This window comes from Dipteris shenzhenensis, chromosome 26 (assembly GCF_047967505.1).
Source record: "Dipteris shenzhenensis isolate YYH24624 ecotype China chromosome 26, Dip_SZ_1.0, whole genome shotgun sequence".
Lineage (NCBI taxonomy): Eukaryota > Viridiplantae > Streptophyta > Polypodiopsida > Gleicheniales > Dipteridaceae > Dipteris > Dipteris shenzhenensis.
Window position 1 is genome coordinate 8,273,818 of NC_141621.1, and position 72,089 is coordinate 8,345,906.

A 72,089-nucleotide genomic window follows, 5' to 3' on the forward strand; every position below is an offset into this window, starting at 1 on the left:
AAGCAAATAAATAGTTTTGCTGCATATTTGGGGTTCTGGGAAATGTTCTCCTGTTGTTGAAAATGACTTGCAAATTGTCTTGGTTGATATCCTGGTACAGATGCATTCGAATGACACTCTATTGGCGCCTTGTGTAGAACAAATCCTCCCGTCTCTAGGGAGTTTATCTCATCCTAGGTGAGATTTGTTCCATGATCTATTGGCCATACTTGCGAAACTCTGGCTAGGGAATTTTTGAGCGAGGAGCATATATTCTAGGTATGGTCCACATGTTCATTGCAGAACCACATGTATTGCCTTCACGAGCCCGCTTAATTGTTTGGTTGCCCTTGCGAGGTGGACCACTCAATCATCCCCCAAAAGGATGGAACTGGCACTCCTACTGCTTTGTTCTTGATATTTTTCTTGCACTTCCCTTGTCATGCCCCTAGCCATCCTTGACATTGGACTCTAATGTGCAGTGGAATCCTTCTAATTGCCCATACGGTATTGTGAACTTCAGTATCCACCACCTTCTCGAGAGATGTATCGACCGTCATGGGCTCCATCACTCATTCTGCTGTGCTTTCAAAGTTGAGTTGCCTTGCTCCTTTCTTGCGAGGCTGGTTTTTGCCACAAATTCTAGCCTATGAGTGGCATTTTCCTCCTCTGTTGTCACCTTATTGATGCTTTTATGCTTACGATCTACTGTTATGTTGTCTCCCCTAAATTTAGGCTCTTGATGCATAGGAGTGCCATGCTGCTTATGATGCCCTCCACCATCCTCGATGTTTTTATAGGGGTTGGGCTTCTCCCTTCAACTCATTATCCATAAGGGAGACACCCGGGTCACGGATGAGGGCACTTGAGACTATTTTTTTTGCGACTACCATTTGTAGGTGTCTAAAGTCCTTCACCATCTCTTCAACCATGCACCTAAGGTCTTTTACGTGGGCTCTATAGGTACCTCTTTGCACGTCGTGATTGTGCGTGCCCACGTGGAAAAAGAGTCTTGTCTTTTGGGGCCCCACCATCACGTAGTATGCCACACATTCACATTGCTTTGAAAGAATGGGGGACCTTTTGCAAAAGAAATAGGCCAAGGTTCCCAGCTAGTAGCAGACATTCCAACAGCTGGAATGTTGTTGTTCATTTTTCCTACACCAGATGAGCGAAGATTATAATGTGCAATCAAAGAGACATAGTCAACATTCTTTAACTCAATTTCTTAGCAATGGGTGTGCTATGGACCGACCTATCCATGCAGTGCGGTTCGACAATCCATTAATCACATGCCGGAGCAAAGGGGGTTTGTACATTCTAGTTCCCCCACACACCTCTACGACGAACTTTGCCAAGAAATGTCATTATTATCGACATTGGTTTTGTCCACCAGCAATGGCCGTCATACTTTTGTTTCATGCTATCCATTGCACTCGCTGCATGCGGCGTGGGTGGTAGTTCGAATGCAATGTTCCCATTGTCAAAACTTCCATCAACTTCTCCATTGTGGTTGAATTCTGCAATAGTTGATGAAGTAGTCGATGACGTCCCCCAAAAGACCTGATGTACGATGACATCCTAATGACTGCTTGAGGACCCTCCATTGTGGCTACTGTATCATTGTCATCATCGATCAGTATCGTGCCATGGCCTCTTAATGGTTGTTCAACATGGCTTGAACTTGGCCTCGAGCTTGGGCTTCTTGGGCTAGCCGTGAGATCTATTGTGGGTGTAGCTTGTGCAATGGCTGCCTTATCTTGTGCTCAGAATGATGGGTCCAACTCGCATGGTGTCTCCCTCAACTTGGCTGGGCTTTCGGGTGAGATCTATTGTGGGTGGAGCATCATAAACAAGTGCTCTCTTTCCTCTCTCCAGCACATAGTCACGCAACAACTCCGTGTTTAGCATGTACAACTGCCCCAATCCACTCACCTGAATGGCTTCCACTTGTGTAGTCTGCAGGCGGCCATTTACATGTGTGATGGCCATCACACGAGTTCCCTTGCCTATCACCACGTGGTCATCCTCACTTAGCACAACGGTTCCGCCATTTGCATATCGTATCATTGGCTCCGACGAGAGGGAGTTCAAATAGATCCGCACTTCATTGAGGTTGCTAGACCCTGCACTAGTTGGATTGGCCACAGAGAGAGAGAGAGAGAGAGAGAGAGAGAGGTGTAAGATAGGGGGGAGAGAGAGACAGGCAAAGAGCGAGGGTATGGAGGAGGAGTTGAGAGAGAACAAGAGCTTGAGAGAGATGTTGGGGGGGGAGGGGGGTCTTAATATACTTGATGTCTAACAAATAGCATTCAATGAGTATTTAATGCAAGAATAGGTGTAAGGGTGAAGATGCCATTTTTTATAATTTGTTTGTTATCAAATATTTAAAAAAATAGCTGTACCCTCCACCTCTACCCCAAAAAACAAAAAAAGCTTTTAAAAACCCCAAAAAATGAGCATCTTGGCTCTTGGCATAACAATCGCAATTATGCAACAATTAGAAAGTGTAGTTGATTCGTGTGAAAGGCAAGCAAGCCCTTAGGAAAACATGAAAACTAGTAAAAATTATATAGAAAATTTGCCAAACAATAAAACAACCATAACTTTTTCGTAGCAATTCCAATTTCCAAACTTTTTGAAGGAAAATCAAGACATAACTAGATCTATGCAAAGATTTTAACTAGGGCCAAATTCGGAGTGGAAGGCCCTCAAAAAGGACCAACAAAGCAATGGGATAAAAAACTTAGTGCAATGTTTTTCATTTTTGGATTTTTTTGAAAATGTTTCTCTCGCCGACTTTGCCCTTTTTTTGGTTATTTTTTTCCTTTTTTAACTTTAAAAAAAAGGTAGGATTCTTTTTTTGGCAAAAAAATCCCCAAAAAAACGCTGAAGTTGACACCCGCAGGAGGGAGCCAACTTCACCCTTTTTTTTGGGAATTCTTTTGAAAAATTATTTATAACCCCTTGGCTATATACCCCCTCCCCCCCCGCTTGGCTATATAACCCCCCCTGATACTCACTTTGCGAGTGAGCTATCAAGGTACCCCCCCTCTCTCTTTCTCTCTCTCTCTCTCTCTCTCTCTCTCTCTGCCTTAGAAATGCCTCTATCTTTCCCATCCAATCTTTCCCTTTTCTTGTCTTGTAATGACGGTTTTTGTGCCATGAATGTAGGTCTTGCAAACCCTAACTTTGTACCGTATCATCAATAGTAAGAATGGCATCACCCATATTCAAGCGAGATGACATCGTCATCTTGTATGATGACAAATACAATCCCGTGGCTCAGGCACACATCTGTCAAACACATGAGTTAGAAGGTATTCAATCCGACAACATTGGTGTCATCATTTCGTGCATGTATGATAAGGCCCCTTTGAAAGGAATCAACAAGGATGGGGGCTGAAGTGGACCTCAAAGAGAACATGTTACTCCAATGGCCTGTTGAACAAGTGGTGAGCTCTTCTATCATGTCCTTCTTCCTTTGCATTAGCTTAAAGTGGGATTTCTCGGATTTTCCTGAACCCATTTTACCAATTTCTGTGAATAGAGACTTGATGATATAGCCCAGCCCGATGATGAGGACATGCCTCCGATGGGGGGTGCAACTTCTGTGAGAGGAAGACTGCATTGTCCCAGTGGTGCTACTTCAATGCAAGGGGGAGGTAGACGAAGAAGGACAATTCAGCTCGATCCCTCGGACGTGCAGGCTCTTATCGGTCACATCATCGATGGGAGGCTTGTCCTCGAAACTCTGTGGAACCTTGGCGACATCTGTTGGGGCTAGCGCCAGTGCTTCTAAGTGGGATTCCAATAAGAGAGTTCAATCGAAGAAGAGGAGGAGAAGGAGAATGAGGATAGTTCCTCCAGCGAGTGTAGTGAAAGTGTGAGCACACCCTCTTCCCGAGGGTGATGTGGCAAAGGCAGAGGTTGACATGCACCAAAGCGACTGGCCAGAGAGGAGTCCAAGGGCGATGATGAGGAGGGTGTGCTTGGAGAGACAGCACTGAGCACCTCTTATGACAGGACAATCATGCGGGAGTGCATCGAAGACTAGCTACAATCATTCATTGTGAGTATAAGTTCAATCTTTTGAAGGTCTATAATCTCAAGGCACGGAGTGAAAACGAATGTTTGGGCTAAATAAAAAAAATCCCTTTGTAGGTGGAAAAAATTCCCCCGATCCCCTTGTACACAGGGTGGATAACTAAGATAAGGACATGTAAGTATTGTAGTCTATTGATTTGGATGATTCAACATTAGTAGCCATGTTTCATTTGTTTTCAACTCATGAATTGTTTTTTTAATTTTCAGTGCTAGCCTTTCCTAATGACGAGCGCCGGCATATACGCATCCAATGCCATTTAGTGGAGGTGCCCTCGGAAGATGGAGAGTTGTTGTCTGCATTATCAAGGACGAACTGGTGAGTTTGATGATTCCTAATCTCTTCCTAATGAACACACTCTGTCTTTAGTTGCCTTGCCCTCACTAGGATCATTTAATATGTTGCTTTCGATGCCAGGCTACAACAGAAGGGGGTTGAGGCTAGAGTGTTGGGTGTTGTATCAGATGTGGCAATCCACCAAAGATTGTCAACTAAGTAGAAAGAATGGTTGGATGCCCACAGGAAAAAGGCAGCTATGAAAGTGCATTGGTACAAAAACCCTCTTCTAGTCATCGCATAGGTGGTGGAAGGTAAGGATCAATAACAGGACACTTTTCCCTTTCCTTCTCTAGTTTTCATAATATGTTTGATGACAAGGCAACGAATGCATGTGCAGGACACGTATGACAAACACTTGCACCCAGTCATGCACAGCCGCAGTGAGTTGTCAGATGTTGACTTTCGAAAGAAATGGAGCGAAGCATACTACAGTGTGAATGACAGGCTCTTAAAGCGTACGTGCTGCGACTCCTGAAGTTGTTTGACCCTGCATTAGGGGAAAGATGGTATAAGTAAGTGAATTGTGGGGATTGCATGTGGAACGACGACAATTAGATGATAAGCTTGCGTACAAAGTGATTCTTTATTGAAACCACTTTCAGTTTGCAGGACTATCGCTACTCTGGACTGGGGGATGAAGCCCTGGGGGTGATCAACAAGAAGAGGCTGTATAGCCTTGCAAGGTTGGGGTTGACTGAGGAAGATAAAGTAAGGTCTGTGGAAGCTCTAGCAAGTGACGACAAGGGGATGCATGTCATGTTGGCATTCTTGAGCATATGCTTCAGCACACCCTAATTCCACGATGAATAGGCTACTTTGCTTTTGAATCATGTTGTCATTTATCAATTGATGAACACTTGTTTTGGGCACTTTTCTAGAGATGGAAGTGTGGTTTTCAGGACCTGGCTCAGGTGGGAGACACTATGGTCCAAAATGCATGAAGCTGGACTCCACATTTTACGGTGCTGGAGAAATTTCTACTCAATTGAGTGCGACGAGAATAAGTTCTTCAGACATACGCAGGAAACCAAGTGCAAACACAAGGAGTGCCTCTTCATGCATGTCCACAAAAATTTCAAGCCTGGTACTGTCTTGACAGCCTAAGAAGGTGCAAAACTCGCAAGCTAGAGGCATGTGTATCTATATGCTTTGGTGGCCCGGGGGGTCCACTAGGGTTTATCGTATGGTACCACATGAGTCTAAGGGAGGGGGGTTATATAAGGGAAGGAAGGTACATTCTATAAGGTAAGGTCCCGTAAATAGGGGGTAGATAAGGGGAATTTTCATATATTTATTGCACGCAGGTGACATCTCCTTATTACTAATAGTGAATCCCTCGTGTTTGATGGCGCACGTTTTTTTGTGAGATGTATTTGTGTTTCATAGTGGAGAGACTAACCTGGTGGGCTTGGCCTTTTGGATGTGCCAGTTTCATGTCTGCAGAAGTGGCAAACTGGGCTGTAAGCCATTTGCCAGGCGAGTGCGAGGATTGGGCCATGATAAATGATCCAGACGCATCAATGTATGAGGAGTTCTAGTTGGATCAAAAGTGGCTGGAGGAAGTGTACAAGAAGTGCTCGCTTTTCTTGGATTACTCGGAAGGGGAGCACCCATGAGAGGAGAAAGAAATGTACATGACATACAACAAACTACAAGGCCCAAAGAACCATAGAAGCCTGCAATGACAGTATGTACAAACTCAAGTGTCCCCCAAAAGATTTATTTTCTAGGTTATTTTATCTACTTAAAAAGGACTCTACACTATAGGAAAATGAAGCAAGCAAGGTGGGGGCACGTGCATCTACTAGAGCAGACAAGAAAGTGGCTGAAAGAACAAGGGGGCAGAAAAAAAGATCAGGAGGCCAAGTAAACCCGATAGACTTAGATAGTCCCACACCTAAAGGTATGAGACAAGATTGTGACAAAAATCGTGTTGGATTAAGAGTCGCATGGACGTTTAGGGTTACATATGATGAGTGACCCCCCCGAGGGTTTGATTCACACTTGTGCAAAGCATTGTACCCTTTGGGTATGAGCACAATTGGCAATGTATTAGCTTCTGCAAAAACAAAGCCATTGGCTGCACAAGTTGGAAGCACCCGAACAGGAGCTGCACGGGGAGAAGCTCAATGTGGAGATCAAGGTGAGGACGAGCTTCGTGTGGTAGAATTCCTAGATGCAGCAAGGCAGGCACTTAACAAATTACCGACACAAAGTAGTCAAGTGGGACCACTGCTAGTTGGCCCTCAATCCTCCAATGTAGGTGGGGGTACAACTGCATCCACACATCCAACCCAAATAGACAAGTAGCATGCTCCTTTGTTTTTTAAGTATTGTCCTAAACAACATTCTAAAACATACTTTTCATTAGCTGCTGTAGCCATAGTTGACATGGCCACAACTGCAAACATACAAGCATCAGGTGGATGCAAAGAGAACAAGGAGGACCTCCCAAGAAGCACGAACAGTCCACTTGTAAGTAGGGTCTAGAAGCAACAAGATCCATGCAAATCAGTAATCCATTGTCGAGGCACTTGTAACAGTGAGTTTCTTGAACACAACGAGGGGTGAGGAGGTCTGAGAGGCACATCTTGATGTTGCATGTGAGATTTCTACGTTGATGGAGACATCCAGTGAGCACATTCCATCGAAATGGTGGGTTGTTATATGCAATCCATTCTAGGCAGGAAATTCGCTACGGAACGAGCAGAATTACGAGAACTTCAATTGGTTATTGGAGTCTGTGGAGGAGGTGAAGCATGGGAAGTGTTTAGAGGTAGATGGTCAGAGCACATATAGCTCATGCAAAATCATGGTGGTTCGTCTCCTTGATGCATCACCGATATTTGGACTAGGGGATGCCGTTAAGTGGTGGAATGATTTTGGAGAGAATGCTTGCAACACATTCAATCTTGCAAATCGGGTGCTTCTTATATTCATAGGGACAATGAAAGGATTGGAGGCCCTTCTCATAAATATCGGGGAGGATAGGTGTCTGCGTGAAGCAACACGGTGCCAGTAGTGGATGTTTTTTTGTTTGCAAGTGGTGTACTCAAAAACCACAATATGTGTGCAGAGAAAGAGAGAGATACGTGTTGTAATCATGAAAGGGTTTTTCAAGACATGATCACATGGTGCATATGTTACACATATTTTAATTTGTTCATGTATGTGTTATATGTAGGTCCACGTGATGCATGCAACGGTGTACGTGTGCCAAGGTAAGGAGCATAGGGCCACCTCCTTGGATGACTTCATGGAGGATGGGGGTGCACAATGCGAATGATATCCCCGTGCGAGGTATTGCTTAGCAATTGTGTAATAGCTTTGGCAAAGTTCGAAACACAAGCTGGGCTTGCATTGATTTTTAGTGTTATGGTAGGTGGCATGCAACACGGATGATTGTTTTTGATGAGGTTGCTGCAGGCCTTCTCAGAACATGGAGACACGCTCCTCAATTGCAATGTAGGGTGCGGAGATTTGGCAGAACCCGCAGTGCAAGAGGGGTGGAGAGTCTTGTGCCTTGCCACCACAGAGGGAAGGGAAGCACGATTTCTAAGAGGTAGAGCATGGATTCGAGTTTGACATCTGCATGAATGCTTGTTGAAATTCAACTACATACAATTTGGTTTTTCCTTTAGGCAATATTGCACTTTTGTAATCTCATCGAGCTTGTGGCTATGAAAAGTTAACTGCCCCCAACTTCGAGGAAGTTAGTGATTTTTATTTGAACGGGGGTGTTGTTGCATAGGAGGCTAAAGACTTAGGGTGCCTTGCCGGCCAAGGCATTAGAGTTGCAGAGCCACTTTTAAGACCTGTTGTCGCCGAGTTCCTACATGAGGTGGGGAGGCAATTTGATGTGGCTATTTGGAGCTCGGTAGAACAGGACAAACTGCAGAGATTGTTGGGTCTGCTAAAGGGAGAATGTCCCAAGCCACTGACCCTTCTTTGTGTTTGAGTATAGCCAGGATAGATGTACCACACACAGGCCACAGATGTAGGAAGAAGATAGGGGCATGCAAAGCCCAAGTTCGGGAAGCACTTGGCCGACATTGATTGGCAACACTTTGACCCTTTGGCAACGTTGTTTGTGGATGACAATGCGGAGAAGATGGATCAAAATTCGGAAAACATGTACATAGTCCCACCCAGTTTTATGGGGGATTGCATGGATATAGTTCTCCACTCAAGTCTCTTGCTCATCTACATTGATTACCAAACCATGCCGAGACAGTTGAGGATTTTGTGTCCAAAAACCCCTTTTATGTGCCGCCCATGGAAGAATAAATAGAATTGTAATGCTACTTTGAAATGTCATTAAAATTATTATTGTTTGAGACACGAAGTACTAAATTTTTTGTTTAAAAGCAAGTAGCATGGACTTATGTCCAGTGCTTGCACATGATTTCTTCGTCTGCATTCATGAAATAAAGAAATGTATTCTCAACAAGAAGCACATACATGTGTCGGAGAGAGAGAGAGAGAGAGAGAGAGAGAGAGAGAGAGAGAGAGATTACATCATGCAAATAGATAGAGAGAAACATGTGCTCAGGTTTAACAATCACAAATTCATGTATGTTGCATCCAACTAAGGGGAGAGAGAGAGAGAGAGAGAGAGAGAGAGAGAGAGAGAGAGAGAGAGAGAGAGCATTGTGCAAATAGACAGAGAGAAACATGTGCTCAGGTTTAACAATCACGAATTCATGTATGTTGCATCCAACTAAGGGAGAGAGAGAGAGAGAGAGAGAGAGAGAGAGAGAGAGAGAGAGAGATTACATCGTGCAAATAGACAAGAAGAGAAACATGTGCTCGGGTTTAACAATCACGAATTCATGTCTGTTGCATCCAACTAAGGTGAGAGAGAGAGAGAGAGAGAGAGAGGTCATAGAGAGAGGGGTTATGCTGATAGAGAGAGAGAAAGACGTCATAGAGAGAGGGGGTTATGCTGAGAGAGAGAGAGAGAGAGAGAGAGAGAGAGAGAGGGGTTATGAACGCGCGCGTGCACACACACACACACAGAGGGGTTATGCAGAGAGAGAGAGAGAGAGAGAGAGAGAGAGAGAGAGAGAGAGAGAGAGAGAGAGAGAGAAACTCAGAGAGAGAGAGAGAGAGGGAGAGAGGGAGAGAGAGAGAGAGAGAGAGAGAGAGAGGTCACAAGTGGAATAGGTGGAACAAAATGTGGTGGTTGTCCAAAAAAACTGGCTCGAAAAAACTTGCTTCTTGCCCATCCCTGTATTTTGTGCGCCAAGATTTTGGGATGGGACTGTGCGCTCAGCAGGGCATCACCTTGCTTTGATTTCTCCGTCCCATCTGACTTCGACGCTGCATCCCCACTTCTGACTTGGGTACTCATTCCTCTAACGAGCTACTCCTCTACACGCTTATGTTTAGCTGGAGACTTAAGATCACTCCCATCTCGATGTCGCATGTTATGCATGTGCTGGGGCTACCTCTCTAAGAGACAATGAACTTGAGAAACATGGTTTTAGTAACATACCCTAACGGGCGGTCACGACATTGAAAAATAGCGTATTACTATATGCCTTTTTTTGAAGTAGAAATGTGAAATTTTTGTCCTTCGCTCGGACACTCGGAGGATTTTGCTCAGAAAAGGGCCACCCCGTTAAAACACAACAAGAGCTACTAGGGTGTAGGTGCATAGGATTATTTAACACTATACAAAGGTTGAACTCACAGTTAGGTGAATTGGGATGTTTGCCTTTTAAGTTTTATCATATCTTTTTTGAAGTATGCTATTAATATCCTTTTGGCACAATATTTTGGTTGAAATGTAAGCCTTTAAAGTGCACAATAGAAGTTGTGGAAGGAAACGAAAGTGTTATTTCTTATATTGATACTATTGTTATGATATATGAAATTAAAGTTGTCTATACATACTATAACATGAAGATACAAAATACAAGTGTAGTTTTACTAATATCAAGGATTGAATGCATGTTCAATACAAGGGTTTTATATTTTCACATTATACATAAATCACATAACAATTGGGGCCTTTCTTTATAAGTTGTTGCAAAATGTACCCCACTTTGAAATAGCATTGAAATCTAACTATTTTGAAGGACATCTTCAATTGGGTAACTTGTCATAATTCTCACTTGGTATGCAATACTGTTTTCTTTTAATGCCACTCAAGGTGCCATGCTCCATGTGTCTTGGTGTGCCACATAATTTAAACTAATGCAAATTGGAACTTGGATAATAGGGAAGAATTAAACTCGTCACAAGTTGATGTAGAATCATCACTGTGGTTGCTTACCTTCAAAAACGTAAATCTTTAACTATATTGATTTAGGTACAAATCTTAAAAAATTGTTACCATGGGATTGTGTTATGAACGTCACATTCAATATAGTTTGTATGCATGTGAAGTTACGATAGCATTCTAATAGCTAATGAAAAAAACAAATAGTTGTGCATGCATAGATTGAAGCACAGGTGTTGGTGTCTCACCAATCTATGGGGAGAACGATTGGAAGCAAAGGTCATTGTCATAGCACGGTTCCATAAGTTTTCAAAGTGAGTATTGCATGGGTACCAATGTATGAAAAGTGTAATGTGCACATGTCTCATGTTGATTGGGAAAACTTGAAAGAAAAAATCAAAGTTGAGGTAGTGAGGATGAGTATCATGTGCACATGCCTTAGCTTGATTACATTCAAACATGCAATTTATGTGTCGCATGGCAAGGGAATCCATGTGCATTCAATGAGGGTGATTGCATGAGTTTGAATTTCTTAAAAAATGTATGTCCCCTTCATTAGAGGGGTGACAAAATTTGGCCCATGTTAGGGCACACAACCCAAGGCATGCGCTGCATGTAGCAAGGGTACTTTATTCAACAACAAAAAATCGTCCTCTTAACCATTGGGACGTACACACAAATTTGCTTGGTCTTCTTACTAGCGCATGTTGTGGGTTCGCTGTTGGGACCAATCCAACAGTTGGCTTTCTGCTCAATTATGTCAAAAAGAGGAGCTATATTATCATACACTTGAATTATCCTTTATCTTATGGATACATTGGTAATAACACAAGAGAGTACTACGTGCCCCTTGGTACTAGTTAGTAGACTAGCTTGAGGGGGGCATAGCCACTCATGGTGTTTGTGAGGGTGGCATGCACTCATTTAAGGGGAATCCATAACGATGTTTTGTAGGAGATACCCTAATCTTTAAGGGTAGTGAATGCCATTTTCACTTGAGAAGATTGACATTTTTAGTACAACTTTGTTGACACGTATGCTCTATTACTTCCAAGTGCATGTCCATTTGATGTGAAGAACTTACTTTGAAGCTCTTCATTGAATGTTACATTCATGGCACTACATTGTCTAGACCTTGCACCCGTTGTCATTCATATGGTTGCAAGCAATAAGGGGAGGTGTGTGTGTAGGGTGTAGTACATGGTTGGGCTTTAAAAAGCCAGGTTTTGTAAGGCAGAAAAACAAGGGTGTGGGGTGGGGGAGGGACATATAAAGAAATGGGCAGAGGGAGGAATTTCTGGAAAGAAAAAGTCCATGGTAAATGGCAAGGGATTTTCTGGAAAGAAAAGGTACATGGTAAATGGCAAGTGATTGGAAGGATGGTGAGCCATTTTCCATGGACCTTTCAACAAAAAACTCCATCTTTCCACCCACGTGAAGTGTCAAAATTGATGGTGATGATGACTAAATTGATGGTGATGATGACTCTTTACTTACATAATGGGGATATGATTTTACTGTGATTAATGGAGAGAGGGATGATGGTTGGTTAAGTGAGGGAGGGCCATGATCATCCAAAGAGAGTGGCTTAATGGGATGGATGATTGAGATTTAAACTCATATTTAATGTCATGGCCCTGGTCCTTCAAGGGATTTGGGAGTTCAAGAATCGAATGGTAGCATAAGGTTCAGGAGGGGCAGAGAACGCCTAGTAAGATCTTCGAGAAGAGAGACCCCGTCATTAGCGGGGCCTTGATGGTAGTACAAGTCAATTTTGTGGTTGCGTAGGGACTAAGCTTATTAGCGTAGGCCAAGGCGTCAAGCCCTATGAAAGGCCTCTTTTTGTACCAAGGTCATACATTTGGGATTGACCCCCCTTTTTTAATATATCCGGCATTTTAATTTTTTTAAAAGACTATGGGCACCCATGGCATCCATGTGGGCCCACGGTGCATTGAATGCATTTGGGCCTGAGGCTATATATGGGTGGCCAATCTTGCTTGTCCATGATTTGTGGGCATGCCCACAATGGGTTAGGCTACTTACACATCGACTGTCAGTAGGTAGGGGCGTGAGTTTATGTGGTGGCTACATGTCAAAAAACCATATAAGTAATGCAAAAATGAGCCCTCCACGAGATGGGCAGCCATTATTCCCCCCCATTGCCCATGCATATATTGACAATTGTTGATAGCAGGATTCAAACTATGCCATCCAATTCTAAGGCACCCACTACTAACCATGTAGGCATCCTCTACCTTTTGTACTCCTTTTTATTTTTCGATGGTCTTTAATGACACACTGCCCATTTCTTTTTTGGCTTGGGTGGGCACTAGGTGTTGTATACCTGCCCTTAGTCTGTAAACATGGGCACCCATGCTTGCCCATTGTGCATTGAATGCATCTGGGTTGTGGGCTACACGTGGGCGAGCAATCTTGCTTGTGCATTGTTTGTGGGGATGCCCATGGTGTGGGTAGTTTGTAAGAGTGGCTCCTTGCGCTCGGCTTCCCAATGCTTGAACCCCATCATTCTAAAAGGCACGTCCCCATGCAGCCTTCTCGAATCCCACCTTGTGATTAATGAGGGCTTGTTCAAGATTTTGTAGGTCGCTGTAGCCAACAGGAAAGAAGATGCTATCTTTGGACGAGTCCCATTGGGACTGCTAGGCTAGCCGCTAAGCTGGCATTTCACAACTGAGTTTCAGTAGCCTAACAAGCATATGGGGCAGTGTATCTTGGCTACTAAGAGGAGGACGTTCCCGCGGCACGCCATGCCAACGGGAATGCCATAAACTCTTGATGCCAGAGACGTTCTCAGTAGCCGCTTCGGCAGATGCGATGCCAAAATCAAGCATTCCAAAGCTCCGTAGGAGATGAAGAATTGGGCTTTCTCCACGGGCATTTCGCCGCTGTGCAACAAAAATGCCTGCTATGTTACAATCCACCCACATTCTATTTCGATTTGCCTTGTGATATTTTGAGCAAAAACGCTGGCAAAGCAACCGTGGGAAAAGCGGGAGTGCCCTCTAACCCCACGAGCATGCGTGGGGAGGTTCTCTAAGCAGAGTTGGCCGAGCTCCGGGGATGAAGTTTGAACGGCAAGCGAATCCAAGAGCGATGAAATGTGTGAGGTAGGAGGAGTGAGCATGCAGCAAGCGTGGGATGACGCAATGGAGAGCGAGCAAGGGGGGCGAGGAGAACGTGTGGGAAAGGGTTTAGAGGGAGTCGTGGGGTCGGCGACCGGTCAACCGGCAGAGACCAAGACTAAGCAACAACTCAACACAAGCTCAATTTAACACACACTAGTCCCTTCTTGCACTTGACTTCTTCTCCACCATCGCCATAGCCAACCTCCAACAGAGCTCGCTGCCATCGCCATAGCCTTCCACCGAAGCTCCCTTCCATCGCCATAGCCACCCACCCACCCTCCCCTTCCACCTTAAAGCTTCTCCCTCCTCCTCCATCGCTGCATTTTCTTCCTCCCTACCTTCCTCCTCCTCCTCCTCCTCCTCCTCCTCAATCCCCTGCCTGCATTTCGCTTGCCTTCCATGGCTCTCTCCGCTTCCCCTTCCCCCTCCCTCCAGTTCCTTGCCCCTTCCTCCCTTAAACATGACTTCCTTGGCTCCCCTGAGCCCCTCCGCGTCTCTTTCCCCGATAGAAGCCTCAGATCCGCTGCTCCTTCTGTTCACATCCGTGCCGTCCACGCTGCCCAGCCCGCCAGTGCCCAGAAACTCGCCGAGCCTCCCTTCCCTGCATCCCCAGGCGTCTCCGACTGGTCCTTAACTAGCTGGACTTCGAAGAAGGCAAGCCAGCTCCCCGAGTACCCCGATGAGAAGGCTCTGGCGGATGTCGTCCGGGCTTTGGAGGAGTTTCCTCCTTTGGTTTTTGCCGGAGAAGCTCGATCGCTGGAGGAGAAGCTCGGTGAAGCAGCCATGGGGAAGGCTTTCCTGTTGCAAGGCGGCGATTGCGCAGAGAGCTTCAAGGAATTCAATGCCAACAACATCAGAGATACGTTCCGAGTTCTGCTTCAGATGGGCGCGGTGCTTATGTTTGGGGGCCAAGTGCCTGTCGTGAAGGTAAAGAATAGGAACCTGTCGACGTTCCTGAAAGTTTTCTGCAAAATTATGTCAGGGACTTTCGGTCTCATAGTGTCCCGTGCATCAGGTCGGTCGTATGGCTGGTCAATTCGCGAAGCCCAGATCGGACAACCTCGAGGTGAAGGATGGAGTGTCCTTGCCGAGTTACAGAGGTGACAACGTCAACGGAGACGCCTTCACGGAAAGCTCGAGGGTCCCAGATCCCGACAGGATGGTGAAGGCCTACAGCCAGGCCGCTGCGACGCTCAACTTGCTGCGGGCATTCGCGACGGGAGGCTACGCTGCAATGCAGAGGGTGACTCAATGGAACTTAGATTTCACAAGCAACAGCGAGCAAGGGAGCAGGTATGGAGACGATCATGCTTTAGCCGAAGCATTTCTGGGTTTCTTTGGGAAGCGATTCCTGAGGGCGAAGGATGGTGCTCTGTGCAGGTATCTTGAGCTAGCCAACCGAGTGGACGAGACCTTGGGCTTCATGGCTGCCTGCGGGCTGACACTGGATCATCCGATCATGACTACAACCGACTTCTGGACATCGCACGAATGTCTGCTGCTGCCATACGAGCAGGCCCTCACTCGCCTCGATTCTACTTCAGGACTGTGGTATGATTGTTCTGCGCATATGCTGTGGGTGGGCGAACGAACTCGACAGCTGGACGGTGCTCACATCGAATTCTTGAGGGGCGTGGCCAACCCACTGGGCATCAAGGTAGGGCTCACACTCAGAAACTGCAGCGTCCAAATTCTTTCTGCTTGATTGTGATGAAATGGGTTGTGCGCATGTCTCGCCGACGTTGAATTGGGAGTGATGGGGAATGGTTGCAGGTGAGCGACAAGATGGATCCTGCAGAGTTGGTGAAGGTATGCGAGATATTAAATCCGGAGAACAAACCCGGAAGGCTAACAGTGATAGTGCGAATGGGAGCTGAGAAGCTCAGGCTCAAGCTCCCTCACCTCATCAGAGCCGTCAGGCAAGCTGGGTCCATAGTGACTTGGGTCAGCGATCCGATGCACGGGAACACTATCAAAGTGCCGTCGGGCTACAAGACGAGGCCGTTTGACGCGATTCTGGTAAGAGAGTGTCGCCATAGATATCGGGAGCCTCCTACAAAAACACTTTTCTAAATAGTTATTCGGATTTTAGATGGACACATTCACTCAATCAGTAGAAGGTTTTGCAATGTCTGATGATTTTTGGCAATCACACAGGCGGAGGTGAAGGCGTTTTTGGACGTGCATGAGGAGGAAGGTAGCCACGCCGGAGGTGTGCATCTAGAGATGACTGGGCAAAATGTGACGGAGTGTATTGGTGGGTCGAGAGCAGTAACAGTGGACGATCTGGCCTCGCGCTACCACACTCATTGTGACCCTCGCCTCAACGCTTCGCAGTCATTGGAGTTGGCATTCATCTTGGCTGAGCGCCTCCGTCGCAACAGACAATCCACGCCCTCCAAAAACTTACTTGTTTGAGATGCATGAATCTATGATTGCACATCAGCACTCATTTCTCTCGACCACCTCCCTCAGCTCCCTTGTCACACAAGCTCTAGAATACTGAATATTCTATTCTTTTTACGAATGTTGCAGCAATAGCTTATTATTGGAACGCGAGTGTAAGCATTTTCTTTATATGGAGCAAATCCTTTGACAAATTGTTTTGCTAGGCTGATGGAACATACGTTACTTGTCAAAGGGTATGGAAAAAGCCTAGATCTCTACCAAATTTGACCACTTCTTGGAAGGACTTGAAAGTAAATATTTTCAAGCCTCCTATGTACATGTAACCGCAAAGGAGACATGCTTGCTTTAAGAGTTCTTGCACTTCTTTAATTCAAGCATATTATATTTTGATGCATATTTTAAAATTGCAATAATATAAAATTGGAATGGGGGGAGAGAGATATTTTAATTTGGGGGGGGGAGAGAGAGAGAGAGGGAGGTAGGTTTAGATATTAAGTGCAAAAAGCAAAAATCAACCCAAAAATCTTAATAATCCACCACTCCTCTTGCTAAGAGTTCAATTTTTGAGAATCTTGGGCACGTACATCATGCTTTAAGGGCTTCTTTTGGGGTGAGACCTACAAGCCAAGCTCGAATAAGAAAGTTTCTATGCCTTGATGAGCTGTGGATTGTGAGTAATACTCAAACGCTAGTGTACCAAATTCTCTTTCTCCCCTGGGAAGTCCTTGCTATTTTATTAATGTGGCCAATTGGTACATCACAAAGGGGGAAAGAGTAAGCACTTTAAATTAACTCCCAAAGCTCTTTTCCTCTACAGCGGAGGGCAACTTATCCTTACCCTCACCAAAAGACCTTCACCTTACCATACTGATCATACACACTTTTCAAAAGCAAGCAAAGCTTTGAGACCTAAATATCGCCATTACAACGGCTCCTCTTAGCATAGTCCATAGCCAACACAATCCCTCTGAAACACCTAACATTACTCAGTTGGAGAATAAAAGCTTGAACCCCTTAAGCGGGACAACGTTGAACCTGAACCAAACTGAATAATGATGCAGATCAAACTTCATGAGGCACGTGTGCAAATGTGTGCATGGTCCATAGCCAACACGATCCCTCAAACACCTTACATCACCCAGTTGGAGAATCTAACCCTGAACCCTAGTAAGACTTAATAGATACCTTGCTAGAGGGGGAGAACAGTCAACAAATTGGAGAATCTTGAACCAAATAAACAAGTGGGCGTGGAGATGAGTGAGCAGGTGAGGGCAGAGAGAGAGCGAGAGAGGGAGCGAGAGAGAGAGAGAGGGGGGGGGGGGGGGGTGACTGCCATGTTAGATAAAAATAATCAATGCCATACCTGTTAGCCCCTATATGAGCAGTTCAACGGCTTGATACCTACAGATGAAGGGGTAATCATTGTGTCACATGGGCATGTGAACAGGGAGGTGGAAAGACTGCCACATGGGCAGCAGAAAGGCTGCCATGTGGGCAGCAACAAATCGTCCTTCTTGTGTTCAGCTTAGGTGCAACAGAGGCTGACCAATGGCTGGCTACTACATGGCAGAGTGGACCAGAACTGGAAACAGACTGCAGACTGCAGGAAGCAGTTGCCTATAACAGCAGACTGTACAGTGCAGTCAGGTGTATAAATAGGCCAGAGGAAGGGCCAGATCAGGTCAGTAGAGGGCCAGACTGATCAGCCAGATGCAGAAGGGTCGGGTGTATAAGGATATGGTTCGCTGATCTGGTTAATAAAATCAGCAGGACCTAGAGCCCTATATAAAGGCCCATTATGGGCACATCTTGTAGTTAGTATGCAGGAGTCTTTGGACAGTCCAGGTGCACACAGAGAGGCAGATCTACCTGCTGCAGGAGAGCCAGACAGGTGTGCACAGAAGATACACAGGAAGATCAGTAGCAGACTTAACTAGAGCAGCCACTGTACAAGCACACAGAGTGAGTTGGCATTTGAAGTTTCTTGTTGTGAGATCGCAAGACGACATTTATCCCGCTGCGTAAGGGGTTGGCTGTAGCAAGTGGTCCCTTTTCTTTAAGACGCCATGGCCTGGCTGTGCCCTACACCAGGCCAGGCAGTATGGCGAACAAATGGGTGCAGAGGGAGTAATCAGGTGAGGGTAGCTGAGCAGAGAGAGAGAGAGAGAGAGAGAGAGAGAGAGAGAATCTCTAGAAGAGAATTAAAACAAAATCAGAAGGGGCAAATAACCTCACAAGCAAAGCAATTCAAATGAACAGCACCTCACATTTAGACGTGTTATGCTGGTGGCAGTATACTAGTGAGCAGCGCCACCAGTTCATTTCAAGAATTGTATGGATTCTTGTGTGCATGCGTTTGCTGCATGTAACTATTGGTCATAGCTGCACTCTAGGAAGGGAAACACTTGCTGCTTACCTGCCCGAATTTTAGGATTACTACATTTACCATGGGCTTGCAATGATTGTCATGAGGCTGCCGCTCTCATGCAATTGATTAAAACTATTAAAATATCATGCGCCAAGATGCAATCACAAGAGAGAGAAAATATGGCAGTTCAGGTTGCAACATTATATGTTAACAGTTACCCCTCTTTCCAGGGTGTGCTGGGGAGTCCCCTGTGCTGTGCAGATGTGCACTGGCCACGCGATGGGAAAGCTTTCTGGTTTTGACCAACTTTGGATGGTCCTTTGACTAAAAAGGAATGGTGTAGAGCAAAATCCAGAAGTGCTCAGTGTTAGCTGACAGTATCTGTTCTAATTTGAATACCAATGGCAGTCTGGATTTTAGAGGAGATGATATTGAGTGACTGCAGAACATGCCTGGACCCTCCAATTATTTCTTATTTTTCTCACATTAGGATTGGTGATGTGCGCCGCCTCTGGGAATATTGAGCAGGGCTTCTCATTGCACTGCAGCATTGCATCTTCCTTTTCTTTATGTCATACTCGCTTGTACACACAGGCTACATAGGCACAGATCCTTGGAATAAAAATCTTGCAGCTTTGCATAGATAAAATGCTTTCACGATGTCTCCCATCAGCGACCAGAAAATGTATGCGCCATTCTGCCGAGGTCAGTCTCCCAGCTCTGACCTGGCTTCTCCCATTAGCTAGGCCTTATCAAGGAGGTTCAACATCTGCACCCGTGCACGTATGTTTGACATGATGACATATGATGCTGAAAGCCCTCCATCCAATGCCACTGCATTATGAAAGGCATGCCTTCCAATCTCGACATACTTCCAGCTTCCACTAGCACACAACACAGTTAGCCATAAAACATCATCAGGTTGGAAAGGCATCTTCTCCACCATCGCTGCTGCCCCCTCCACTTGGCCTGCACGGCCAAGGAGATCAACCATGCAAGTATAGTGCTCAATAGTTGGGACAATACCGTACTGTTCGCTCATAGCCTGAAAATATTTCTGGCCCTTGTCCACTAGCCCCACATGACTGCATACAGTGAGAACACTAAGAAATGTGGCCCCATCTGGCTGTATGCCAACCTGCCTCATTCTCTCAAAAAAATGAAACACAAATTCACTCTCTCCCTGGCGAGCATATCCTGCAATCAAGGAGCTCCAGGTTACAACATCTCTAGAGGGCGATGTATCAAATAACTGCTGGGCGTCAACCATGCTCCCACATTTAGCATACATCTCAATCAGGCTGTTTGCCACATGTGTAATGGGCTCAAGTCCTACCCTGCTAATTTGAGAATGGAGTTCCTTTCCAATTTCCAATGCTGCTTTGTTGCCACATGCTTTCAGGGTTGCGACAAAGGCCAAGCTATCTGGTGACAGACCTTGTTCTTGCATTTGTGCAAAAATTCTAAAAGCCTCCTCACCGCCTTCTAGCTCAGCATGCCCCAAAATCAGGGTAGTCCATGTAACCACATCACGATGTGCCAACTTGTCAAACACACACCATGCATCAGTCATGCTCCCACATTTCGTGTACATATCCACCAGAGTGGTTCCTACAAAGACATCCAGCTCAAAAACCCCCTTTACTACTTGGGAGTGGATGGTTCTACCTCTTTCTAGGCATCTTGTTTTCAAAAATTTCCCATCAACTTGTTTCCACTCTTCTAGAGCTGCCAAGCTAATGCAAGCCTTCAATATACCAACAAAGGTTCGAGCATTTGGCTGGATATCTTCCTGATGCATCTGTGCATATAATTCCAAAGCGAGCACACTGTCTTCCTGCTCAGCATACCCGAGGATCATGGCACTCCATGTGACCACATTACGAGATGTCAACATGTCAAAGACATGCCGTGCATCCATCATGCTCCCAGATTTCGCATACATGTCCACCAAGGTAGTTCCCACAAATATATCTGACTCAAAGCCACTCTTTACTATTTGCAAGTGGATGGCTCTACCTTTCCCCAGGCATCCTACTTTCGTAAATTTCCTATCAGCCTGCTCATTTTCTTCCACTACTAAGAGGCTACTACAAGATTTCAATGCACCAACAAAGGTTCGAGCACTTGCTTTGATACCCTCCTGCTGCATCCGTGCAAACAGTTCCAAAGCCAGCCCACCATCTTCCTGCTGGGCATACCCCAGGATTATGTTAGTCCACGTAACAGCATCACAAGATGGCAATGTATCAAAAACATGCTGTGCATCCTCCAAGCTCCCACATTTCACATACATATTAACCAAGGTGTTTCCAACATATTGATCTGATTCAAAGCCACTTGTTATAACGCTAAAGTGGATGATTCTACCTTTCTCCAAGCATTCTCGTTTTGTAAATTTCCCTTGAACAATGTTCTCCTCTCCCAGTGTTGCCAGAATACTGCAAGCCTTCAATGTACCGACGAAGGTTTGATGATCTGGTGTCACACATTCCTGTTGCATCCGTGCATACAATGCTAAGGCCTCTGCACCCTCTTCCTGCTTGCTATACCCAAGGATCATGGCATTCCAAGAAATTACATCACGATGAGGCAATTCTTCAAAAACACACCGTGCATCCTCCATGCTTCCACATTTTGTGTACACATCCACCAACGTGGTTCCCACAAATGCATTTGAATCGAACCCATGCTTTAACACCTGGGAATGGATGGCTCTACTTTTCTCTAGGCCTCCTATTTTTATTAATTTCCCGTCGAATTCCTTTCCCTCATCCAGAGCTGCAAGGGTACTGCAACCCTTCAGTGCTCCAACAAAGGTTCGAGCATTCGGTTGGACACCTTCTTGGTGCATTCGTGCATACAATTCCAAAGCCAGACCACCGTTGTCACAATCTGCATAACCCAGGACCATGGCAGTCCACATAACCACATCGCAATAAGGCAACTCATCAAAGATACAGCGTGCATCCTCAATGCTCCCATTTTTTGCGTATATATCCACTAAGGTGGATCCCAAGAATACATCCACCTCTATGCCACTCTTTATCACGTGGGAGTGGATGGCTCTACCTTTCTCCAGGCATCCTATTTTCCCAAATTTCCCATCAACTTGCTTCCCTTCTTTCACTGGTGGCAGGCTACTACAAGCCTTCAATACACCAACAAAAGTGCGAGAACTTGGTTGGACACCTTCCTGGTGCATCCGTGCATACAATTCCAAAGCCAGCGCACCCTCTTCCTGCTTGGCATAGCCCAGGATCATGATGTTCCATGACACCACGTTACACTTTGAGGCCGTGTCGAATACTTGACGAGCATTTGACATCCTCCCACTCTTCACATACATGTGCATCAAACTGTTTGTCTTGGATAGTGGAAGCTCGTTTGAATGTTCCACCGCATGGCCTTTAACCTCATTCAACTGAGGCAACCCCCTGTGGGATGCATTTGCAGCTCTGCCTACACCCATGGGCCTAATCTGTGGGCCCATATGAAAAGAGCGAGCTTAAGTGTAATGCTACTGGGTGACGCAGAGAGGAGATCAAGCGGGAGACGGGGAAGATCATTGCGTAAAAGAGCTTCGCTACAATGAAGCGCATGGGGGAAGATCTATGCAGTGCTACAGCAGAGAAGTGTGGTGAACATGGAGGTCTGACTAGCCAGAGTCTTTCACCAGTCCATTCTTTTTTATCCTATTATGTTACGGGACTCCACTAATGCCTATTTTTCAAACTCGTGGTGACCTATAGGTCAGTGGTTTTGGATATTGCATCGTTTTGACGTTCCCAAGCACGTCCAAAACCATCCGATTGCTCCCCTTCGGTACACCTTCAGATTCCTCGTACCTTTGAATTGCAAAAATTTCCAGAAATCACATTGTGCAAGGGGAAGCGACATCAAAAGTTGCTGACATTTCTTGCGTTCGTAAGCTGACGCGTTTAGCGTTAGGGTCACGGAATCGAACTTGGGATGGCTACATTTTAGATCGTGTGCTGAGGAGCAACATCTATAAAATTCGTAAACGCGGTATAAAACGGAATTTGGAGACGCCGGGTATCGATCCCGGTACCTCTCGCATGCAAAGCGAGCGCTCTTCCATTTGAGCTACACCCCCTTTGCGTCACATCATGATGAGAGAATTTTATTTATATTAATTTTTACGAAACATTTGCATACACTAGCTCTTCCATTTGAGCTACCACCCCTTTGTGATATACTGAAGTGAGAAATTTTTTTAAATATTAATTTGTACAATTTTTTGAAGTGAGAAATTTTTATTTATATTAATTTGTACAAAAAAATTGCACGTATCATACACTTTCGTGACCACAATCATTCAACCACTACATCATTATCACTACATGCCATGTAGAATACAACCTAGCTAAAGCTAAAACCACAATCACTCCCACTAGATCGATAACTAAAAAAAGGTAGAAACAATGATGGGATATTTATACAAAAAGTGTGTAAAACCAGAAAGAGTGTGTAAAAGTTGCATAATTCAATATTAACAATTCCAACAAAGGGTTTAGGGGGATCCCCTCCAAATTAAATACCAAAACATACATCTTAGCATGCTAGGTGCATGCTTGCAAAGTATTCTATTTATTATCACTATTACGATCACGATCCCTTGGAGGGTCATTATCAATAGCATCATTTACTTCGTCCTCAAAAAGATCATACTCTTCTTGAATGATTTACTCTCGATTCAAGAAGCCACGAACACAATACATTATGAGACCTATGTAGATCTCCTTGCACATATCTTGGTCACCTTCCTTACTTATTGGAATCCTTTTCTTGCCTATTCCAACACCAGATCCTCATAGAAGTGCCTCTCCATAGATCATAATTGCGTTACCACATTGCATTCTCTCAAACGTGTTGTAGTAGTGTATCCACCTTTATTATTGGAGGGGTCATTATCAATAGCATCATTTACTTCGTCCTCAAAAATATCATACTCTTCTTGAATGATTTACTCTCGATTCAAGAAGCCACAAACACAATACATTATGAGACCTATGTAGATCTCCTTGCACATATCTTGGTCACCTTCCTTACTTATTGGAATCTTTTTCTTGCCTATTCCAACACCAGATCCTCATAGAAGTGCCTCTCCATAGATCATAATTGCGTTACCACATTGCATTCTCTCAAACGTGTTGTAGTAGTGTATCCACCTTTATTATTGGAGGGGTCATTATCAATAGCATCATTTACTTCGTCCTCAAAAAGATCATACTCTTCTTGAATGATTTACTCTCGATTAAAGAAGCCACGAACACAATACATTATGAGACCTATGTAGATCTCCTTGCACATATCTTGGTCACCTTCCTTACTTATTGGAATCTTTTTCTTGCCTATTCCAACACCAGATCCTCATAGAAGTGCCTCTCCATAGATCATAATTGCGTTACCACATTGCATTCTCTCAAACGTGTTGTAGTAGTGTATCCACCTTTATTATTGGAGGGGTGTTGGCAATTCGGCTCGGATTCTAGGAGCTAGCTTGAGGGTTCGGATGCTTCGTTAATCGAAAGACACTAAAGTGTAAGGGAGAAATTGTGAATGTCTGCCCAAGTGAAAAGGGAGGGTAGAAAGGGCAAGAAAGGAGGGGATTAGGGAAGAAATGGGGTCTCAAAAGTGCTAGTAAGGAATGGATTAGAGTATAGTTAGGGGGCTAATGCAAGCCCCATGGTTGGGGTCCCAAGGAGGCCTAACTCCCTTACTGAGGTGAGTTAAGGCCACCTCCTTTCACCTTTATACATCACCATGAGAGAGGGGCACCCTTCCAAATAAAAAATTGCATTTTTCAAGATTTGAATTTCCTCCCTCCCTCCCTCCTCCTCCTTCCCTCCCTCCTCGCTCCCTCCCTCCTTTGCCTTCTCCTCCTTCTCCATGCCTGCATGCTGCTCCTCCTCCTTCTCCATGCTTGCACGATGCTCCTCCTCCATGCTTACTACTCCACACCTGCATGCTCCTCCTCCCTCCTTTGCATTCGTTCCTTACCTTCTATCAGGGCCTCCCAAGCTCTCCCTACATGATATGACTACTCATGGAAGCATTTGAGGGCACCTCCAACAAGTACCATGTGAACTTATAGTTCGAGGCTCAATATGCATTAGGAAAAAGCGGAGCTCATTTTGGGGCCCTGTAAGAAATTATTTTCTTAGCGCAAAATTAAAAAGTTCTAGAGTGAGAAACACAACTTAATATGGTCCAGCATTCAACTGGAGATATACATCACAAAATTAGATCAAATGACATTTTGAAGCTCCCGCTCGAGTGTCTTTTAATACGTCGTAAATGCTACGTCCAAGAATCCATATGGGTTTCTATGATTTTGGTACAACATTTGGTGGTTTTGGCATCACAATTGTGTCTGGAGTAGGCAAAAACCCCAAAAATGACTTTTGAATCACTAAATTTGGTCTCCCAGAGGGGTCAAAACGACCAAAACAGCTGATTAACATGAGTGTGCTTAAGAAAGCGATTTGGACACTTGGCCCAAGCACCTATTTTGACCAGGCCAAGTGCCCAAATTTCTTTCTTAAGCACATCCTATCAGGTGCCTGGTCTTTTTGATGGGGCCAAGTGCCCAAATCGCTTTGTTAAGCACACTCCAGTCATGCGCTGGTTTTGGTCATTTGGACCCCTTTGGGAGGCCAAATTCAATTATTCAAAAGTCGTTTCAGGGATTTTTGCCTACTTCAGACACATTGGTGATGCACAAACCACTAGATTCCATACCAAAAATATAGAAATCCATTTATGCTTAAGAAAGCGATTTGGGCACTTGGCCTTAGCCAAATCGCTTTCTTAAGCATATTCTTGTCAGGCACCTGAATTGGTCGTTTTGACCTCTTTGGGAGGACATTTATGACACACTAAAAATGCTCGAGCGAGAGCTTCAAAATACTTCGCGACTTGGTGTAGCATTTATGACACACTAGAAAACAAGCACGAGAAATTCAAAATGTTAGTGTGTCGAGGGTCTCTAGAGAGAGAAAGTCTATTTTTATTTTTTTAAAGAAAAGCATTTCCAATGTAACATTGGTCCCTCTCTCATTGGAGGATCTCTTTTGTCTAACCTAAAAGGCCCTAAAATGGGCTCCATCGGTTGCAAGGAAAGAAGCATCTTGACCTTTGAACAGAAGGAACATTGTATCCTATGAACCCTACCACCCAAAAGGACCCTCCTTTTCATATAATGCATGATCTTGTTTGTTTTTTGGACGATGGACATGCTGGATTGCTTGGTTATTACAATGATTAAACCATGCTTATACAATGGCTATGCAAGCCAGCAAGGTGCGCGGAGCCAAACTAGAACAACTAGCAATTTAGAAAATAGTACGATTGTTGCAATGGTACAAGTAGCAAAACTAGGAAATATTTCCATTTTCTCAATGCACAACTCCATACAAGATCTTCAAAGGAAGAACAAGTATCTTCATGATAGAGCCAATACATTGTACTTGGAGCCATAAAAAAATGCACAAAATCACTTCATAAGCTAGCTAAAACAAGACCGTCTTTGGAAAGATCTATGTATCGCCAAGTTCAACAGATAAGGTTTTACAGTTGTGACAAGTGCTAACATAATCATGTGGTCATACACAGTAATCACATTTCCAAAACCCATATTCATGGTGGCTCAATAACCATCAATTGGATGACTTACCCGATGGTAAACATGGGTTTACTAGCAATAAATATAATATATCACTGATATAATCCTTTTTCTTAATGGTGTATTTATACTATTGGTATTTAGCCTTATACCAGCGGTGCAAAGTCATTTTCTCTTATGTAAAAAAAATTATGTTCGCAATAATGCCAATAAAATAGCATATCATCTTTCTAGGATTGATGCTAGTTATGCGTTGGGGCTTGGTTCACTTTAAGAAAACAATAGAGTTTCGAGGGAGCTTGCTATGCACAGGTACAAGCATGTCCTTCTTCTCGGGGTTTTGCGCACTTATGCCACTTGTGCTTTGGGGCTTCGCTAACTCTAAGAAAAAGCATGCAACATTGAAATTCTTTGAAAATTTTTAGAACTTAAAGGGTGTGTTTTAGGTTTGGATTTCTCTGACTCAAGTGTACAAAATATAGGCTCTTATGAGCTTTGACTCTTGAGTTTAGGTTAGGCTAGATTGCATCAAGGCTTAGATGAACGTAAAGGAGACTCCATAGGAGTACTTAGGTGCTATATCTCAAAAGGAGGGATTGTTGTGATCTAGTAGTTATAGCAACCATGGCTACATCAACCTCTAAACCGTCTTTAATAGCTCAAAGTACATGAGAGAAGACAACTAAGCCACTTGTTCTTGAGTGGTTTTTTGGGAACAGACACAATAAGATTACATCGTCTTGTAAAACATTGTAAATGAAGGTGCTCCACGCATAAGAGGTCATTTTTTGGGTGATATTGAACATCAAATTACTAAGTGTGTAGGACCCGATCCAAAAGAGATTGTAGATCAATATCAATAAAACTCATAAATCATCCAGGTTTTATTAAACATCAACGCAATGTTATAGATCCTTTGGTGAGAGAAACAGTCATCGCAGAGTCTATATCACATGGAAGATCATTGCGGCAAGCACTAAGAATCTGGATCATTCAATTCCTACAGGGAGATCTTCTTATAATTGAAATAGGCAACCAATAATCATACAAGCCTTAAGGGAGACCAGAGCTAAATATGCCCAAGCTGATGTTGCAAATGCAATATATTGCTCTGGGATAGCTTTGAGCCTTATTCATGATCCTTCATGCCTTGTAATCAGTTGGGAGATATGGTAAAAAAATTGTGATGCCATCCTTTATGTCACACACACTACATTGCTAGATGTAGAATATGAGAATATGCAATAGCGATGGGTGAAGGGATCCATTTTGTTGATGATTTGGCTTTAGTAGGATGTACGATTGTTTTAGATGGGTGAATGAATGTTGCTCATTGGCCACTCATCAATGTGATGGTTATGTGTCCCAAAGGAGAAGCCTTATATAAGTCTTACATTATAAGTGGTGAGATCAAATCTATCAACAACTACACAGCCGAATTGTAGTTGTGCTAGTGCCATTTCACAAACAAAGTATAATCACCTCTATTTTGATGGATGTAATGCACATGCGTTATAATACCTTTTCTTAGAAGACTAATATAAAAATCTAGGGAATTCAAAATTTTAAGGGTTGAGGGATAAGGGGGAGATGGAGACTGAAGATGATGGTAACAGCCATAGAGGTCATGAGGGGGATGCTAGATCCCTCCATCCGTACGCCTCCACTCCCATCAATACTCTCAACATCTCCTTTGACTTACCTCATCGAACTTTTGAGTCTGACTTCTTATCTGATTTCTTGGACGTCGACACCCACTTACCTCAGCTTCCAGACCGCTTCAACTTAGCTGATGATAGCCGATTTCCTGCTCTTGTATTCAAACAGATTCTGGAATGTGAAACACCACCTGTGAGACATGGAGCTAGCTCGGTTTCTCATGGTGAAAGAGGAAGACGAGGAGGAGCTGTGGGCCCCTCTTATATGCATGCAGCTCAGAAGCCACGGGGTAGCTTCTTCAGCCTCCCCCTAGGAATGTGTACTTCTGCTGGCCCTTCCAGTGCAAACGGGTCCATGGTGGCCAGAGGCTTACACAAGGAGCATTTCATGCAATCCCTCTAGTGAGGAGAAGTTGGAGACAATAGTGAAGGAGGAGTTGTAGGCACCGGTGCCAACTCTCCCTCCAAGCTTTCACGTGAAGGTGGAACCATGCACAATGATAAAGCAGGAGACCATGGACCTCGACCAAGGATAGCAGACAGAACTCCCTCACTCAGTGCAAGGACCCAAGAGGAGATAGAGAGGATATTAGGCAGATTATGGGAGACAAGAGGCCACCCTCAACCAGCGAGAAAGAAATTGAAGACCACCTACCATTGGGCATCTCAGAACCCTGACATGCTTCACAACCAGATGAGGACGGAGCACAACATGCTAATGGAGAGAATCCAACAGATGGAGAAGGTAAGACAGTAAAAGCTTTCTTGGATGACAATCTTCTTCAAGACTCTCTAGTCTAGCTTAGCACTCATGTTTTGGTAGGCTTTCTGCCTGGAGTAAGACCTCCTCTCACTTTCATTGAGTCCTGGATCAGGATGAACTGGATTAGGAAAGGTATAAATGTTTTAAATGTAAGATTTCTCAAGAAAGGACTTTTTGTCTTTCTTTTTTAGAAACTAGAAATGGCTTCCAAAGCCATGCAAAACAGTCTTTGGACTATTAGGAATCAGCCCTTATATCTTGAGTGGTGGTCCAAAGATTTTTCTCTTGATTCTTCTAGATCAACTAAGATTCTTGTATGGGTGGAGCTCCCAGACTTACCTCTGTACTTATGTAACCAGCTTCCCTCCTTATGTAGTGGGTTAAGAGAAGTCCTTGGAGTAGAGCAAGAAAATTTTATCAACCCTAGAGGAAATCCTCAGATTTGCATCAAAATGGACATAGCAGAAGAGATGCATGGAACCCTTACCATTCTTAACAGAAATGGTAGTGTATTTAGAGAACAACCTCTGTCTTATAAAAATCTCCCCCATTCTTGCTTTTTTTGTGGTCTGTCCACACATGTGGTTAAGAGCTGTCCTCTAAAGAGACCCAAAGCTAAGGAGCCAGAAGCCAATGCTACAAAGCAGCATCCCCTAATTGAAAAGTGGGTCCCTAAAACTTAGAACCCTCCTTCTAAGGGCCAATCTACTGGATAGGTTTCTAACAAGAGCAGTGAAAAAGACAACAGACAGGCAGAAACAGTCAACAAAAATTTCTTTGATCCACTCAAGGAGTAAGAAGAGAGTTTGGAGAAGGAAGTCACTGACAATCAAGATGATAACATGGCCATAGAGGTTGGTTGGTCAAAAGAATTTGAAGAGGATGTTATAAGGGAAGATGCCATGGAAGAGGCAGAAGTTAGTGAAGAAGACTTAGAGGATGATCTAGGAAAGGCCACTCATGATACTATACATTCTCAGGAAGACACTAGTCAAGGCAAAACTTTCACAATAGTTCAGCATAAGAGAAGACAATCCAAGGTAGCCACTGTGCTAGTGAATAGCCCAACCCCAGGGCTAACAGCCCAACCCCAGGGCTAAAAAGGGGCAGAAGAAGAATGTTAGATAAATCATTAACTTTCTTAACTCTCAATGTCAGAGGGTTAATGGATCCATGTAGGAGTGAAGAATTAGCTGTTTGGCTAAGAGCTAACTCACTCTCACCTCTCTTTTTAGCATTGCAAGAAGTCAAAGCAAGTAGGTCTACTCTATAGGTTAAAACTAATAGATAGAAGAAGGATTTGTTTTTTTACTTCTCATGAGGATGGCAAAGGAGGGACGGTTCTAGGTATTTTGTCTCACTATAAGGATTGTATTTCTCAAGTCATTACATATGCTGACAATAGATGGTTAATGCTGCAGTGTTGTGTGAAAGAAATTGACATTTTTGTCATTTTTGTCTATGCTCCCAATTCAGCTTCAGAGAGGAGGGAGTTATGGGAATCCCTGCAATACTCAAATGGCAATTGCATAATAATGGGGGACTTCAATATGGTAGAGAGCAAAGAAAACAGATGGAAGGGAATGGGCACATGCATCAGTGGATCTGAATTACTTGGTTGGGAAGAATGTAAAGAGCACTGGCAGATGGTTGATGTCAATAATAACAGAGAGTTCACTTGGTGCAACAGTCAGATAGGGGAGAACAGAAGGGAGGCTAGACTTGACAGATTCTATATTTCCCAAAACCTCTTGAACAGACAGCTCTCTATAAGAGTTGTAACATACTCTTCTTTAAGCCTATCAGATCACAAGCCTATCTCATTGAGATGTGATTTTGGACCTGGGGAGAGGAGTCCCTCCTGGTTCAAAGCTGACCCTAAACTCTTTCAACTTAAGAGTGTACAGAAACTAATTAAGGTGGCCTAGCATAGAGCTTTCTCTAAGCACACATCAACATATCTTGCTTGGGAATTGGCTGTCAAGGATTCTTAGATTATTTTAAGAATAGCACATAGCCCATTCTAGGTACCAATAGGATCAAGGTAGTCATACCCATGGTATTCTTTGTGCCAACCCTAAGGGTATTGTACAACACACAAAAGGGCAATGTCTACTCTTGTACAAGAGGTGGTCTTGATTGTATGGCAAGGTATAGTCAACCAAATGCAAGTACATTTCATATATCATGAAAGATACTAAAACCATAACTAAATCATCTTCAAAATAAGAATCATAATGGTTGTAGTTGAAACCTTTGTTCCAATCATATCCATTGGAAACCATCATACAAGTCATGATATATTCTTCCTTCATCTAAGCTCTTGTCATAGTCAACCCACACTAGTCAACTAGTCAACAAGATAGTATGATTTGAAATCTACTTCAAAGTACCATAACCTTAATCCTAAATATAAAATATGAAAAATGCATTCAATTGAGCTCCAAAGAGCATTCTTAGAACTGAAAAAACAATCTCTGAATCTCTAAACTATGCTTTAACTCCTCAAGCATCACCTTAGCATTTAGTGTAGCATCAAACTTCAAAAATAGTCTAGAAATGCTTGCAGAAAACAGAGGAACCTTGGAGGATTGCTACCTCACTCCACAAAGAATCAAGTAGAAGGCATTTTCTGTGTAATTAAAGGTACTTGGAAGTAGAAGACTCAGTGTAAGTCTCATACCAAATGAAGCTTCACACCACCAGGGGCAGCAGCATCTTCTCCACCTCCAAAAACCATGTCTTCTTCAAAACCCAACTGGTTTTTCCTTAGTTTCTCCTCATTCCCTTGACCATTTTCCCTCAAAATTCACCAATAGGTAGCCCATAGGGCCTAAGTGCACTTTAGACCAGTTTTGAAATGGTGGCTCTAGTAAGCTAAATTTAAAGAAATGGCACAGAATGGAGCAAGGAGCAGCATGGGTTGTAGACACCTTATTTCTTCAATTCCTCCCAGCTAGAAGTGTGCCCTAACTAGGGGAAACTACATCTCAAGGGGCAAGTGCAATGGTTCAAAGATGAAGGAGAACAAGCACTTGGAAATTTCGTGGGAAGAAGGAGAAGAAAAGCTTCAAAAACCTTCATGGTGAAGAAGATGATGACATGGCACTCAAGGAGGTCTCAAGGAGAGTGAACCAATGCTCTGATACCACACGTTGGAGTTGCAAAAAGGATTTAGTAAGTGAGGCAAAAGAGAGAGTTTATTCATGAGAGACAGGCCCAATCTATAGGCTCTAGTTACATTCAGTAGTCACATCACATGTGAGCTCAGTAGAGCATCTAGATCCACAAACCTTTCAATCAGTTCCATGATTCTCTCAATCACATACCACACACCTAGATTCACTCAATCACACCTATGACACCTATCCAAGCACACCATGTGTTCACACACTCACAACCTTAGACCTTAGGACTCTAGATCCCATTACATCAATTTGTCCTTCAGGGATAGCTGTTAAATCCTTTTACCTCCCCTATCTACAAAAACCCTTCAGTCTAGAAGAGCTGAAAGAAGCTATAAATGTTATGGTAGATGGGAAGACTCTGAGGGAAGATGGTCTTCCTATTGAATTCTACAAAGATTTTTGGGAACTAATTGGGCCTTAACTTTTACTCCTTTAGCAGGAAAGTGTCAGGGAAGGTTGTCTTCCTCTTCATATAAATGGACAAATTATAAAATTGATCCCTAAGGAAGGCTCTAAAGATGAGTTAAAAAACTGGAGACCCCTCACAATGTTAAATTGCAGCTACAAGATTGCAGCTACAAGATATTTGCCGAAACATTAGCTTTAAGAATTCAAAGCAAAATGAAGGATTGGGATCTACCAGAACAAAAAGGTTTCATCAAGGGATGTCACCTTTTGGAAGCTATCATCAACATCTGGGAAGGGTGTGAGTATGCTAAAGACCAAACAAGATATATGTTTTCTTAAGGTGGACTTTGATAAAGCTTATGACAGGTTGGAATGGGACTTTATCATCCAATCTTTGTAGGATGGGCCCCTCATTTGTTTCCAGTGTTAAGCTATTGCTTACTAATGCTACTGCTAGAGTCAATGTTAATGGCATTATGAGTGACTCTTTTTTCCTCAAGAGATCAATCAGACAAGGCTCCCCTATAGCTCCTCTTTTATTTGCAATTGCTATAGATTATCTTGGTTGGCTCTTTAGAAGTTAGATACAGGAAGGAGCTCTGAAAGGGATTGAACTCAGTAATGGTAAACAATTGCTATGCCACCAGTTTGATGATGACACTACTCTGACTCCTAGAAACACTGATCAAGATGTCATTTGTGTAATGGATTGCCTTGAGGTTTTCTGTCAAGCCTCAGGTTCATGTATTAACCACTCCAAAATAGGTTATGGTACACTCAGTGGGGAAGATCAGGGGGTCCTACAATAGCTAGGATGCATGAAGCTACAAAAAAGGTACAGTCTTCAGACTCTTGGAGATACCAATGGGATTTGATGTCACAATGAAGCAAAGGTGGGACTGGGTAACGGACAGATTCTAGAAGAAACTAGATAAATGGAGAAGCTTCCAAGCAAATATGGCAGGTAGGAAAATGGTTCTTAATCATTGTCTCTATCCTATTATCATTTTCTATCTATCTTGTTGGTCTCCCCATCCAAGACTACCTTGGACAAATTTATCAAACTATGTAGATCTTTCTTATGGGGGGGGGTCCAATAAAGTCTCTAAGGTTAGATGGGAGTATTGTATCAAGCCAAAGAGGAGGGGGGTTGGGGGTGATTGACATCTCCTCTGCTGCCAAAAAACTATCTGCCACTTGGATCATCAAAGCTGCTCTTCATCCTAAGGAGGATTGGGCACAGCTACTGTCGAGAAACATGAACTACATAAGACCTTGCAGGGCACCCAATTGGAAAAAATATCCCTTTGTTTCTCCTCTTTTTAACCCTGAACATTGTAAATCCAAGGGGAGTCCCCTATGGAAATCCATTTGGGGAGCTTTTAAAGAGATAAAAGCCTATATCCTCTTCACTGGTAAAGGTAACTTCATGTTAATTGACTCTATCTGGGTCTCCTCCATTTTTAGATTTGCTACTTTGTCAGATGAGCAATTCACAGTTGCAGCTAAGTTGTGCACGAAAGGGCTTCAAACTTGGGGTCAGCTGTGGAGTAGAGAACATATCAGATGGAAATCATGGCTTGAAATTAGAAGAGAGTTCTCTCTATCCAACCAACAGCAAGGACTGATTATGGCAAGATTGGAACTTTGGCAAGGAGAGGTGACTTGGAAGGGAGGTTCAATATACTGTGCATACACAAGGAGTTTAACTGGGTGGGATGCTCCTCCTTATTACCCATCCCAACTCTTATTGTTGATATGGAAGATCTATTCAAAACTCTTAATAAGAGATGGAAGTTGAATGATGATAGAACCAAATGGTATTACAGGTTCCACAAAATTTGGACTAAGAGTACTGAGAAAATGTCCTGTCTTGCATGGGTAATACTTCATAAATTTGTTTGGTCTAATTGAAGAGGACTCAGCATTGGCAAAGGGGATGGCAAGTGTATGAGATGCATAAACCCTGTTGAAGATGCCTTCAACCTGTTTGTTGCCTGTCCTCATGCCAGGAAAGTATGGAAATTTATCCAAATGGAATGTGGTGAACATATTAATTAGAAAGCTATTCTATGAGGAGATGCTTATAGGATAAGGCATGAGCCTTGGTTTACCATCAGGGCCCATGCACTCTGGTTCATTTGGATATCTAGGAATAATTTCCAATTTAATCACAAAGATCTTTCTACTGATGCTATGTTTGTTGCATGGTGGAATATGGAAAAAGGAGAATTGACTTCATCATTAGTGCATGCAATCTTGAACATCAAAGGTTAAGTGCAAATATTGCCAGAAACAAGATTTCCTATTTTATCTCAGATGATCATGCAAAGATTCCTCCTTTTCTTCAAAGAAGATATGCCACAACTGGTGAACTCCTTCCCTCTTCCCTAGGTTCAATACCTCATGCCTCTATAAGTAAAGTTCCCTCTACTTTTGTTGCTGCTGGTTCCATACAAGTTACCTCTAACTTTGGGAGCCTTTCCATCAACTCCCCTTCTAAACAGCCTCAAGCTGCCTCTCCAAGAGCCAAAACTCAGATCCATGGTTCTGGCTCTTCTACACAGAACACTCCTATCCCTGCTGAGTTTACCCAGCTGTGTCATGCATGTCTATTGACCCTCTATAGGGCCTCTCTGCTGCTCATGGTCATTCTTTTGACACTACTGTTGCCCAGGGACACTCTTCAGTGTAGAACACTCCTATCCCTACTGAGTTTACCTAGCTATCAGCCATGTCTCTTGACCCTCTACAGGGCCTCTCTGCTGCTCATGGTCATTCTTTTGACACTACTGTTGCCCAGGGACACTCTTCAGACACCTCTGCTCTTCTACTGCCTCAGATGCTTAGGAAGATACCTTTAGCTTCTCATTTCATCCTTGAGATGTTTGCTGTAGGAGTTTATGCTTTTGTTGACCCTCAAGGTGTAAGGGCTATGATAGCCACAACAGTCACTTCTAGTTTTATCTTTTTTGGATGTATGACATGATATAAATCAATAAATACACACTACTTTTTTTTGGCCAAAAAATAAAAATAAAAATCTAGATATAACTTAGTAAAGAAATTTGTGGATAATGCAAAATCAATAGTGATATTGATAATGACACATCTAAGAGTTCTTGATATATATAGACCAAAAACTAATAAAGTGCTTAATATTCCTACTACCACAACTCATTTTCATACAATGCAATCCATCTTAGAGAATCAAGATGCTATCACAAAGAGAATTTACTCACAAGATTATATGGCTTGGGAAAGAGACCTAAATTTAGAGGACAAGAGAAAGAAATCAAGGGATGTAAAGGCTATGGTTACAAACATGATATTTGGGAAGGGAGTGGAAGATGCATTTGTTGTGAGTTGACATGCCATGCTTGCACTAAGGGCTCTTGATGCTACGGGGCCTACTTTGGGAGGAAAAGCTTACATGATATGGTGGGATTGTGAACAAGCTGCTTTGCTTGGCATGAAAATATGAAATGCACTCTTTAGTGTAGCTATATGGACATTGTTGCATTCTTATTTAAGAAAATTTTGGTAGAAGATGAATACTCTGAGTCTACATAGTGCAGGCTGTTGAGAGTTCATGCTCAACATCATGTGATCATGTGTGCATAGCACCATCACGTGATCATATGTGCATAGCACTAACCTTATAGAGTGCTATAAAGGAAAGGGTTAGATCCCCTAACCCTAACCCTAAAAGGGTTTGTATATATTCTATTTTTTCAACTAATTCTAGTGTACAGTTAGTCATTTGTGGTGTGCTCTCTAGCTGTGCCCTCTCTCCTCATCTCCACTCTTCTCCTCTCCCCTCTTCATATTTTGTCATGGTATCAGAGCTTCCTTGTCTTCCGTTGAGACATTGAGTTTCTTGAGAGTGTGAGAGAGATTGTGAGATTGAGAGTTCTCTTGAGTGATTGTGAGATTCTTCCCTTCACTTCCGTTGAGAGAAAATTCCGTCCATTTGAGAGAAAATTTCCGTCATTGCTTAAGAGATTTCCGTTCATTTCTTGGGTTCCATGTGAGGATTTCTCTTCATTCCATTAAGATCTTATGAGTGATTCCGAGAGATTGTGAGTAATGCTTTGAGAGAAATATAGGGAGTGTAATGCTTGAGAGGAATATAGGGAGAGAGAGAGAGAGCCTTAGTGCCCGGCAGCTCGACTTGTTGCTAGCATCACAACAAGGATGGACAGCTGCATCAACAGCCTCTTCTAAAGTTTCTCGCATAAGCCATCTACAGCAGCTCCTCAACCCGTGGTTCTTCAACAAAGCATTCAGCAGCTTGACCTACGGCTCACGGTTAGCCAGCAGCTCTAAGGCTTATACAGCCACCACAGTCCTAGGCCTCAAGGCACGGCCTCAACCTGCGCGGACTTGCAGAAGACTTCTACGACCTCCAAAGCCTCCACAGCGCCGGTTCTCAGCCCCAGCGCCAAATTCTGCATCGAAGATTACAGCAGGATCGATTGTAGGACTTTGGCAAAGCCTTGCTTTCGATCTGGGGAGCGGAGCCGTAAACGCCACCACCGCAATGGGATCCTGCAACGGAGCTCCAAGGCGACTCCAATAAAGCAGCTCCCAGACGCCAACGCCTCCTTCGGCAAAGCTCACGTCTCCTACGGCAAAGCTCATGGGCTCCTAGTAGCGCGCACAGTCGGCAGCAACATTGTCTTGCTTCAACGACCTCTAAGGCTTCGACAGCCACCACAGTTCAAGGCCTTAAGGTCTCAACGCTTATCGACGGACCAACGCCTAGCACCTTCTCCATCTTCAACGGCCTCTGGCTGCAAGCGACGATAGGTGAGGCGCTGCACCATGGCAGCGCAAGCAGTGGCGAAGGATACACGGTAAAGCCCAGCTTCGACTTCTTGCCATCCTCCACGGACGCTGCCGACTCCAGAAAGCTAACCGGCGGCTTCTCCAACAGCTGCCTCAACGAGCTCCGACCTCCTGAGCGATGCGCTCCAGCTCCACGACGAGCTCCATCGCCAGCGACGCGCTCCGGCTCCTCCGCATGCCCGCGCTCTTCAACAGAGCTCCAATCAGCCTCTCTAACAAAAACGACGACGAAATCTTCGAGATTCCGTCAGCATCTCCAAGATTCCGACGGCCCACGAGGCGACACGTGGCATCCCACACTCAACCCAACCTTATCCTCAGGGTCACCACTCACCCCAGAAGTGGTCTGCAGGTTGACACGTGGCAGACCTTATCTGCCACGTCACCATTGGAGCCACGTCAGCAGCGCCACGTAAGTAGGCCACGTCATCACCGGCTGCCACGTCAGCACCGACTGCCACGTCACCTGCCACATCATCAGTGACACGTCATCAGCCACGTCACCTGCCATGTCATCAGTGACACATCATCAGCCACGTCACCTGCCACATCATCAATGACACATCATCAGGCCACGTCATCTGCCATGTCACTTGTGCCACGTCATCTGTGCCACGTCATCAGTGCCACGTCATCAGTGCCACATCATCAGTGACACCTCAGCACTGCCACCTCAGCACAGAGCTTCACTGGCACACCTCTTGCTAAGCACAGTGCCACATCATCACTGCATGTGACTCACAGTGACACATCATCATTGAGCACCATTTGCACTCCTTTTGCCCCTCCACCTAGATCAAGTCATATCTCTTGATCCAGGAAGAATTTGAGGGTGCTCCAAAAAGGAAAGTCGCTCGATTTTTCGTGCTCTACGCGCTCGTTACATCACGCGCACATTTCGGCGCAAGTTACACTCACATTTGAGCCTCGCCGACAAAACCACTTCCTTCACGCACATTTGCCTCTACATCGACGCATCTGACCCAGCACTTAAAAGGAACAAAGGAAAAGGAATTATTTGCTGCTCTTTTATCGATCGACGGTTGGTTTAGATCTAGATCAGAGTAGACTAGATCGCCATAGAGGGGACGCTTTGAATTCCCCAAGTTGCCAATCTAAGCCATGCCCGAAATTCCCGACTAGTACCTACTCGGAGTCAGTCCATACGCTCACATCCGATTTCACATCATTACATTACCTGAAACCTTACGTTCATCAGTTCAGTGAGCAGACTTCAGAGTTCAGAGGCATTGCAGATTGATTCAGTGGGCAGATAGCACTTGATTTCACACACACATGCCACCATTGTAAAGCCTATTTGGCTATCTCACGGCATCGTGCACATCATTTTTCAGCCTTGTAAAGCCTCTTGGCTATTCCCGGCATCATCGCCACAAGCCTTGTAACACAGGTCAAATCTTATTTACTGCAGTTCTATCTTCACCGACGGTACAGAGATTTCACTTGGCATCTTCAGTGTATTTGCAGTTGATTCATACAGAGTTTTCCAGGACACTTTTTGAGTACATTGTTTGCACCATGTCGACTAGCAACCTCAATCTGGAGGCATCTGCTAAGTTAGACAACTCCAATTACGGTACATGGAAATACCGAATGGAGACCATTCTTGTGCTTCAGGACAAATGGGAGTATGTTGATGGATCCATACCTAGACCATTGGCCGATCCAGCCACCAGTAGCTCTACTCCATCTGTTGTCACAGCACCAGCAACGGGATCTACATCGGGATCTACATCTACACAAACAGTTTCCGCATCAGTAGCAGATCCCGCCATTGCCCGAGCTCAAGCAGAATGGGATAAGAAAGACAAGTATGCCTATCACCTGATCAAGCAAAATGTGCAAGATGTCATGCTAGGACAGCTCAACACAGTCAAGACATCAAAAGAAGCATGGGATATGTTCGCAGCTCTCTACGAGTCCAAGAACACATCCAGGATTCTCACCTTGAGAAACCAGATCAACCAGAGTTTCTGCAATAGCAATGAAACCGGTCATGCTTATGTACTCCGCATCAAAGACTACAACAATCAACTTGCAGCAGCAGGAGAGACTATGAATCCCGCAGAAATGGTTCAAGTAATCCTGAATGGACTAGGAGAAGGATATGAGAATCTAGTCCAGAGTATTGCCATCCAATGGCAAATTCCAACACTAGAAGAACTTCAGTCAGTTCTACTTGGTGAAGAACTCAGGACTCAAGCCATTCAAGCACATAAAGGTGATTCTAATGATCAGGCATTCACCGCTTCAGACAGAAGCAGAGGCAAAGGCAGAAACAGAGGTAGATCATATCAGAAAAGTGGTCAAAATCAAAGTCAGAATCAGCATCAGCATCAGCAGCATCCTCAGCAACATCAAAATCAGCAAATTTGAAATCATTCCAACAGAGGAAGATTCCAAGGACGAGGGAATGCATCCACCAATGTGTCAAACATTCAATGCAACTATTGTCACAAGTTTGGATACTATGAAAGAGATTGTCGCAAGAAGCAGTATGACCAAGGCGGTCAATCCAGCAATAATAGAGGGAATTCCCGAGAAAGAGGAAATCATCGTGGTGGACATTCTAGTCACAGTCATTTTGCAAATGAACATGGAAATATGTTTCTTGCAAGTGAGAAATTGCATCAGACTGATACAATGCACCTAAACACTGATTTCAATCCCAAAGAAGATTTCAGTTATCAAGTCGACAAGTGGAACAGGATCCTTGGTACATCGACAGCGGTGCATCATCTCATATGACAAATCATCAGGAATGGTTCACAGAAATGAAGCCATTAGAAGGTCAAAAGAATGTCATCTACACAGCAGACAATACACCGAATCCGGTTCAAGGGACAGGTGTTATCCCTATGAACAATTTCACTGGTACAAAAGGATTAGTCAAAGATGTGCTCTATGTTCCGAAGCTCAGCAAGAACCTTTTGTCAGTAGGTCAAATGACGGAACACAACTACAAAGTCATCTTCGACGGTGATGAATGCACTATCAGAGACAAATCCAAAAGAGGTCAGCTAGTAGCAAAAGGTGTCAAGGAAGGACGCTTATACAGGATGCTAGCTACACTACCAGATAAGCATGCCATGTCAGCTCAAATGCAACAGATGCCACTCTCTGCAAAATGGCACAAGAGATATGGTCATGTCAACTTCAAGTACTTGTTAGATCTAAGGAATCAAAATATGGCAATTGGGATTCCGAAGCTACAGTTTCTTGGAAAGGTTTGTGAAGCATGCTGCTTCGGCAAACAAAAGCGAACCAACTTTGTCAGAAGTACCTCTCGTGCACGAGGTATTCTTGATTTAATTCATACAGATGTATGGGGTTATGCCCAGACCCGCAGCATCAATGGTTCACTTTATTACTTGACCTTCATCGACGACTACAGCAGATCTTGTTGGGTCTACTTTCTGAAAGAGAAATCTGAAGTGTTTGCCAGATTTCAAGAATTCAAAGCAATGGTAGAAAACCAAACAGGCAGAAAGATCAAGGTCATGAGATCAGACAGAGGAGGTGAATACATGTCTTCAGCCTTCATGAACTTTTGCAAAACTCACGGCATTCGAAGACAATTCACATGTGCAGATACTCCTCAGCAAAATGCAATAGCTGAAAGGAAGAATGGGACTTTAGCAGACAGTGCTAGAGCAATGCTTAGTGAAAAGCATCTTCCGAATCAGTATTGGGCAGAAGCAATAGCTACAGCTAACTACTTGCTTAATCGGCTTCCTACCGAACCGATACAAGGTATGACTCCTTATGAAGCATTCACTGGACACAAGCCACGCATTGGGCATCTCCGCATATTTGGTTGCATAGCATATGCCCACATACATGATGATCATCGCAGGAAATTGGATGCTAAGTCACGCAAATGCATCATGGTTGGCTACAGTGAAGAAAGTAAAGCATACAAATTGTATGATCCCATCAACCGCAAAGTCATTATCTCCAGAGATGTAATCTTCGATGAGGAATCAGAATGGAAAACCTCACCTACACAGGAGATAGAAGCATCGACTTCACAGTCATCTACAGAACAGGTTGATGAAGAAGAGCAAGAATTGCTAGCAACACCCCAATCAGCGTCACAGCAGCTCAGACGGTCTACTAGGGAAAGCAGACCACCAGCCAGATTGACATATGCTCAGAAAGGCAAAGCAATTCAGGTGGAAACCACCAACTATGCTCTTATGACTACCATCATGGCTACAGAAGAGCCAGTGTACTTCGAAGACGCAGTAGATAAGCCAGAATGGCAAACTGCAATGAATGAAGAAATGGATGCTTTGTATAAAAATAACACTTGGGTATTATGCGACCTTTCACCAGGAAAGAAGGCCATAGCCAACAAATGGGTATACAAAGTGAAGTACAATCCAGATGGCAGTATTCAGAGATACAAAGCTAGATTAGTTGCAAAAGGATTTGCACAACAATATGGCCAAGATTATGATGAGACGTCAAGAATGCATTTCTCAATGGTTATCTAGACGAGGAAGTCTACATGCAACAACCAGCAGGTTATGTTGAACCAGGACAAGAGAACAAGGTTTGCCATCTCAAGAAAAGTCTCTATGGCTTAAAGCAAGCACCCAGAAGTTGGTATAGCAGAATTGACAAATATTTTGCTGATCTGGGATACATTAAGTCCAATGCAGATCATACTCTCTACTACAAAGTTCAAGGGGAAGATATTACTATTGCACTTTTGTACGTAGATGATCTGATTGTGACAGGAAGCAAGGATAGCTTCATCAGAAAGCTAAAACAAGACTTATCTGCAGAGTTCGACATGAAAGATCTTGGACTTATGCACTATTGTCTTGGAATTGAGTTCTGGAGAGATTCAGATAGCACATTCATGAGTCAGCTCAAGTATGTTGACAGTCTCCTGAAGAAGTTTCATATGGCAGATTGCAAGATTGCAGCCACTCCCATGGAACAGAGTTTGAAACTTACTAAAGATTCAGAAAAGCCTACAGTCAATGACAGATACTACAGGCAACTCATTGGATTATCTGACAATCACACGGCCAGATATTTGTTATGCAGTAAGCTCACTAGCACAGTTTATGGCAAATCCAAAACAGTTTCACTGGAATGCAGCCAAAAGAGTCTTGAGATACATCAGAGGTACAAGACAATTTGGGATAGAATACAGAGGAAGTCATCCACGGTTGCATGGATATTGTGACAGTGACTATGCTGGAGATCATGAGACCAGGAGATCGACACAGGGATATGCATTTTTCCTTGGTCAAGGTGCTATATCATGGTTGTCAAACAAACAGCCAACTGTTTCTTTGTCTTCAACTGAAGCAGAATATAGAGCACTCACTACAGGTGCATGTGAGGCTATATGGCTCAGAAGACTATTGTCAGAAACAGATTACTTTGATGAGTCAAAGCCAATAATAATATACTGTGATAATCAATCGGCTCAAGCATTGGCCAAAAATCCAGTATATCACTCCAGGACAAAGCACATTGATGTCAGAGAGCACTTCATCAGAGAAAGAGTGTTACTTGGTGACATCACACTGCAGCATTGTGATAGCAAAGAAAATGTTGCAGATATCTTTACCAAACCACTCGGTAAAGAGCTATTCGAGAAACACCGACTAGCTCTTGGTTTGATGCAGAGGAAGGACATTCCCATTAAAGGGGTGTGATGGAATGTAATGCTCAGTCCTTCTTCGATTCCCCAGAATCATCATCTTGAGGGAAGGCCTACTTCATGATGTTGATCTTGAGGGAAGGTGTTGAGAGTTCATGCTCAACATCATGTGATCATGTGTGCATAGCACCATCACGTGATCATATGTGCATAGCACTAACCTTATAGAGTGCTATAAAGGAAAGGGTTAGATCCCCTAACCCTAACCCTAAAAGGGTTTGTATATATTCTATTTTTTCAACTAATTCTAGTGTACAGTTAGTCATTTGTGGTGTGCTCTCTAGCTGTGCCCTCTCTCCTCATCTCCACTCTTCTCCTCTCCCCTCTTCATATTTTGTCACAGGCTTGTTGTTAGATCTTGAGTGGTGGAGCGTGCAAAATCAGTCAATGCTAGAGGTAATGGCAACCTTTCTTGATGTAATGTGCACGTATTACCTAGACCCCCATGAGTTCAATAAGTGCATGCAGGTCTTTGGTAAGTATCACATTGAAGAAGCATCCTTTAACTCCGACTATGTGAGGACTATGGACAAGGAATATGCTACATACAAGTAATGTATAGAAATAGGTTCTGTTGTGAGAAGTTACAACCTCTTGCAATAAAAATTCTTGGTCAAAATTCTATTAATGAGCGTAATTGGAGGTTGTATAAGTACATTCATAGTACCCCTCGTAATTCAGAGTAATTCACTTTTGACATGTAATTGGAGTGTAATTGGAGCATGTATAGATATATTCATAATACCCCTCGTAATTCACTTTTGGCATATAGAGGAGAGAAATCGATGTATCCGTATACAAAGAACAAGTTATTGAAAATCTTGACGATGAGGAGTTTGAGAAGTCGATGCAAGAATCGAACAAGAAACAAGAGATATATGGGCCACAATTTTGGGATGAAAATTTATATAATGGTCCTTATCCCATGCCTACAAGCCAAGAGGAGGTTGTTGATGATGACGGCCAAGTGCCAGCTTGCTTGTTGCACCCTATGACTAGGATTGAGGATAATTTTCAAGAGCAACTAGATAGAATTGTAGATGTTTTTAATTTGAGATCTCTTCTATTTTGAGCTATGGAATAGCATGTGGATCATTTATAAGTATTATTGTAATAAAATATACTTTATTGGGATAATGTTTAATATATTTCTTGTAGGTGTGATTAGACTCATGAGACTTTTTTTGTTGACTACAAGCATGAGCTTAAGGGAGTGACAAAGGGAGCTAGGGATTTGTTTGATTGTTGGCTTGCCCTAGGAGGTACGATTTAGTAAAGAGATGCTTCTTTTCTTAAAGGGAAAAATTGTGATTTGCGTAATCTATTATTTCTTGAGCTGTGATTTGTTGGGGCTATCCATTTTTAATGGCCTCTTTTGGTTCAATGAAAACACACCTAGCTTCAACAAAAATACATGCAACAACTAGCATTTGTTTGCAACAAAACACGAGCAAAACACATGGTGGTGTGCAACCATTGCCCAACCATTGGCTCCCTCCCCAAGTATGGGAATATAACCTCTATTTGCAGACATGGTACTAGGAGAAAATGATGCAGTTCTTCGAGGAGCAAATAGCCAGCTTGACATGGGCCTGATTTGACTACAGAATGCAAGAGTTTCCATTGGAAACTAGACATCAGGAAGGAAGTTTATGATGAGCTACTCCAAAGCCACTTCCAGCTGAGCTTGGCACATAACGAGCTACAAAGTAACCTCAGTAATATCCTATGCAAAGTAAAGAGACTTAAGAATATCGCTACCAAGTTCCAAACTGAGCTCATGGCTGTTGCAAGAAAGAACATCCACCTACAACATGCATTGTAAAATGTGCAACAGAGGGTCAATCTGAAGGAGTACCAGGCAGTACATGTTGAGATATCGAGCTCCACTCGTGATATGCCAGGGTGACTGTTGTGGATTTATGTCACCGACTTGTTAGCTGGACATGCGGTTGGTATACCGCCCACGAATAATAGCTGGATGACAACTATCCATATCTACTCTAGTTTGTGGCTCAGTTAGTATGCCACCTTAGTTAGTTGAGTTTGGTTTGAGACCCACATATAGGGTTCTTCTATTTCTTTGTATTTGAGTTCTTTTTGGCTTTCACAACTAAGAAGAGGAAAACTGTTTTCAGCCTCCACCTTTGTGTGTATTCCCCCATTGTGATTGTGAGAAAGCCTCAAGTGAGACTCCTTCCCTTTCTCCCACTATCTTCACATGGTATCAGAGCCTTGTTCGTGGTAAGGAGCTCAAGAAAGCAAACCAAGTTCGCAGTGTCTTGGTAAGAGGATAAGTGTTGCTTTCCTTTTTCGAGTTTGGGAGCAAATCTCTGCAGGTAGCACAACCGGAAGTGCAAGAGTGCACTGTCTCAGATTGAGACGCCCTTCGCGGTGTGGCGAGAGGGCACTATATGCTACGGGAAAGGGCAAAGCCCTTGGTGACTTTATTTTTCTGATTCGAGGTCATTTCGGGGCAAGAAAAGCAGTCCTATGCAGGAGGGCATGGTAACTCTAGAGGCAGGGGGAGCCAAAGAGGTCGTGGTGAATGGCAGAGAGGCCAAAATGCAAACAGCAATGTTGAATGCTACTACTGTGGTAAAATGGGGCATATGGCTAAAGACTGCTACAAAAAGCAGAATGACATTATGAATGGAAAATTGCAGCAAGGCAATTATGCATCTTCTAGCAGGCAGGGTGATGACAGAAATGAGCATCTATTTATGGTGCAGCATATGACCAATTCTGTGACAAGTGTTGAAGAACAAAATGATGTGTGGTATGTTGACTCAGGTGCGTCAAACCACATGACAGGTCATGCAGAATGGATGCAAGATGCAAGGAAAATGGAAAAGCCAGGATTTGTGGAGACTGGTGATGATACTGCACATCCTATTGTGCAGATTGGCAAAATTCCTTTGTCTATGCAGGATGGGAAAAAGAAATACTTGTCTGATGTATTTCATGTCCCGAACATCACCAAGAACCTGGTTTCTGTTGGTCAAATGGTTGAGCAGGGCTTGCAGGTCAGATTTAATCCTCATGGATGCTTTGTTGAGGATATGAAAAATAATGGTCGCTTGATAGCAAAAGGAAAGAAGAAGGGCAGGATGTTTACGTTGGATGCAGACATGCCTGAATTGAGTGCAGCAATGTTTGCACATGGGACCGGTGTAGTTGCAGATATTGATATCTGGCACAAACGCATTGGTCATGTTAATATACAGTGACTTAAATCAATGCAAGCCCAAAATATTGTTGCAGGATTGCCTAAATTCAAGGTTGCAGAAATGCACAAGGTTTGTGAAGCCTGTCAATTTGGGAAACAGGCAAGGAAACCTTTTCCTAGGCATGTTCAAGAGAGTAAAAAGCCATTGGAATTAATCCACTCTGATGTGTGGACTACAAAAGCTGCATCTATTGGAGGCTGTCACTATTTTGTCACATTTATTGATGACCAGCAGAAAACTGTGGGTGTATTTTATGAAAAAGAAAAGTGAAGTGTTTGGGCACTTCAAAGCTTTCAAAGCTATGGTTGAAAAAGAAATAGGCCTGCAAATAAAATTTCTAAGGTCAGATGGAGGGGGAGAGTACCTCTCAAATGAGTTTGCAAGGTTCTTGCAGGAGCATGGTATAAAGCAGCAATATTCATGCAGTCATACCCCACAGCAAAATGGAATTGCAGAAAGAAAAAACAGGCATATTGGAGAGGTATCTCGGGCTATGCTAAATGAAAAAGATCTACCAGATTATTATTGGGCTGAAGCAGTTGCTACAGCAGTCTATATAATGAACAGGACTCCCACTGCAGCAATACATGGCATGACGCCAGAGGAGATGTATACTGGTAGGAAACTAGATATTTCTCATCTGAAAATTTTTGGTTGCATTGCCTATGTCCATGTGCCAGATGAGTTGAGGTCCAAGTTGGATCCAAAAGCTGAGAAGTGCGTCTTTATTGGTTATTCTCTGCAGCAAAAAGGGTATAGATGCTATAACCCTTCTACATGAAAGTTCACAGTGAGCAGAGATGTTGTTTTTGATGAGATGAGCAGCTGGTATAAACCAGTAAATGTGATGATTGATGTAGATGCACAAAATGGTAATGCTGCACAGAATTCACAGCAGCAATCACAAAATATCAGTGGACCTGGAGTGTCCTCTAGCAGTGGTTCACATACTTCGCCATGGACAGGCAGATTGAGATCAGGAGAATCTCCTCAAAGCAATGCATAGAGTGGTACGCAGGTATCACGAAAAGGAAAAGAGAAGGTAGATCAGCCCATGTTTGATGTGAATGCAGGTCACTCTTGTGTGGATGGTGAATCCAGTGGCTCAGAACAGAGCATTGATGATGAGTTGGGTATTCCTTCTGTTGTTACACCTGGAGTAAGGAAGACCAGGGATGTTTTGAGAGCACCTGGAAGTGAGCCTATTTTGCGCAGGTCTACCAAGGTTAGGTATCCTATGGATAGGCTGAAATATGATGGATTTACAGCCATTCACTATGCCTATATGGTCAAAGTGATACAGGAACCAGAACCCACTTCTTTTGAGCAAGCCATGGGAAATGAAAAATGGGAGAAAGCCATGGATGAAGAAATGGATGCCTTGGATGCTAATGCTACATGGGAATTGGTGCCTTTGCCTAAAGGCAAGAATGCAATTGGCTGTAAGTGGGTTTATAAGATCAAGCACAATGCAGATGGTTCTGTGAATAGATACAAGGCAAGATTAGTTGTCAAGGGGTATGCACAGACATATGGCATTGATTATGAAGAAACTTTCAGCCCGGTTGCAAGGATGGCAACCGTAAGAGCAGCCATTGCTATGGCTGCATCAAAGGGATGGTCTTTACATCAGATGGATGTAAAGAATGCCTTCTTGCATGGTGATTTGCAAGAAGAGGTCTTTATGGAGCAGCCAGCAGGTTATGTTCATGCTACTCATCCTGAGTTTGTTTGTAGGTTGAAGAAAGCCTTGTATGGCTTGAAGCAAGCACCTAGAGCATGGTCTGACAAGATAGGATAGTATCTTGTCACTATTGGCTTTCAGATTTCCAAGGCAGATTTCTCACTCTATGTGAGAAAAACAGAGAAAGGGATTATGCTGCTGGCCAAGGAAACCGCATTTGGATGCGGCTAGATGCATACTCAGGTATGTGAAGTCCACATTGCAGTATGGACTATTTTATGAGGCTGGGGTTCGGATACAGTTGCATGGATACACTGATGCTGATTGGGCTGGTAGTATTTCTGATAGACGATCTACCAGTGGATATGTGTTCTCTTTGGGAGTGCTGCAGTCACTTGGAGCAGTAAGAAACAGCCTACAGTTGCCTTGTCGAGCACAGAGGCTGAGTACAGGGGTGCAGCAATGGCTGCATGTGAGGTAGCTTGGTTGCATAAGCTACTTTATGATATGCATCAGTCTACAGATGGGCCGGTTGTCATTTATTGTGACAACATGAGCAGTATACATTTGGCAAAGAACCCAGTCTTTCATGCTAGAACAAAGCACATTGAGGTGCATTATCACTATGTGCGGGAGAAGGTTTTACTAGGTCTTATTGATCTAGTTTATGTCAGCACAGAGGATCAGGTAGCTGACATATTCATGAAAGCATTGGGCGCAGAGAAGCTGCGCAAGTTCAGAGACCTGCTTGGTGTGCAGGATTTGGGATTGAGCTCGAGGGGGAGTGTTGAGATATCGAGCTCCACTCGCGATATGCCAGGGTGATTGTTGTGGATTTATGTCACCGACTTGTTAGCTGGAGATGCGGTTGGTATACAGCCCACGAATAATAGCTGGATGACAACTATCCATATCTACTCTAGTTTGTGGCTCAGTTAGTATGCCACCTTAGTTAGTTGAGTTTGGTTTGAGACCCACATATAGGGTTCTTCTATTTCTTTGTATTTGAGTTCTTTTTGGCTTTCACAACTAAGAAGAGGAAAACTGTTTTCAGCCTCCACCTTTGTGTGTATTCCCCCATTGTGATTGTGAGAAAGCCTCAAGTGAGACTCCTTCCCTCTCTCCCACTATCTTCACAGTACAGGCCAAATTTGAGATGCTCGAGAAGGAGAATGCCCAGCTACATCAAGTTGTTGCCAATAATGAAGACCTAAGGGAGGAGAATGTAGGGCACGAGAAGAAGTTGGAACGGTACACCTAGCTACAATCACTCATTCGTCACCTTTGCATTTGAGAAGTGACTAGTTCTTGCTAGTTCATGAGGACACGGTCAAGGGTAGTCGAGGCTCGACGTTATCCCTTGGGTTAGGCTAACACCAAACCAAGTAGAGTGCCAATCTACTCAAAAATGGTGGAGTCCTATATCGAGCACCACTTTGCAACAGAGGTGTAGGAGATTGTGGCATCCCCACCAATCATCATTAGTACGACACAACACATCAAGCGTAACCACTCTTAGAAGACGGCTTTGTTTAGGTAAATGATGTAATTGTAACAAGCAGAGAGGAGAACAAGAGAGCAGTGTGGTGAGTTCTCTTCCTCTGACCTGAGCTTGACCTGAGCTTACTAGGATAGGAGCTAGTGAGTGTTCATTGCAAGTTAATTATGTATTATCTACTAGTCTTTGAACCGCACTCAATATTCACTTTAAGTGTGTATAACTCAGTGTTCTCCCATCACCACACGGTTCTCCTGTGGACAACTACCCCAAACTCCGAGTGTTAATGTTGTCTTATGTTCAATCACTCGAGCACTCCATACTTAGGATTGCAAGAGAGAGCATATTCACCGATCACAACACCAGGTTAGGTTAACATCGTGCACCTTTTTGAAGTTAGGCACGGGTGAGGGAACCAAAGTGTCAACACAACAACATAGAAGACTCTAAGCCACTTCCTGTAGTCTGTTCTTTATTCTCAATACCCACATCAATGCAATCGTTACCCAATAGATCAAAGTTTATAGAGTCATTCGGAAAACATAGAAGTTTACACCTTCCCCCATGGTCTTTGTTTTGCTCTCATCCCACAAGACAACCTTTTCCTCCTTCCAAGATTCACGAATGTGGTTGTCACTTTCCAATGAAGAAACTAAAATTGCCCCAACATAAGGTTTCTCAGACTTTCTTGGTATAGCTCCTTGAGATTTTGGTTCATCTAAATCATCACCAACGTGTTCTAGAGAGGTCTTAGGACAACTGAAAACACTCCAAAGTGCTTCATCGATAAGCACTACATCCATAGTGGGAAATGGCAAGACCATGTCATTATTGATAGACTTCTTCACTGTCAGCAATGCATTTCTTGCCCCAATCTTCACACCACTATAGTGGCCCTTGTCGAGATATCGAGCTCCACTCGTGATATGCCAGGGTGACCGTTGTGCATTTATGTCACCGACTTGTTAGCTGCAGATGCGATTGGTACACCACCAATGAATAATAGCTGGATGACAGCTATCTTTACGTATTCTAGTTAGTGGCTCAGTTAGTATGCCACCTTAGTTAGCTGAGTTTAGTTTGAGACCTGAGAGTGCTCTCAATGGAAGCAAGAACGGAAGAGGAAGAGAGAGAAACAAAGAGCCACACAAGTTTTGGTGGGTGCAAAACCACCCTAATCTTCTTTTTCATTCATTTATATATGTGTTTGAGTATTGTACATAACTGGGGTAAAGGCACAGTGACCTTTAACCCCCACAACCTCCCACTTAAAGGACAATGTGCCTTTAAGGGAGAACAACTAGTGAGCATATTATTTAATGCCCATCAATACACGACAATACTCAAACCGCTGACTAGGTAGACTCTTTGTTAGCATATCTACAGGGTTATCATTTGTATGAACCTTGACAAGCTCTATGCACTTGTCCTCAAGTATCTCCCTGATGAAATGGTACCTGACCTCAATGTGTTTGGTCTTTGCATGAAAGACCGGAATCCGTGCTAGCTGAATAGCACTCATGGAATCACTATGCAATGTCGGTACGCATGTCTCCTTTACCAAAGCAGAGGCACATCTCCTTGGTACCCTTCATGTACCTCATGATGCACTTAACTGCCTCCCAATGCCTCTTTCCTGGATTAGCCATATACCGGCTAACAACTCCCACTGCAAATGCAATGTCTAGTCTAGTAGCTATCATAGCATACATAAGACTCCCAACTGTTGATGCATAAGGAACCTTGGCGATCATGGCCCTCTCCTCATCTGATTTGGGACTATCTGTATGACTCAGTTTCACATATGGAGGCAATGGAGTACTCACTGCCTTCCCCCCTTCCATATTGAAACGCTGTAATACTTTTGTAACATACTCTTTTTGTGAAAGCCAAAAGGAGTTTCCTACTCTAATCACGCATGATGCGCATACCAAGAATATGACCTGCAAATCCCAAATCCTTCATATCAAAGGCCTCATGCAACTTGGCCTTTAATGCATCTAGCTCATAAGTATTCTTGCTAGCCAATAGCATATCATTCACATATAGTGCCAAGATTATCAGGCTATTATCCTTAGCCCTTTTAGTGTAGAGGCAGTGATCAATTTCACTCCTAAAAAAACCTTGGGACCGAATGAAAGCATCAAACTTTTGATACCATTCTCTAGGGGCTTGCTTAAGACCATAGAGACTCTTCTTTAGCTTGCAAACTAAATGCTCCTTGCCCTTTTCTTCAAAGCCTTCCGGCTGCACCATGTAAATTTCCTCATGCAAATCCCCATGCAAGAAAGCTGTCTTGACATCCATCTGCATAAGCTCCATATCCTTTGATGCCACTAGTCCAAGCATGCATCTAAGTGTGGTCATCTTCACAACCAGAGAGAATATCTCATCAAAGTCCACACCCTTCTCTTGCTTGAACCCTTTAGCAACCAAACGGGCCTTGTACCTGGGCACATCATCACCTGTGACCTTCATTTTGTAGACCCATTTACATGGCAATGCTTTCTTTCCATGTGGCGAAGAAACCAAGTCCCAAGTCTTATTCTTCATAAGTGAACTCATCTCTGATTGCATAGCATACTCCCACTTGCATTGATCCTCGCACATCATAGCCTCTCTGTAGCAAGAAGGCTCCCCGCAATCATTAAGCATCACATAGTCTACCCCTGGAACAAACTTATCAGGTGGTCTAGACACTCTAGATGATCTTCTCAAGGGCATTTCAGCTTGCTGTCCCACCTGCATATCAGCCACATTTGGCTCATCATTTCCACCAATAGATGATCCATCATCTACCCTTGATTATATACCTGTGGGAGTACTTGGTGGTACCATTTCTTGCACATTTGGTGCATGGACAGCTTGCTATCTATCAACATATGTAGGTGGATTCACATCCTGGAAAGTGATTCTCCTCATTTCCACATCCCTCATGGGTGCCTTGTGCATCTTCTTCTCATTGAAGACTACATCATGGCTGCATATGATCTTCTTTGCTTCTGGATCCCAGAGACGATAGCCCATCTCTCCACTTTCACCATAACCCAGAAAGATGCATTTCCTAGACTTAGGATCTAGCTTCTTTCGAAGCCCTTTCGGCACATGTGCATATGCCTCACACCCAAATATACGCAAATGAGAGTAAGAGGGCCTCTTGCCACTCCATGCCTCTTCAGGAATACCACCATCCAAACTCTTACTAGGTGATCTATTCATTGCCTTAGCCCAAAAACCACCAGAAAGACTTGCATTGGAAAGCATGCATTGCAACCTTTCTTGAATGGTACGGTTCATCTTTTCTGTAACTGGATTTTGCACTGGAGTACGAGGGGATGTGAGCTCCCTCTTAATCCCACATGTATCACAAAAATGCTGAAAGTCATGAGAGAGATACTCTCCACCAGTCCGTAGGCATTTAAGCGTTCTACCTGACTGATTCTCAACCAAGGCCAGCCATTTCTGAAATACCTGGAACACATCACTCTTCCGACCTATAGCATAAGCCCACACTTTCCTAGTTGCATCATCAATGAATGTCACACAGTATTCAGCCCCGCCTAATGATTGTGTAGGCATGGGACCACATACGTTTGAATGCACCAAATCAAGCTTTTCAAACTCTTTCTTTCCCCTTCTTTTATGGGCTGATTTAGTCTGCTTCCCATAGAGACAATGCTCACAAAATTCAAAATCAGAGAAACTCAAATGCGGTACATAACCCAAATGGCATAAGAGTTTCATTCCATTCTGGCTCATGTGCCCCAACCTGCAATGCCACAAAGAAGTGCTTGGCTGCTCGGTTATTGCAACAACATGATCAAATACCCCTGATACATGTAAGGGATACAAAGTCTCACACTTGGCACCCCTGGCCAAAAGCATAGAGCCCTTTTGAATTTTCCAAGTCTGAAAGCCAAAACTGGTGTGAAAACTAGCATCATCTAGCTGACCCACTGAAATAAGGCTCTTGGTCAACTTAGGCACATGTCTCACATGTTTTAAAACAAATGCAGGCCCATTTGCAAAAGAAAACTTTATGTCACCTACTCCCACTATGTTACATGCATAGTCATTTCCAAGATGCACACAACCTGTTTTTCGACTGTCATAAGTGGAGAACCATTCCCTATGGGGAGTAACATGGAATGAAGCACCAGAATCCAAAATCCAATCCTGGGAATATGCATCATCTGAAGTGGTAAGCAATTCTGTAGATAAACTAGACATGAAGAGAACGTCATTGTCACTATCATGTGTGACTGCATTGATCTCCTCGATCTTCACTTTTCCTTTGTCCTCCCTTGGACTCTCTTCCTTTTGATTTGCACCCCAATTTGCATTCTTTTTCTTATCTTTTTGCTCCTTGTAGCAATCCTTTTTCATATGGCCCTTCTTGCCACAGCGGTAACACTCAATGTTCCATGCCTTGGATTTGCTATGAGACTTCCCTCTTTCTTGGGACTTCCCCGTGAACTGTGATTTGCCCCTTTGCACATTTAAGGCTGCATCCTGCTTGTTGCCGTCCATAGACTTCTGTCTAATCTCCTAGGCCAACAAGCTACCCACAACATCATCAAATTTCAGTACTCCACCAGATGCAGAGTTACTGACAGCTGTACGGAAGGTATCCCATGAGGATGGCAATGAACATAAGATAAATATTACCTTAGTCTCCGCATCAAAATTCATCTTCTGAGCCTGAAGCTGGCTGAAAATAATATTGAATTCATTCAAGTGAGAAGCAATGGAGACCCCTTCCTTCATCTGCAGCTCAAACAACCTCTTCATGAGGTAAACTTTATTAGAGGTAGTTTCATTTTCATAAGTGGCACACAGCTTCTTCCACAAATCTTCCGTAGTCTGCTCATTTACTACTGTGAAATAAACTGACGAGTCTGCAAGATGAAGTCTAATAGTAGATTTTGCTAATGCATCCAACTCATTCCAATCATTCTCAGACATATTTGCAGGCTTAGCTTCAATCCCTGCCAAGGGTTTAATCTGCTTCTTTTGATAAGCACATCCCTTATTTGTTCTTTCCACAAAGAAAAGTTTGTCCCATCAAACTTTTTAATGCTAAAAAACTCCTTTTCAGACATGGAAGAGGATGCCATGATGCAAATGAAGCAAAAATCCCAAATGCTAGTGCCTACAAGAGAGAATCACACCAAATACCAGGTGCACCCAAATGTGTATGCCACAATAGAGTGAAATATCACCAAAACTCATGTCTCAAAGCATCTGACTCATGTGCATATACTATGCATCCATATGAGCAAATTTGGCCCAAAAGAAAATGCCAACTGCAATGGCAATCCAAAATGCCAATAAGTGCCAAATGACTCAAGCATAAACATCGTCCACTGGCATATGCATTAATAATATCTCATCCAAGAGAGCATAGCACTATCAATGCATCACCTGCAATGTGTCAAAGCTGTCCCTCAGCATAAAATAGCATCCATGTGCAAAGCGTCCATAAAAATAGCATCCCACAATGCAATTTGGGCCTATCAGCACATCCAATAAGGACCGCAATGGATCCAAATGGCCTATAAATCATCCACTGCAACCCAATGCACACCACAAATGAGCGCACACTGCTCAAACTGCAACCAGAGTGATCTGCATAAGGTATGTTGAAGAAATCATAGTCTTACGGTAATGACCGCTACTGAAAATAGAACCTGAGATGCCTCAAAACATGGGCGCCATTGCATAATCGGACTCAACAAGAAAATCTGCAAATATCTCTCTTCTACCGAAACTCCAAAATCCCAACCGCCGATGAGTGAGAAATGGGAGTCAACACTTATCCACTGCCATGTGGCATAAATCTAAGGTTTCAAAACCTTAGAATGAAAAATGCATAACAGAGAGACGAAATCGAATACACAGAGATCTATAACTCTGAAAATCCTCCACCGGATCGCGTAAGAACTGACAGGTAGGGGTTTTTGGGCGTCCAGAACGCAATGGGATAGACGGTTTTGGAAACCGTGGTCTCAATCACTGGGTCCAACACACGGATTCAAAAACGTTTTTGGAAACAGAGCTGTTTGTAAACTCCACCGGAGTGCGAATGATGAGCAACATAAAGGTTTTAGGACCTCTTGAGTCCACCGGAACTGACAGATCTACAAATGGTTGCTCCAAACTTGAGTTCCAACACCCGGGCAGAAAAACGTAGAAACTGACACAGTGAGTCAGAAATCCAATGAAATGATCCGAGATTCAAGAATGAAGGTGTTTCCAAGCTCCTGAAGTGAAGTGGATACCAAAAGCAAGCAATAGTTGCCTCTACAAGTCAATACGGAGTCTCTGTCATTGAATGGAACAGGGAAAAGCTCAAAAAACGACTTTTTCTTTGAAAACACTTAACACGCTCTCAAAACCACTTCGCAAAACCAAAGTGACTTTTCCAAAGGTTCCTCCAAGGTCTCTACACACTCCGATGCAAGTAAAGTCACCCACAAAGCTTCCCACAGAGCTTCTCCTTCCTCCCACAAAGCTGCTGAGCTTCAAGCATTCACGCACGCTCAGCTAGATCACCTGGGCTCTGATACCAATTGAGAGTGGTCTCAACGGAAGCAAGAACGGAAGAGGGAGAGAGAAATAGAGAGCCACACAAGTTTTGGTGGGTGCAGAACACCCTAATCTTCTTTTTCATTCATTTATATATGTGTTTGAGTATTGTACATAACCGAGGTAAAGGCACAGTGACCTTTAACCCCCACAGTTACAGCACCCCCAAATCCCTTACATTTTCCTTAAGCTCACTGACTAGAAGAGGCAACCTCATCACCATTGGAACCAAGCTATGATTAGCCATCTTACCAAAATAAACCTTTTACATGCTCCAAAAGTGCCGTAAAAACTCAACTGAAAAGCCATCTGGGCCTAGGGACTTGTCCTTCTTCATGAGCATCAGAGCATCTCCAAATTCTTGAGCTGAAAAGAGCTAACCTTGCTCTCTGATCTTTTGAGACTCTCACCTTTACTGGGTCCAACACTCTAACAACATTCTCTTTCCATTTACTATCCAAAACAGGCTGGGATCCATCAATGGCAGCAAGTTCCCTTTTAGAAACTTCAACTACCTACCAAAAACATGTAACTAGATTCTCGTTATTGTCCTACACTTGATCAATTGTCTCTCTTGTATGCTTCCTTTTGAAATATTGAAAAAACATTTTTGAGGGGCAATCCCCCACACTCGACCAAAAGTGTCTGCTACAAATCCTAGCCCTTTCTACCTTAGCCAATTCAAAGGCTCTTATGGCTATCTCACACTCTACCAGCAAGGAGGAGAGAACAAAATCCCTAGGCACAAATCCTAGCCCTTTCTACCTTAGCCAATTCAAAGGCTCTTATGGCTATCTCGCACTCTACCAGCAAGGAGGAGAGAACAAAATCCCTAGGCACATCCAATAAAGCCATACTCAGGCTTTCATGCACCATACTAAGCTGAGAAACCTCACTTCAAACTCTATCTCTTTCTTGCTTAGCCCAACACTTGGCAAATAAATGTATACCCCGAATTCTTGCATCCCATTTAGCACTAGGGTCCAACACATTATGCATGGATTCTCTCCGTTTGACTCTTATCAGAGACAACAAAACTCTTTATTCTACAGCCAACCATTCTCAAACTTGAAAGGCACATCAAGGGATCTCTCAATATGCACAGGAATAGAAAAAGACCATAATAACGAGGTATGATCCAAAATAGTAGAGCTAGCAATTCGCTCCCACCCCAATGACGCATTCCCTCACTAGAATAGTAAAATCTATCCAAACAACCCGCTCTAAAATCAGTGCCCTTTTGACGGCTATCCCAAGTGAATTTTGACAATCCTTTTAGATCCTCGGCACAATCAGTCAGACCCCAAGAAATGCACAGATTCTCCCAGGCTTCTCTCTTTATATCCAATGTCCCCCCATTGGCATGTGACCAACCTTGCATACGCACTATCATGTTCAATCAACAAACTATGAACCAGCCTTGGAGTTGCTATTGTAGGTGAGTGAATGTTGAGGAGGGCAGTTAGATTGGAGAGCTACGGAAGAGAAAGGGGTTGCTAGAGGGGGGTGTTTGGGCAAGCTTAATTAGTTCTCTGCACGATTTGTATGGTTTCAGTCATTTAGTGTAGATGAGTGTCTAGGTTGCATCTTCCCTAGGAAGAGTGGATAGGAGCCACGTGGTTCCAGATTTCGTGTGTGTTGCTTAGATCAGTGGTAGACAAGGTGGATCAATAGAAGTACCACTCGGCCCAAGAGGCATGTTCAGAAAGCTGAGTCTACTAAATTTCTTAATCCTTGGAAGTTTGTATCCAAGAAGGGCACAGTCAAATTCTATACTCGCCATTTGTGGAGAAGCCATCGATTACAAGCGAGGAGGTTTCTGAACATAAGAAGGATTGGCCAAAAACAAGCTTAGTCGTTGGAATATAATTCTTGAATGTTTTTGTCTTGGGAGAGACTAAGAGTGGGGACCAACAGATGTTACAGATTTGGGCCGATGTGCCTATTGAAATAGTAGATGAGGTGGAAATGATAGATATTCAGATGCCTGATGCCAACGACTATAAAAGGCTTTCAGGTCGGTTGGAACAGCTAATATGGAGGTGTGAGCCTCACTCAAGTGAAGAGCCTTGTCGATCATGTTGCCAATCATCCCGTGTATGTTTGTTGGCTGTCCCATTTGTATGGAGAATGGTATATGCTGGAGACATATGCCCTCGTTGGCGGAGCAAGGTCAGAGGTCGGGGCAAAAGGTCTGTAGTATGTTGGAGCGGAGCCGCGGATGGTGGAGAAACTGTCGGGTTGTAGACTGAGTGTACCCTTTGGCATGAAGTGGAGTGAGAGTTGATCTTGGATTAGGATTGGAGTCAGAGCGCGGGCGCGGTCAGATGGGAGAAAGGATGTCGGAGTTGGAGTGAGGTTGGATGGGAGAAGGGACATCGGAGTCGGAGTGAGGTTGGATGGGAGAAGGGACGTCGGAGTCGGAGTGAGGTCAGATGGGAGAAGGGACGTCAGAGTCGGATTGAGGTCAGATGGGAGAAGGGACATCGGAGTCAGAGTCGGATTGAGGTCAGATGGGAGAAGGGGCGTCGGAGTCGGAGTTGGAGTCAGAGTCGAAGTCAGATGGGAGAAGGGACATCGGAGTCAGAGTCGAAATGAGGTTGAATTATTCTCTGGGTCAGGCTCACCACTGGACTTGCATCTTTGAAGTTTGCATTACCTACATTACATATGGAATTAGGATGGTTGGTGTTAGAGCTTACCTGAATGTTATTGTGTGTGATACCACATGTCTCATGTGAGCCTGGTGGACTTGTGTCGAATTGCAGTGAGCAGAGCGTGTTATAGATAGAACTGTCAGTTTGAACAACTGAAATCAATATAGATCATGATTCCGGTTTTGGCATAGTTGCAGAGAGATTGTGTTGATTTTTGCTTGAGTGGGGTCTGGTCCAATATAAGGTTTGAGCCTAAAACCATTGACTCGTTTGTCAAATATGTTCCCATGTAGGTCAACCAATTTGAATGTACCTTGCTCAAAAATTTCAAGCACCTTAAATGGACCATTATATCTGAGCTTGAATTTACCTGGCATTTTTCCCAATTTTGTGTTAAACATCAACACTAAATCACCTTTTTTGAACAATTTGAACTTGATGTTTTTGTTGATCCATGCTACCCTCCTTTTCTGAATGATATCGTATGGGAACTTGTGAGCCTGTCCTCATCCAAATGCAGGAGTTGCTCTAATCTTGCATTGATTGAATCTTCTGGAGATAATTTATTATCTATTGCTACTCTCAAGCTACCTGCTAGAAATTTCATTGGTACTACTGCTTTACAACCATATACCAATGTGAAAGTTGTTAACCCTATTGCAACATTGTGTGCTGTTCTGAGTGCCCATAGCATTGAATCCAAGTGTTGATCCCAGTGACACCCAAAATATATTGATTACCTGATAATTTTGCTGGAGGCTTAATGGGTCCAATGAAGTCTAGTCCCCATTTCTAAAAAGGTCCCAATGGGAGGATTGGCTGATGGGGCATTCTATCACTATCAAGTGGTCTATCATCTCTCTAGCACGGCAAACATGATTAAGCCCAATTATGAGCATCTTTAAGAATTGTAGGCCACCATAAACCAGCTTGCAAGATCTTCTTACTTGTAATGTCTCCAGAAAAGTATCCTCCTACTGGTCCTCCATGGGCTTTAGCTAGGACAGCCTTTTGCTCATGATCTTGGATACACCTTCTGATCACCTGGTCAATTCCTCTTCTATACAAAACATCAGCAATGACTAGAAAAGGTTTGCTTTGTAAAACAAGTTTCTTTCTTTGATCCCTAGATAATGTTTATGGGATTAAACCATTAGTGAGAAAGAATAGCATTTTATCATACCAATTGGGTGGTTCTTCAATCCTTACCATAAAAATACATGTATCAGGAAGTTCATATGGGATGCCAGTTGGAGCTTCACCTGACAACAGTCTGCTCAAGTAATCGGCAATGGCATGTTGTTTTCCAAGTCTATGTACAATGCTATAGTCAAATTCTTGCAATAAAAGCATCCATCTGGCCAATCTGCCTATTAATTGCAGTTTGTTCACTAAAAAATCAGAGCTTGATGATCCACATGAAAATGTACTTTGTTGCCCAATAAATAATGTCTGAATTTGTGCAATGCATAGATCATTCCAAGTGCTTCCCTTTTAGTGAGACTACATAGTTTCTTTCATGCTTGGTTAAAATTCTACTGGCATAATAAACTGGTCTGAACCATTTTGGTGATTTTTGCTGGATAAGTACTGCACCAACTGTTGAATCAAAAGCATCAACAAAAACTTCAAAAGGAAGAGTCCAGTCAGGTGGTTGTAGGATAGGAGCTATCATCAACATTTTCTTCATCATATTAAAAGCATATTGATGTGCATCATCCCAAATGTATGGCTCTGTTTCCACTATCAGTTTGGTGAGAGGATAGCATATGTCAGCAAGATATCTAAGAAATCTATAGTGCCATTTAATTTGCCCTATGAATCTTTGAAGTTGCTTGATGTTTTTGGGTGGTTTAGCATGTTGAATGGCTGAAACTTTGTTTGGATCAATTTCCATTCCATCTTGGGAAATTATATGTCCTAGTAGAATTCCTCTACTAATAGCAGCAAATGCAGATTTGGCTGGGTTTACCAACCATTCTACATTTTGCAAAGCATAAGCTCAAGTGGTGTAGATGCTCCTCGTTTTTGCCAAATACTGAAAAATAATCAAGAAAAACTTTCATGAAAGAGGTAAGATATTCAGCAAATACCTCTTGAATGTATTTTTGAAATGTTGGAGGAGTATTCTTAAGACCAAATGTCATCACATTGGAAGCAAACACTCCCCATTTAGTGACAAATGTTGTCTTGTCTTTATAGTCACAATAGGTGAAAGCCATGTAACATGTGTGAGAGGGTAAATAAAACCAACTCTCAATAACTTATCAATTTCCTCTTTTACTTGTTTGGCATAGTTGCCATTCATTCTATATCTTCCCTGTATCACTGGTACAGCATCTTGCTTTAAGTTGATTCTATGCTGCCAGAATTTGAGGTCTACTCCCTTCATATCAGTGTAATTCCAAGCAAAGACTTCCTTATATTCTGTCAATAAGTCTTTCAAAGCCATTTTGAAAGGTGGAGGAAGGCCAGTATTGACTAAAATTGTCTTGGGGTTGTGGGGGTCACCAAGGTTTATTTCCTCCGTCATCTTGTCGGACTCTTGCACTCTTTTGCATATTTTCTTCAAAGTGAGCTTTAGCTTCTCCTTAGGAAAATTTCTTCCTCATCCTCCTCAAATTTTGCTATCATATTAATGCCTTCTGCTTGTAGTGTCTGAGCTTGACTTGTGAAGCTTCTTCTTGAAGAGAGATTGATTTTGAACTTCTTTTTACCTTTCCTGATTGTGATTCTTTCTGAACCCCAATCTTGTTTCACTTTGGCAGCTCTTAATCATGGCCTGCCCCGGAATAACATGGAATATGCACAATCTCTTTCCTCCATCCTGAGTACCATAAATGTAACTATAAAGGAGAGTCTCACAATAGTAATTTCCTATCCTCTTAGTATTCCCAGAGGTTGTATCCTCCTTTGGTCAGCCATTCTGACCTAAAATGGTGCTGGTGCAAGTTCATTGTAACAAAATTTTAAAAAGAGATCCTTAGAGATGGGACTTGATAGTCCACATCCTCAATAGTGGATGTGTAGATGTCAGGGGTTTCCTTTTCATCATCACTTTGTGGCTGATTTGAGGGAAGAGGATGATCTGTAAAATGCAAAGTCTTACATAATTGATGCTTAAATGCTGGGACAAAATTGAGAAGTTGGTCTAATGTTATTTGCACTTTGGACTCTAAAAGCTCTTGAAAAAAGAGTGTGGGATCTTCCTGTTCTTGCTTGTCATTTTGTTGTATCGGACTTTTTTTTTTATTGTGGTCTCTGGAATTGGAACAGCCTGTTTCGCTTTGATTTCTGTGATCTTGATTTTGTCTACAATGTTTTGCTACTGTGTTGAGTCGACGGAGCTGTATCCGGCCACCGAATCCTGTTTATCTTTTGGAATATACTTATGGTTGGGAGAGTCTTGTACTCTTCTTTGTGTGTTCGGGGTTGTGTAAACTTGTTGTATGTTGCCATGCTGAATTGGACTAGCTGTAGCCTGCTGTCAGATGTCTTGTGTCGGAATGATGTTGGACTGTGTATAGATTTTTTAAAGGTCAAGTTTAGCCTTACCTTTGTTTTGTAGATGTGAGCTTCGTGCTTCTGATGCTGCATTAGTCTCTAGTATTTGATGTAGAGCCTGATTTCTGACCTGTGCATGATTTTACCAGTTCATTGGGGCTGAGCTGTCATTCTTGGTGCATCTCCAAGGCCGGGCATGGGCTTTGTACCTTTAGACCTTATCGCTGCCAGTGCATGTATATTGCTCTGACTTCTTTGAGTTTGTTGCTTGTAATCCTCAATGCTAGGATCCAAGTAAACCATATGCATACCTGGTGGTGGCTATTGTGCTGATTTTGATTACCACGTACATTATAGTTGATAATGGGGATTCCTCTTTCTCCTCGGTGTTTGCACCAAAGTTTACATTGAGGACCCTATCTGTGTCCTTTCATGCCACAATAGGTGCATGGTTGATTCTGGTTTGACCTTGCTGATTCCCCCAATTTTGGTGATTGGGTCTTCTTTGTGGTGGGTTGTTGAATCTTTGTTTTCCTTGGTTGCCTACTACGGCAATTTGATTAGCTGCCATAGGTGGGCCTTGATTGGTTGAGTTTTGTACATGAGGAGGAACTCCTCCCTTGTATTTTGGATTATATCAACATCTTTCTCTCTTATGATTGTCCTTCCCATAGAATGCACAAGAAATTTTAGGTGGAGGAAAGGGTGTTTTTAGAGTTTCCAGTTGCTCCTTGATCATTTGCAGTAGCTTAGAGAGTCTGTCTATTTACCTTTTGATTTTTCTTTGTCCTTGCTCTGTCTTTTCTTCTTTTTGGAGGTCTCTTCCTCATCACTTTCTTCATCTGATGCATTATCTGGTGTTGCATCACTTTCCTCTTCTTCTGCATCAGTATCTGTTTTTTTGTTTCAGAATTTGTGTCAAAGTCAGAATGTCTTTTCTTCTTGTTGAGAGTTCACCCTCAACATCATGTGATCATGTGTGCATAGCACCATCACGTGATCATATGTGCATAGCACTAACCTTATAGAGTGCTATAAAGGAAAGGGTTAGATCCCCTAACCCTAACCCTAAAAGGGTTTGTATATATTCTATTTTTTCAACTAAATCTAGTGTACAATTAGTCATTTGTGGTGTGCTCTCTAGCTGTGCCCTCTCTCCTCATCTCCACTCTTCTCCTCTCCCCTCTTCATATTTTGTCATGGTATTAGAGCATGGTTTTGCCTTCTGCTGAGGCGCCATCCTTCTTGAGAGTGTGAGAGAGATTGTGAGATTGAGAGTGCTCTTGAGTGATTGTGAGATCCTTCCCTTCTCTTCTGTTGAGAGAAAATTCCATCCATCGAAAGAAGATTTCCGTCATTTGAGAGAGTACATTTGAGTTTCTTCTTGTGTGAGAGAGATCAAGAAAGTCTAAGGAGTGATCCCTACTCCTTTGAAAGAGAGAGAGGTTCTTATCCTTGTCTGAGATAGAGAGTGAAGGAGCCTCTAACTTCTAAAGCTATCGAAGAAAGGCTTCATCAACATAAGCCTTTGGCTCCTCCATGCCTGCAACTAAGCGACCAAAGGCGAGGCTAGCATGCATGCAAGCCACTAGCCTATAGCAGGCAATGGCCCAGCATCATAGTAAGTGAAGGCAATAGCCAGCCACCTCCATCGCCATTTGCTTCCAAAGCAAACGACTACTCCTTCTACATGATTGCGACCACTTCTGCTAGTGCTCCGCACACGACTCTACGCCAAGCATATGCTACTACCAGCGCCTCCAAACGGCTTCCAGTAGCTCCCAAGCTTTGGAGAGGTTCTACAGCACAGGATCTATGCTCAGCCACCACAGAAAGCCTCCCGCCAGTGGCTCCAAGTGCCCAACGATGACCTGCACTACTCACTTCGTAAGGCTCTCCATCTCCAAGGTCTGTAGCCGCTCTGCAACCACAGCAGCGAACTGCAGCAAGCTCGCAGTGCCAACGAGCCCCTCGCAAGCCATTTGTAGCCGCCTCCATCTACAAAAAAAGCCTCCATCAACCAAGGTCTCCAAGCGCAACCTCAGTCTCGCCATAGCTACAACCAGCTCTGTAGTTGCCATAGTCGAGCTTCACAACAGGCCAGCTCCATCTACGACGTAGCCCCTCTGAAGGCAGCCTCTTCAAACAACGAATTGCCTCCAACTTGCTTCCTCACGGCTACAGCAACTCACGCTCAACCATCCCGCCATCGCCGTCATCGACCATCGACCTCCAGGGTCATCTTTCTAAGAGAGACGATGCCATGTGGCAGATAAAGCCACGTGGCTCTCCATAAACCACACCTCTTATTTGGTCAAGTTAACCTGGGTACTATTAACCCTCGTCAGCAAGTGGATAGGGTTGGTCAAGCCAACACCCAATCGGGTTACCACCACAGAGCAGTTTGGTCAACATTCTGACACGTGGCAGTCGATTGCCACATCATCACCTTGTCGTCCTATCTGCCACATCAGCAATCTGCCACATCAGCGATCTCCAACGCATGCCACGTGGTAACCTTATCTCTGAAGCTGCCACGTCATTATTTTATCCACTTGCCATGTCATCCAACTGACACGTGGCAATCGACTGCCACATCAGCAACCTTATCGTGCCATGTCATCAAGACATGTCACCACTGCCATGTCATCAAGCCACATCATTGGGCCACATCATCAGTGCCACATCATCATTGCCATGTCACCTTGCTGACATCATCATTTGTGACACCTCAGTAGTGCCACCTCAGCTGTCCAGTTAGCACTGACCTCCGCAGGCACACATAGTGCTTCACAATCACTGCATGTGACCACTCCTGCCACCTCAGCACAAAGCTTCACCAACACACCTCTTGCTAGGCACAGTGACACATCATCACTGCATGTGACTCAGAGTGACACATCAACATTGAGCACCATTTGCACTCCTTTTGCCCCTCCACCTAGATCAAGTCATATCTCTTGATCCAGGAAGAATTTGAGGGCGCTCCAAAAAGGAAAGTCACTCGTTTTTTCATGCTCTATGCGCTCGTCACATCATGCACACATTTCGGTGTAAGTTACACTCATATTTGAGCCTCACCGTCAAAACCACTTCCTTCACGCACATTTGCCTCTACATTGATGCATCTTTCATCGATCGACGGTTGGTTTAGATCTAGATCAAGGTAGACTAGATCGCCATAGAGGGGACGCTTTAAATTTCCCGAAGTTGCCAATCTAAGCCATGCCCGAAATTCCCGACTAGTACCAGTCCATATGCTCACATATGGTTTCACATCATTACATTACTTGAAACCTTACGTTCATCAGTCCAGTGAGCAGACTTCAGAGTTCAGAGGCATTGCAAATTGTTTCAGTTGGCAGATAGCATTTGATTTCACACACACATGCCACCATTGTAAAGCCTATTCGGCTATCTCATAGCATCGTGCACATCATTTCAGCCTTGTAAAGCCTCTTGGCTATTCCCGGCATCATTGCCACAAGCCTTGTAATACAGATCAGATTTTATATACTGCAGTTCTATCTTCACCGACGGTTCAGAGATTTCACTTGGCATAGACAGTGTATTTGTAGTTGATTCATACAGAGATTTTCACGACACTTTTGAGTACATTTTTTGCACCATGTCGACTAACAACCTCAATCTAGAGGCATCTGCTAAGTTAGACAACTCCAATTACGGTACATGAAAATACCGAATGGAGACCATTCTTGTGCTTCAGGATAAATGGGAGTATGTCGATGGGTCTACACCTAGACCATTGGCCGATCCAGCCACCAGTAGCTCTACTCCATCTGTTGTCACAGCACCAGCAACGGGATCTACATCGGGATCTACATCTACACAAACAGTTTCCGCACCAATAGCAGATCCTGACATTGCCCGAGCTGAAGTAGAATGGGATAAGAGGGACAAGTATGCCTATCACCTGATCAATCAAAATGTGCAAGATGTCATGCTAGGACAGCTCAACACAGTCAAGACATCAAAAGAAGCATGGGATATGTTCGCAGCTCTCTACGAGTCCAAGAACACATCCAAGATTCTCACCCTGAGAAACCAGATACACCAGAGTTTCTGCAACAGAAGTGAAACCGGTCATGCTTATGTACTCCGCATAAAAGACTACAACAATCAACTTGCAGCAGCAGGAGAGACTATGAACCCCGCAGAAATGGTTCAAGTAATCCTGAATGGACTAGGAGAGGGATACGAGAATCAAGTCCAGAGTATTGCCATTCAACGGCAAATTCCAACACTGGAAGAACTTCAATTAGTTCTACTTGGTGAAGAACTCAGGACTCAGGCCATTCAAGCACGTAAAGGTCATTCTAATGATCAGGCATTCATAGCTTCACATAGAAGCAAAGGCAAAGGCAGAGGTAGATCATACCAGAAAAGTGGTCATCATCATCAGCAACAAAATCAAAATCAGCAACAAAATCAGAATCAACAAAGAGGAAATCATTCCAACCGAGGAAGATTTCAAGGATGAGGGAATGCATCCACCAATGTGTCAAACATTCAGTGCAACTACTGTCACAAGTTTGGACACTATGAAAGAGATTGCCGCAAGAAGCAATACGACCAAGGCGGTCAATCCAGCAGTAATCGAGGGAATTCCCGAGGGAGAGGAAATCATCGTGGTGGACATTCTAGTCACATCATTTTGCAAATGAACATGGAAATATGTTTCTTGCAAGCGAGGAATTGCATCAGACTGATACAGTGTACCTAGACACTGATTTCAATCCCAAAGAGGATTACAGCTATCAAGTCGACCAAGTGGAACAGGATCCTTGGTACATCGAGAGCGGTGCATCATCTCATATGACAAATCATCAGGAATGGTTCACAGAGATGAAACCAATAGAAGGACAGAAAAATGTCATCTACACAGCCAATAATACACCGAAGCCAGTTCAAGGGACAGGTGTTATCCCTATGAACAATTTCATTGGTACGAAAGGATTAGTCAAAGATGTGCTCTATGTTCCAAAGCTCAGCAAGAACCTTTTGTTAGTAGGTCAAATGACGGAACACAATTACAAAGTCATCTTCGACGGTGATGAATGCACTATCAGAGACAAATCCAAAAGATGTCTGCTAGTAGCAAAAGGTGTCAAGGAAGGACGCTTATATAGAATGCTAGCTACAGTACCAGATAAGCATGCCATGTCAACTCAACTGCAACAGATGCCACTATCTGCAAAATGGCACAAGAGATATGGTCATGTCAACTTCAAGTACTTGTTAGATCTCAGGAATCAGAATATGGCAATTGGGATTCCGAAGCTACATTTCTTGGAAAAGTTTGTGAAGCATGCTGCTTCGGCAAACAAAAGCGAACCAACTTTGTCAGAATTACCTCTCGTGCACGAGGTATTCTTGATTTGATACATACAGATGTATGGGGTTATGCCCAGACCCGCAGCATCAATGGTTCACTTTATTACTTGACCTTCATCGACGACTACAACAGATATTGTTGGGTCTACTTTCTGAAATAGAAATCTGAAGTGTTTTCCAGATTTCAAGAATTCAAAGCCATGGTAGAAAACCAAACAGGCAGAAAGATCAAGGTCATGAGATCAGATAGAGGAGGTGAATATATGTCTTCAGCATTCATGAACTTTTGCAGAAATCACAGCATTCGAAGACAATTCACATGTGCAGATACTCCTCAGCAGAATGCACGAGTTGAAAGGAAGAATGGGACTTTAGCAGACATTGCCAGAGCAATGCTTAGTGAAAAGCATCTTCCGAATCAGTATTGGGTAGAAGCAATAGCTACAGCAAACTACTTGCTTAATCGGCTTCCTACCGAACCGATACAAGGTATGACTCCTTATGAAGCATTCACTGGACAAAAGCCAGGCATTGGGCATCTCCGCATATTTGGTTGCATAGCATATGCCCACGTACATGATGATCATCGCAGAAAATTGGATGCAAAGTCACGCAAATGCATCATGGTTGGCTACAGGGAAGAAAGCAAAGCATACAAATTGTATGATCCCATCAACCGCAAGGTCATTATCTCCAGAGATGTAATCTTTGATGAGGAATCAGAATGGAAAACCTCACCTACACAGGAGATAGAAGCATTGACTTCACAGTCATCTACATAACAAATTGATGAAGAAGAGCACGAATTGCCAGCAACACCCCAAGCAGAGCCACAACAGCTCAGACGGTCTACTAGGGAAAGCAGACCTCTAGCCAGATTGACATATGCTCAGAAAGGCAAAGCAATTCAGGTGGAAACCACCAACTATGCTCTTATGACTACCATCATGGCTACAGAAGAGCCTGTGTACTTCGAAGATGCAGTAGACAAGCCAGAATGGCAAACTGCTATGAATGAAGAAATGGATGCTTTGTATAAGAATAATACTTGGAAATTATGCGACCTTCCACCAGGAAAGAAGGCCATATCAAACAAATGGGTATACAAAGTGAAGTACAATCCAGATGGAAGTATTCAGAGATACAAAGCCAGACTAGTTGCAAAAGGATTTGCACAACAATATGGTCAGGACTATGATGAGACTTATGCTCCAATAGCAAAGATGGATTCCATATGGTTCTTGATATCACTAGCGACACTCAGCAAATGGAATGTGTATCAGCTCGATGTCAAGAATGCATTTCTCAATGGTTATCTAGACGAGGAAGTCCACATGCAACAACCAGCAGGTTATGTTGAATCAGGAAAGGAGAATAAGGTTTGCCATCTCAAGAAAAGTCTCTACGGCTTAAAGCAAGCACCCAGAAGTTGGTACAGCAGAATTAACAAGTATTTTGCTGATCTGGGATACATGAAGTCCAATGCAGATCATACTCTCTACTACAAATTTCAAGGAGAAGACATTACTATTACACTTTTGTACGTAGATGATCTGATTGTGACAGGAAGCAAGGATAGCTTCATCAAAAAACTAAAACAAGACTTATCTGCAGAGTTCGACATGAAAGATCTTGGACTTATGCACTATTGTCTTGGAATTGTTGAGTTCTGGAGAGATTCAGATAGCACATTCACGAGTCAGCTCAAGTATGTTGACAGTCTCCTGAAGAAGTTTCATATGGCAGATTGCAAGATTGCAGCCACTCCCATGGAACAGAGTTTGAAACTTACTAAAGATTCAGAAAAGCCTATAGTCAATGACAAATACTACAGGTAGCTCATCGGATCTCTTTATATATCTGACAATCACACGGCCAGATATTTGTTATGCAGTAAGCTCACTAGCACAATTTATGGCAAATCCAAAACAGTCTCACTGGAATGCAGCCAAAAGAGTCTTGAGATACATCAGAGGTACAAGACAGTTTGGGATAGAATACAAGGGAAGTCATCCACGATTACATGGATACTGTGACAGTGACTATGCCGGAGATCATGAGACCAGGAGATCGACACAGGGATATGCATTTTTCCTTGGTCAAGGTGCTATATCATGGTTGTCAAACAAATAGCCAATTGTTTCTTTGTCTTCGACTGAAGCATAATATAGAGCACTCACTACAGGTGCATGTGAGGCTATATGGCTCAGAAGACTATTGTCAGAAACATATTACTTTGATGAGTCAAAGCCAACAACAATATACTGTGATAATCAATCGGCTCAAGCATTGGCCAAAAATCCAGTATATCACTCCAAGACAAAGCACATTGATGTCAGAGAGCACTTCATCAGAGAAAGAGTGTTATTTGGTGACATCACACTGCAACATTGTGATAGCAAAGAAAATGTTGTAGATATCTTTACCAAACCACTCGGTAAAGAGCTCTTGGTTTGACGCAGAGGAAGGATATTCCCATTAAAGGGGTGTGATGGAATGTAATGCTCAGTCCTTCTTCGATTCCCTAGAATCATCATCTTGAGGGAAGGCCTACTTCATGATGTTGATCTTGAGGGAAGGTGTTAAGAGTTCACGCTCAACATCATGTGATCATGTGTGCATAGCACCATCACGTGATCATATGTGCATAGCACTAACCTTATAGAGTGCTATAAAGGAAAGGGTTAGATCCCCTAACCCTAACCCTAAAAGGGTTTGTATATATTCTATTTTTTCAACTAAATCTAGTGTACAGTTAGTCATTTGTGGTGTGCTCTCTAGCTGTGCCCTCTCTCCTCATCTCCACTCTTCTCCTCTCCCCTCTTCATATTTTGTCACTTCTTTTGTTTTTTGGACCTTGACTTTGTGCCAAGTCTTCTTTTTGCTCTTTGTGCAACATCAACCATGTTGTTGAAATCATTTACTCCTCCGAGCTGATCTTTGCCAACTACTGCTGTCCTCAATTCTTTGTTGAGTCCTTTACAAAAATAATCTCCCAGCTGCTCATTAGTGGGTTGTTGATTGTTTGTCAACCTCCCGTTCAAATTTTTGAACATCTGTGCATAGTCCTCAACTAACAAATATTTTTGCTTCATATTCCGAAGCTTCTTGAGTATGTCTTCTGGAGTTTTTTCTTTATGAAAATGACTTAGAAAGGTAGTTTTCAGTTCATCATAAGTTTGAAAATGAGCTACACCATATTGCATAAGCCAATTCATTGGCTTACCACCATTAAATGTTGCTGCAAAGTGCTCCTTTTTTGTCAGGTCCGATAGTTGTTTGAATCCGCTTGTAGCCCATCTTGTCTCAAACTGTCCGACATGACTGTCAGGATCTTGTCCTTTCTTGCCTGTGAATTTAGCTGATTTCACCAAGGGATTCTGCATCCTTGGATGTTGTTTTTGTATGTGAGGTGGAACTCTTTTTTGGAAGTGGAGGATGTGGATTGAAGTCAATTTTCCTTTGAGCTTGTACAAATAAGTGTGCTACAAAATTTGTCGCAATACTCCGCTTGATTAATTATTCTGTAGGTGATTTCAACATCAATTGGGTAAGTTCGAGCTGTACTTCACTTAGTTCTATGCCATGTACAAAATTGTTGGAAAAACTAGTTCCACTTGGTGTATAATCGGGATTGTGGAAGATGTCATCCTGATTATCCATATGTGTGCTTGCTTCTAGTCTAGCAAGAGTCTAGCACAATTTCTGGTGAAGTAGGCGTATCCAATTCATCAGGGCAATGTTTATTGTTGAGAGTTATCCGACATGGGCCAAATTGCTCACCATGTAAGAGAAAATTTTAGCACCTTAATCACTCGCTACTATAGAGTTGTGTCTAATGCTCTGTCATGTGTAGTTTGCTTGTACTTTTTTGATCTTGGGGTGGTCAAAAGTTGATTGTGCTTTAGGCATAGTAGGGCGTCGATCTGCTTGTTTCTCCCTTGTATTGTCGGACAAGAGTTGGACTCTGCTCTGCACTGACTGCATAATCCGAGCTACAGTTGTATGGGCACCCCTCTCGTTGCAATGTATGCACTTGTCAAGAGTGTGTGGTGCTCCGCAGAGCTGATTGTCTTTGAATGAAGTCAAGAACAGAAGCCCGAAGGAATTTCGACCATAGTTCGCCTTCAATTGACTTCCAATGGATTTCTTTTCTTGAACGTCATTTTACGAAGTTGTAACGGCGACGACAACGCTTCATTGTATGCTAGATTTTCATGGAGGTTGTTGTGTCTGCTCATCTTTTTTTTTTGTGGTGTTGTTGATCTTACTATTGGTTCTCTTTTTGCAAAATTGCTATGTAGTAGCAACCGGCAGTTAGAGTTAAAAAATAGTAGAGGATCGCCAATAGTGTTGCTAGTGTCTCCAAAATGCAAGAAAACAACCACACATGTCCACACCTAGCAATAGTAGTGCCAGGGTCGGACTTAGGTCGGACTAATGTCGGAAAGATGCAAAGACAACTCAAAACATCAAAAGAACTGAGATCTCTGCTCATAAAGTAGAAATATTCTTAGTATTTTGTATTCTAACAGACCACAACAACAACCCTCCTTCAAGAGGTGAAGATGAGCTTATAAGATCGTTCGACTACAATCGGCGGGCAACAATTAGAAACAACAAACAGTCCAAAACATAATGTGGGGGATAAGGCCACTCCTACTAGCTGTTAGGGACAGTTATAATTCTCCGCAGAGTTACAAAATTATCCCACTACTACTAATGTAACTTCACTCTACTAGGGGTATACTAACCCTGTTGGGGTAAAGCCTACA

The 72,089-nt window shown here is 43.3% G+C and overlaps 3 protein-coding genes, 1 non-coding gene and 1 pseudogene across 4 annotated transcripts; 1 reads left to right on the top strand and 4 right to left on the bottom strand.

Annotated features, from left to right (window-relative positions):
• Positions 1-547: 547 nt before the first annotated feature.
• LOC147884622 (uncharacterized) lies at positions 548-3,234 on the bottom strand (annotated as a pseudogene).
• A 10,723-nt stretch (positions 3,235-13,957) lies between these two features.
• Positions 13,958-16,581, top strand: LOC147884623 (phospho-2-dehydro-3-deoxyheptonate aldolase 2, chloroplastic-like). Its single transcript, XM_087397174.1, has 5 exons — positions 13,958-14,725; positions 14,814-15,091; positions 15,179-15,455; positions 15,572-15,817; positions 15,956-16,581. Exons 1-5 carry the CDS (start codon positions 14,198-14,200, stop codon positions 16,214-16,216), a joined length of 1,590 nt encoding a protein of 529 aa, XP_087253300.1. The 5' UTR covers positions 13,958-14,197; the 3' UTR covers positions 16,217-16,581.
• Positions 16,582-18,777: 2,196 nt separating this feature from the next.
• On the bottom strand, positions 18,778-21,047 carry LOC147884624 (pentatricopeptide repeat-containing protein At2g33680-like). The gene is made up of 2 exons (XM_087397850.1): positions 20,946-21,047; positions 18,778-20,763 (listed from the first exon to the last, which is right to left on the bottom strand). The coding sequence occupies exon 2, from the start codon at positions 20,725-20,727 to the stop codon at positions 19,318-19,320; it is 1,410 nt and encodes a 469-aa protein (XP_087253976.1). The 5' UTR covers positions 20,728-20,763; positions 20,946-21,047; the 3' UTR covers positions 18,778-19,317.
• On the bottom strand, positions 20,825-22,047 carry LOC147884625 (pentatricopeptide repeat-containing protein At2g33680-like). The gene is made up of 2 exons (XM_087397186.1): positions 20,946-22,047; positions 20,825-20,835 (listed from the first exon to the last, which is right to left on the bottom strand). Exons 1-2 carry the CDS (start codon positions 22,045-22,047, stop codon positions 20,825-20,827), a joined length of 1,113 nt encoding a protein of 370 aa, XP_087253312.1.
• A 572-nt stretch (positions 22,048-22,619) lies between these two features.
• On the bottom strand, positions 22,620-22,692 carry TRNAA-UGC (transfer RNA alanine (anticodon UGC)). The gene has a single exon. It is a non-coding gene; the product is annotated as a tRNA-Ala (tRNA).
• Between the last annotated feature and the right edge of the window lie 49,397 nt (positions 22,693-72,089).

Bases quoted from the DNA above. Each gene is read 5' to 3' on its own strand.
- LOC147884623 (XM_087397174.1), top strand. From the start codon at position 14,198: ATGGCTCTCTCCGCTTCCCCTTCCCCCTCCCTCCAGTTCCTTGCCCCT. The intron at 14,726-14,813 runs GTAAAGAATAGG...CCCGTGCATCAG, and splicing joins GCCAAGTGCCTGTCGTGAAG to GTCGGTCGTATGGCTGGTCA. The intron at 15,818-15,955 runs GTAAGAGAGTGT...GCAATCACACAG, and splicing joins GGCCGTTTGACGCGATTCTG to GCGGAGGTGAAGGCGTTTTT.
- LOC147884624 (XM_087397850.1), bottom strand. From the start codon at position 20,727: ATGCAGCAGGAGGGTATCAAAGCAAGTGCTCGAACCTTTGTTGGTGCA.
- LOC147884625 (XM_087397186.1), bottom strand. From the start codon at position 22,047: ATGGGTGTAGGCAGAGCTGCAAATGCATCCCACAGGGGGTTGCCTCAG.